We start from the raw sequence: 72,089 nt of genomic DNA, 5'->3' as shown, positions 1-72,089 counted from the left end.
TACTAGGCTAATCCTAAATTCTCGTATTTAATTGCAGTAAAAAGAATTTTTCGGTATCTCTAAGGCAGTCCAAAATTGGGTCTTTGGTACCTGAAAAATTCTAAATTTGATTTATATGATTTTGTTGACAATAATTATGGAGGTTGTGAGCTTAACAGGAAATCAACTTATGGGGGATATCAGTTTCTAGGAGATCGGCTAGTGTCATGGTAGTGCAAGAAACAACATACAGTCTCAGGCTCAATGGCGGAGGCGGAATATGTCACTGCTTTTGCCTATTGTTCATAAGTCATATGGATCCAACATCAGTTGTTGGATTACAGTTTGAACTTTATAGAAACCCCTATATTTCTATGACAACAAAGCTGCAATTCAAATTGCTAAAAATCCAGTCCTGCACTCAAAAACCAAGCACATCGATATCAAAGTGCATTTTATCAGAGATTGCTATGAGCGTTCGCTCAACAGGTTCCCACTGCTAATATTGTAGCAGATTTGTTCACAAAACCGTTTAACAAAGCTCGATTCGATGTGCTTGTGGGCTTTTTGAAAATGATTTGTTTTGAGGACTAGTTTTGTTTTTTTTTAGGATAGTTTAAAGTTGCGCATTTAATTTCCATTATCTCCTATGCACAAATTTAGGGTGAGAAATAAACAAAAACCAAACAAAAAATTAGAAAATCTCAAAAATCCAAAAATAGTGTTATTTCTATTTTGTTTTTCTTTCAGAAAAATTAAAAATCCAAAAATATGTTTTTGCGGGTCATTCCTTGGGAAGTGATATCAATATGTGATAATAGACAATTTGAATATGTCTAAGGTACCAAAGTTAAATTGTTTAGGCTCTGTGTTCAATGCGCTAGTAGGCACGAAAGGTTTAATTAGACTTGACTAGTCATTGATGAACTTAAGGAATCTAGAGACTTGACAAATCTTGACTTAGATAGTTCTGTTTAGCCTGGCAATACGATGCTTGGGAAGATTAAGCAGGGATATATACACAGGAATTTACGGATTACACCAAAATAATATGTATTTAGAACCGTGGTTTAACATTTCCTCGATGTACGAACTTTGTCCTTAATTCTGGTATTGATAGGGAGACTAAGGAATTCCGATAAAATAGGTCTCTAGAAAATTATTTTCTTTCTTTCTTACTGTCAGTCATATGTTGCATCCTCTGTGTGATAGGAACATATCTGACATGGACTGCAACATATGCAACTCTATTTCTTTGCATCTCCTATCTATGCAATTCTTTCTATCAGTTAGTCATATGTTGTCTCGTTTGTGTGGTTGAAATAGATCCGAAGTGGAACACAACATATGCACCATTCTACTCCTCAAATCCTCTACTTCTGGTTAGTCACGTATTAACCCCTTTGTATGATTGGAAGAGATCCAACCTGCGTGTCTAACTTATGCAATCTAAATATGTCTTCTCTCATAATAATTGTCTTCTCACCTAAAGTAAGGAGTATCTCAGAAGTTCTTGATTATCGGGGTATATTAGGAAGCGGGAAACATGTTCTATTCATGAAGGAGGAGACACTGATAAATGGATTCAGGCTGTCTAAAAACTTTGATCCCAAACTCACAAAAATATTATTAGCATTGATGAAAGAGAAATTAGTGTTAATTCATTTTAATTTTAATTTAATTTTAATTTTATATATATATATATGTTTAAATTTTTTAGATTTTATTTTATTTTATTTTAATTTTTAGACTTCAAAATGAATTATTTATAAATAAATTGGATTTGTTGGGCTTGGATGTGATGTCTTTGGGTTTGTAGCCCACTAGACTTGGACCGCGTAGGGTCCAATTATATGAACTGGAGTTGGCGGTCGTTCACCCTATCACTCTCACTTTCAGTGTATGGCCGTGAACACTTCACCGATTCTCTTTATCTCGATTCTTGATTGATCAATTTTTCGTGAAATTGTTTGTTTATTCGCGTAAGTATGATCAAGGCAACCTCAAATATGCTAAATCCATCAAGAATCAACAGTGTATTAAGTGTTAAATTGAAGAAATCAGTGCTTTTGGCGTTCACGGCTCCATTCAAGCGTTCACGACCCGTGAATGGTTCACAACCCATGAAGCGTTCACGACTGTGAACCTTCTTCGACAGTAAACACACATTCTGACCGTGAACAAATTTGTTTTGACATGAACAAAATATTGTTTTACACTTAAATTCAAATAAAAGCCTAATTAAATTGTTTAATGAGTAAAACCTACTCTTAATTGTTTGAATCAGTTGGTTTTCTCACTTGGCTTGGTTAGTGCAGAACAAAAATGGTTGCTTTAAAGATCTCTGAAAACCACAACGTTGATGTTTTTCTTATGGATCCACCAGCAGCTCACAACGACTTGAAGTCCATGATTCATGGACTGAAGAAGTGTTGCTTGGCTTATGATCTTACTGCAAGTCCAATCATTTACAAACAGTTGGTGAAGCAGTTTTGGAACATCGCTGTAGTGGTCAAAGAAGATGGTGAAGTTGTCTCCGTGGATGCTACTATAAATGGAAGTAAAGTCTCAGTAACTAAGCAATTCATTCGTGAAGTTCTTCAGATCAATGACCATCCGGGTTTTCCAAATGAAATGAAAATGGACCAGATCAATGAAATTGTTGTTCGCATGGGCTATGAGGGTATATTTCCTCCAACTATCAAGAATTATTGCCACTCTACTGGAGGTTTTTGGTCCACGTCTTTGTGAATTGCATTTCAGGAAGAAAAGTTGGGACAGACGAGGTCTCGTTGCATAACACAGGAGCAATTGCTGCTTTGGTTGCTGATCTAGACTTTAATTTTTCAAAGTTCATCCTAAATCACATGGTAGGCAACATTGAACGCAAAGGAAGAGACAAGTTTCTCATGTACCCAAGATTTCTGCAAATGATCTTCAACAGCAAGCACCTAGAGATCGAAAAAAGAGGAGAAACACTTCATGCCAAATATCTTGGATCCAACACCTTCAGCCTTGTGAAACCGAACCGAAAGGGAAAATTCATGTCTGAGAGAAAGTACCTGTTGGTGAAGTTTGGAATTTTTGCTGAAGTTAATGATGCATCAGCTACTGAAAGCTCCTTAGGACATGGAATCAGAAGATGATGTTATTATTGCTTCAGAGCACGAAGAAGAATGAGTTCCTCCTATTGCAATCATGGCAGAGGAACATGATCAAATGATGAATGTGGAGGTGCAAAGTGACTACAATGAGGGTGATGATGATGATGAGGGATTCGATAATAATGATGCGATTTTTGGTGATGACTTGTCGGGTTTCAATAAAGACTTCAGTTTTGAGTTCGAGCATAGCGATTACTGCCCAACAAATGAAGACCTCGACTCCTTCTTTGACGATATCGATGATGTTACACAACATGCAATGGAGATCAGTGGAGTTGAAGATGTTCAAAAGGAGACGCCTCCTACTTCAAAATAGTTGGCCAGTAATACAATTGATATGGATGCAGCATCAAGGATTCCTCCCCTTCATGTTGCCATTACAAATTCTATGTCATCTGCGAGTGATCCTCTAATGAATCAAACCTCCCAGCCTCCGTTGAAAAGGAGACGACAGGATCTGAGGTCGGGAATGCTTATTCGTGAACAGGCCCCACCTACATAGTCTGCAACCATAACAACAGCTGCTACACCAACCGTACCGACCTAAGAAGGACCAAGCACCATGTTTGAAATAGGTATCTCTTGAGTTCCTGGAGGATCCTCCCTCCCAAGGCATGCACATGATATTGTTGGGTTTTGAGCATTCTAACACTTCCTAAGTGTACATGCAACCCTAATAACCTTGGATCTATGTTTGTCTAGTTATCATGCAAAGTTGAATTCCAAGGCTATATTCCTATCTAGCATACATGGGGAACAATTTTAACTTGAATGATAGATAGGATAACTTACCTTGTTGTTGCTTATGTTCCGTGAAACCTTATGAGCCTAGCACCCCAAGTGTGATGCCTCAAATGCTTCACACAACACCAAATTCTCTTGGAAAGCCTTTTGAGAGAATACACACTTCTTGAAATCGGCCTAGCCCTCTTGTTTCCTTAGTGTAGCCAATTTTGGTGCAGAATATGATTCTTATATAGTGTTGACACATCTAGGGTTACACCATGTAAACCCTAATGTGTCATGACTCTTCATTTCCATGACCCATGGGTTTGTAACTCCTATGGAGCATCCATGGAGCATCCTATGGGTGGAACCAAACTTGATAATCCATGGAGCCTCTTAGCCCACTATACAAGATATGGATGATTTACATAATCAACCCATATATTTAATTAGTTATCTTTTGATCACTTAATTAATTCTAAATTAATTCTTGATCAAACTAATCAAATAATATTATTAATATATTAGAACTTATAATATATTAATAATCTCCAAGTGTTATTTCTCTCATTTAGTCTATCCAATTGCATGGTGCCATGCAACCCAAATGGACCATGCCGGGTCGGGTCAAGTACATACCAGAAATAGTTATGGACTTAGACACCTTATCCAACAGTCTCCCACTTGGATAAGTCTCATAACTATTACTGCAAGTATGACTTCAGGAACCGATCGACAAACGTAGCTCTTTTCAAGGTTTCTCGGAACTGAGAAGATGATGGTACGCCATTTAAGATAAGTGATCATATAATCCTCTGTTCTAGATATCAGTCGGACAAATACATGGAACAATGTCTTACTTATTGTCCAACAGTTTGTTTCCCGATTTCCGATTTGTTTGACAAAGAACTTAATTGAACACATCAACTTAGTTCTGACTGGGCCCGGTACATAGGTCAAAACAAAATCATCGAGGGGCCTAGATATCAGCTTCTAATCCAAGAAGGAACAGATAAACTTCGACTCATATGTTTGTTCTACCACTCATTGAATTACACACAAAAGCACGATTTATAACATCGAGTTACCAATGCATTTTTGTACAATCAATGCATAACCAACTTGTAAGTAACAAATCATATCTCTAGGTTTGAGGACTTATATGATATTACCGTCTCACGATCACTCGAGATAGAATTCCATGAAGTGATTCCAGTGAGCTTGGGTTGAGTCCAATGCTCAGAACTTATGAGCACTCATGATTGTTGATTCATACCTACTTCCGACATATGACCAACTGTGGAGGTTTGAATAATATGTTATACCAAACAAAATTATTCTGGAAGTCAAAACATGCAAAAGAAATACAGTAAACGATTAACAAGAGATAGAAACACTTTACTCATAAATAAAACACCTTTTATTCATCATCTAATGTCAATTACACTTTACATATTTCAAGGTTATCTAACTACTAAATCTAATATCATCCTTCAACCCTATGCTCCGAGCATGCTGGAGATGCTTAACCCCGAGTCAGTCCCTTCGTGAGGGGATCTGCTGGGTTCTCATCCGATGATACCCTCTTTGCCACAAGGAATCCTTCTTCTATTTGATGTCTAATAAAATGGTATTTGTTGTCGATGTGTATGGATCTCCCGTGATCCCTTGGTTCCTTGGCTAAGGCAACAGCGCTTTCACTATCACAATAAATTTCCATTGGCTCCTTAATAGCTGGTACAACTTCAAGGTCTCTGATGAAGTTCTTTAGCCATATAGCCTCCTTTGCCGCCTCGCTCGCTGCAATATACTCTGATTCGCAAGTTGAATCAGCCACTGTCTCTTGCTTGGAACTCTTCCAAGAAATTGCTCCTCCGTTTAAGGTAAAGACCCAGCCCGAATGAGAGTGGAAATTATCCCTATAAGTCTGGAAGCTAGCATCACTATACCCTACAACTCTCAAGTCATCATTCCCACCGAGGGTAAGGACCCAGTCCTTAGTCCTTCGTAGGTACTTGAGAATATTCTTTACCGCAGTCCAGTGTGCCTTGCCAGGGTTCCCCTGAAACCTGCTAACAATGCTCAGGGTAAAGGCTACATCAGGTCGAGTACACATCATAACATACATGATCAATACTACAGCCGAAGCATAAGGTATTCGACTCATTTCGGCAATCTCAACCTCAGTGCTAAGGCTTTGTGTCTTACTCAACTTGGCATTACTCTGGATGGGTAACTCTCCTTTCTTGGAGTCCTGCATGCTGAATCTCTTCAGCACCTTATCCAAGTAGGTACTCTGACTAAGTCCAATTAGTCTTTTACTCCGATCTCTCAACATCCTTATCCCTAAAATATAGGTAGCTTCACCAAGGTCCTTCATAGCAAAACACTTCCCAAGCTAGGACTTTACTTCCTGCAGGGTTGGAATGTCGTTTCCTATGAGTAGTATGTCATCCACATACATTACCAAAAAGCTAACTATACTCCCACTAGCCTTGACATACACACAAGATTCATCTTCACTCCTAGAAAAGCCAAATTCCTTGACCTTTTCATCAAAGAAAAGATTCAATCTGCGAGGTGCTTGCTTTAATCCATAGATGGATTTCTCAAGCTTACACACTCTATTAGGGTACTTGCTACTAACAAAACCTTCTAGCTGACTTATGTAAACATCTTCAGCCAACTTTCCATTAAGGAAAGCGGTTTTGACATCCATTTGCCAAATTTCATAGTCATGAAATGCAGCTATGGCTAACATAACCCTAATAGACTTAATCTTGGCTACTAGAGAAAAGGTCTCATCATAATCCACTCCAGGAATTTGAGAGAAGCCCTTTGCGACCAGTCGAGCCTTATAAGTGTGTACATTATCATCCATGTCGGTCTTCTTCTTGAAGATCCACTTGCACCCTACTGTCTTACGACTTGGTACATTGTCAACCAAGTTCCAAACTTGATTGTCATACATGGATTGTATCTCACTATCCATAGCCTCTTTCCATTTAGCAGACTCGGGGTCTGCCATGGCTTCCTCGTAGTTGTTAGGGTCATCTTGCCTTACTAGTGTCCCATCACTAATGAGGGTCTCACCTTCTGCAGTAATATGGAATCCATAGTAATGCTCAGGTACACTCCTAACTCTCGTGGAACGCCTCAGAGGTACAGATTCGTCAATTGGCTCAAAAGGAGTTGCCTCCTCATGTTGAGGGCTAGTGTTTGAAGTTCCTTCACCACTTGACTCTTGAATTTCTTCAAGATCAATTTGCCTCCCACTATCTCATTGGCTTATAAACTCTCTTTCTCGAAAGACTCCTCTTCTTGCTACAAAGACCACATTATCACTAGGTCTGTAGAAGAGGTAACCAAAGGATTGTTGTGGGTAGCCGATGAAAATACACCTCTCGCTTCGAGGTTCGAGCTTATCATGAGTCTCGCATCTCACGAAAGCCTCGCAACCCCAAATCTTGATGTGGTCTAGTTTGGGTAATTTACCAGTCCACATCTCGTGAGGAGTTTTGGCAAATTTCTTTGTAGGGACTAGATTAAGGATATGCGAGGAAGTCTCTAAGGCATACCCCCAGAATGAGATTGGTAGCGAAGCTCGACTCATCATGGAACGAACCATGTCTAACAAGGTTCGATTACGCCTCTCAGCCACACCATTCAACTGCGGTGTCCTTGGAGGTGTCAATTGTGAGACAATCCAACATTCCCTTAGATAGTCGAGGAACTCTGAACTAAGATACTCACCTCCTCGATTGGATCGAAGCATCTTAATGTTCCAGCCCAATTGATTCTCGACTTCCTGTTTAAATTCCTTAAACTTTTTGAAAGTCTCTGACTTATGCATGATTAAGTAGAGATATCCATATCTACTGTAATCATCGGTAAAAGTCAAATAATAACGATTAGCATCCCTTGTGGCATGTTTGAATGGTCCACACACATCCGGGTGTACAAGGTCCAACAAACCTTCACCCCTCTCACACGAGCCTGTGAAGGGTGACTTTGTCATTTTTCCAAGTAAGCATGATTCGCAACTATCATCTGACTTTAGGTCAAACGACTCCAAGACTCCATCCTTTTGGAGTTGGCCTATGCGTTTCTTTCTTATATGTACAAGAAGACAATGCCATAATGATGCTTTTTCCAAGTTATTATTATTAAGATAATCAATACACAAAACATTATTTCCTAAGTTATCTACAACAGATACATCTTCATACACACCATCACAAGGTAATGCTTTAAAATAAAGAACATTATTAAAGAAAGCATTAATCGAACCAACTTCATTATCAAATGAAAAGGTGAAACCTTGTTTATACAATGCATGAAAGGAAATAATATTTCTTGCCATTTTTGGTGAATAACAACATTTATTCAAATCTAAATTTAACCCACTACTTAGCGATAAAGTATAAACTCTAATCTTGGTGAGAGGTGTAACTTTCCTATTCCCCATGATTAAGTTTATTCTTCCTTGCTCCACATTCTCACTTCTTCTTAGTCCCTGCAAGTCACAACAAATGTGAATACCACAACCGGTATCAAGGACCCAAGATTTAGAATGGGGCGAGTTATTAGAAATGATAGTGTAAATACCTGCATGGTTGGGTTTAACTTTCCCATCCTTCACATCTTGCTGGTATTTTGGGTAGTTCCGCTTCCAATGTGATTTTTCATGGCAATAGAAGCATTCAGCCTCTTTTGGGTCAGAAGAAGGAGTGACGAAACCTTTCTTGGTTCCACTTGAAGAAGATCCATCAAGGGTCCTAACCTTGGTACCCTTCGAAGAACTTTTTCTCTTCTTCCCTTGACTTTTCCCGATTGCCAAAACCGGAGTGGAGTTTGGAGTAGGAGTGTTAACAACCGACTTCCCCTTAAGACCTGATTCTGCGGTCTTGAGAAGTCCCTGAAGTTTGTTAAGTGTGACGTCTTCCTTATTCATGTGATACGTCGTGCGGAATTGATCATAGCACGATGGTAAGGAGCGCAATATTGCAAGCTCCTCAGGGAAGTTCACATTAAGCTTCAGCAATCGATCCACATACCTTTGCATTTTCTGCATGTGGCTCTTGACGGAATCCCCGTCCTTCATCATGGTTGCTATCATGGAACAGATGATTTCATACCTCTCTTGTTGTACACATTGATGGTGTTTTTCCATCAAATCTTCGTGCATTTCATAAGGGTAGAAATCCTCATAGGACTTTTGGAGTTCCGCTGTCATCGTGGCCATCCTGATGCATGCTACTTTCGTAGCATCCTTTTCATGTGCCTGAAAGTCAACGATCTCCTGAGGAGTTGCAGTGCTCTCATCAATCTCCTTAAGCTCCTTGTCAAGGACATATTCATTGAAGTTGGATCCGTAAAAAGTGACTTTCCCACACAAGTTCATAAGGGTAAAGGAGCTATTAGGATTAGAGCCAGAAGCAGCATTGTTTGAAGACATCTGAAGGAAGAGGACAAGATTAGTTTAGATATTAAGAGAGTCCTTAATAAAACACCCAAATGTAATATTAAGGCTAGGATCCAATCACAATATATTATAACTTAGAAGAGGTATGTCGTAATCCAAGCTATAACATATTTGAAAGGTAGGTGAATGACGATTCACCAATTTCCAACACGAAAACCGAAATATTAGATATTAGGTTTTTGATTGGTTCTTAGAAATTCCTAGATTCTTTGAGATTCAATGAACTTTTTCAAAGTCATGTTTCAATCTCGAGTGTGCCCTCCAAGTTTTGTGACTGGGATACCGAGGATCACAAAACGAGGTGTGAAGTAACCATGCAAATCACTTGGTACCCTTAAAGTTTATCACTCAATCGATGTGCCGGTAAACCACAAACGCTCCACCGATACTATAATAAACCTTAAGTCACCCTTTACCTACCTTGTTAAGTCCAAGTTAGTGTGCCGGTTAACCACACACGCTCTACCAACGACTTAGACAAAGTGTAAAGTGTAATTTCATGGATTAGTACCCTATTCACATTTTCCTAAAGTAACTAAGATTGGGAATTTAATAAAACATTTAGTTACTTTACAATATTCATCATACTTTTAATGAGAATTTAAAAGTCCTTGTCCTACCCATTTGGCTAACGACCCTCCACCAGTCAAGCGAGCGGTGGGTGAGAATGGACACCCATTAAGTTGCCATTTTATAAGCAAAAACCTTATACCCACCTTATAGACCGGTTTCGTGAATGAGGCGTACTAGCGGTAAGACGACTTTCTTCTTATACATACACACACACATATATATATATATATATGTATGTATATATATATATATATATATATATATATATATATTAAATTATAATAATATAAGTATAAGGGTTGAATTTTAACTTTTAAAATTCTAAGGGTTGGAACTAAAGTTTTAATAAGACTTTACTTGTTCCAAAACTTGAGGGCAAGTTTTGTAAACTTTCAAAACTTTTCATTTCTTGTAACTTATGAGTTTAATAGAGTAATAAAAATGAAGACTCTTCATTTTTCTAACTCTTGTGTTCTTTTAATGGTTTTAATTCAAGTGTGACTCTTGGTTTTCCATAACTTGAGGACAAGTTATGGACCTCATTAAAACACATTATGATCAAGAATTAATCTACCACATAGGTTACAAATAATTCCTATGATCATCTAAAACATCATAAGAACAAGAACATGAATATGAACACATTCATAAACCAAAATTACACTTAAAACTTTGTAATTTTGATAACTAGTTGTTGTAAATGAATTAGCAATGACATTACACCAACTAAAACAAGTTTTCAAGTACCAAAACAGTTTAGGGTAATGTTTCTAATCCATTTCCAGCAACTAAAGTGGAAAATCTGCACTCCGTCGACCCTACTCGCTGAGTGCATAAACCTACTCGACAAGTAGGTTGAAGATATAAGTGAACTCGACGAGTCCCCCCATGGACTCGATGAGTCCAACAGTCAGACAACAAGTTTTTCGACTTTCATCAACCTTTTAGCACAAATAACAAACAAACAAGCCTAGGATCTGATACCAGTGTTGGGTTTTGAGCATTCTAACACTTCCTAAGTGTACATGCAACCCTAATAACCTTGGATCTATGTTTGTCTAATTATCATGCAAAGTTGAATTCCAAGGCTATATTCCTATCTAGCATACATGGGGAAGAATTTTAACTTGAATGATAGAATAACTTACCTTGTTGTTGCTTATGTTCCTTGAAACCTTATGAGCCTGGCACCCCAAGTGTGATGCCTCAAATGCTTCACACAACACCAAATGCTCTTGGAAAGCCTTTTGAGAGAATACACACTTCTTGATATCGGCCTAGCCCTCTTGTTTCCTTAGTGTAGCCGATTTTGGTGGAGAATATGATTCTTATATAGTGTTGACACATCTAGGGTTACACAATGTAAACCCTAATGTGTCATGACTCTTCATTTCCATGACCCATGGGTTTGTAACTCCCATGGAGCATCCTATAGGTGGAACCCAACTTGATAATCCATGGAGCATCTTAGCCCACTATACAAGATATGGATGATTTTCATAATCAACCCATATATTTAACTAGTTATCTTTTGATCACTTAATTAATTCTTGATCAAAATAATCAAATAATATTATTAATATATTAGAACTTATAATGTATTAATAATCTCCAAGTGTTATTTCTCTCATTTAGTCTATTCAATTGCATGGTGCCATGCAACCCAAATGGACCATGCCGGGTTGGGTCAAGTACATACCAGAAATAGTTATGGACTTAGACACCTTATCCAACAGATATCGCCTCTAAGAGGCTCGTAAAGGTCTTGGCTGAACAAGAAGCAACATGCCTTCCTCCTCGCGAAAAAGGCATATCAATTGAGAAAGGCTGCTCAGGGGGAGTGGATCCATCTGTCTAAATTCTCAAGGAAGAGGTCAAAGTATTAAAGCAAACACTTATTGAAAAATATGTTTTGCTAGGAAAACTTGAGATTCGAGTTTCCGATATTGAAAAAGACAATAAATCAAAGTCAAAACAGATATCTGATCTCCTGACCCACCTTAGAGCATTGAGCGCGTGTTACTTTGATTTGAAGAACAAGTAGGCAACAGAATTTGGAGACAACTTCAAGACAACAATCGAAGATCCCATTGCTACTAAAGGTTTTACCATTGACCTAGCCCAAGCTTCACCAACAAGAACATCCTGTTAATCCTCCCACTATAAGAACAACTCGAGTAGTTGATCGATATGAACATGAGCCAGTTCAAGCTCGTCACAAAGTTTCTTTGAAGCGAGCTCAACAAGCATCATCTTCTAAGAAACAAAAGGGGATGTTCAAAAAGAGCTCAGATCAGAACACTTGTGGAGGTCAACACCAACTCACTGTACAGAACTCAAGAAGAAACAATTTAGTTCTATGTGTTGGATAAGCTATCTAAGTCCATAACTATTTCTGGTATGTACTTGACCCGACTCGGCATGGTCCATTTGGGTTGCATGGCACCATGCAATTGGATAGACTAAATGAGAGAAATAACACTTGGAGATTATTAATATATTATAAGTTCTAATATATTAATAATATTATTTGATTAGTTTGATCAAGAATTAATTTAGAATTAATTAAGTTCTAATATATTATAAGTTCTTATGATGTTTAAATGATCATAGGATTTATTTGTAACGTATGTGGTAGATTAATTCTTGATCATAATGTGTTTTAATGGAGTCCATAACTTGTCCTCAAGTTATGGAAAACCAAAAGTCACTTGAATTAAAACCATTAAAAGAACACAAGAGTTAGAAAAATGAAGAGTCTTCATTTTTATTACTCTATTAAACTCATAAGTTACAAGAAATGAAAAGTTTTGAAAGTTTACAAAACTTGCCCTCAAGTTTTGGAACAAGTAAAGTCTTGTTAAAACTTTAGTTCCAACCCTTAGAATTTTAAAAGTTAAAATTCAACCCTTATACTTATATTATAATAATTTAATAATTATATATATATGTATAAGAACAAAGTCGTCTTACCGCTAGTACGCCTCATTCATGAAGCTGGTCTATAAGGTGGGTATAAGGTTGTTGCCGATAAAATGGCAACTTAATGGGTGTCCACTCTCACCCACCGCTTGCTTGACTGGCAGAGGGTCGTTAGCCGAACGGGTAGGACAAGGACTTATAAATTCTCATTAAAAGTATGATGAATATTATAAAGTAACTAAATGTTTTATTAAATTCCCAATCTTCGTTACTTTAGGAAAATTGTGAATAAGGTGCTAATCCATGATATTACACTTTACATTTTGTTTACGTCTTTGGTGGAGCGTGTGTGGTTAACCAGCACACTAACTTGGACATAACAAGGTAGGTAAAGGGTGACTTAAGGTTTATTATAGTATCGGTGGAGCGTGTGTGGTTTACCGGCACATCGATTGAGTGATAAACTTTAATGGTACCAAGTTATTTGAATGGTTACTTCACACCTCGTTTTGCGATCCTCGTTATCCCAGTCACAAAACATGGAGGGCACACTCGAGATTGAAACATGCCTTTGAAAAGTTCATTGAATCTCAAAGAATCTAGGAATTTGTAAGAACCAATCAAAAACCTAATATTTAATATTTCGGTTTTCGTGGTGGAAATTGGTGAATCGTCATTCACCTACCTTTCAAATATGTTATAGCTTTGATTACGGCATACCTCTTCTAAGTTATAATATATTGTGATTAGATCCAAGCCTTAATATTGTTGGATAAGGTGTCTAAGTCCATAACTTATTTGGTATATACTTGACCCGACCGGCATGGTCCATTTGGGTTGCATCTCATCCAAACTATTATGGATAATTTTATGAGAGTTATACACATATGTTTATTAATATATTATGAGTTATAATGTATTAATATGGAGTTACGTTATTTAATTAGTTTTAGTCTTAAATTAATTATGAATTAATTTAGAGATTAAAAGGAATATTAATTAGATTATGGGCTATTTGTTTTATATAGTGTGGGCTAATACTCATTTGTTAATGGGCTAGGCTTATGTGGAATTCCATGGATGATCCATGGAGCTTTTAACCCATGGATCCTTAGAAAAGGAAAAGACATGGGTTATTAGGGTTTCACCCTAACCATGCACACTATATAAGCATGCTTATGGAGCATGAAATGGAGCCTAAGAGAAAACTAGTGAACTAGTGTGTGTGTGCATGTGTGTGGCTGATTTTATACAAGGTGTATACTCTCTCAAAGTTTTCCAAGAGTTTGTGGTGTTTGTGATTCCATTTGAGGCATTCACACTATTGGTGCTTGGCCCTCAAACTCCTTAGAACCAAACTCACCAAAAGGTATGTAATCTCTTCTAACTCTTTTATGTTGAAATGTTCCCCATGCCATGTTAGATAGGTTATAAACCTTGGAAAAATTATTATTTTGCATGTATTTAGACAAACATAGATCCAAGGTTTATTAGGGTTGCATGCACACTTAGGAAGTGTTAGATTGCTCAAAACCCAACAGTGGTATCAGAGCCTAGGCTTGCTTGTTTGATACTTGATGCAAAATAGTGAAAAAAGTCGAAATCGTTGCTGTCTGCATGGTGGACTCGCCGAGTCCATTGGGGGGACTCAACGAGTCCAAGGCAAACTTCAACCTACTCGACGAGTCAGTTCATGCACTCGACGAGTAGGATCGAAAGAGTGCAGTTTTTCGACTTTTGTTGTTGGAAATGGAGTAGAAACATTACCCTAAATTGTTTTGGTGTTATAAAACTTATTTTAGTTTGTGTAATGGTTGTTCTAATCCATTTACAATAGCATATATCAAAATTCCATGATTTTATGTGTTCATATAATTCTTGAATTTTTGATGATCATGTTCATGTTCTTATGAATTTAGAAAATGATAGGAATTATTTGCTGAATTGTTTAGGATTAATTCTTTATCATTTATGTCTTTTAATGGAGTCCATAATTTTTCCTCAAGTTATGGATTACCAAAGGTCACTTTTATTTAACACACACTTAAAACACATAAGTTACATGAAAATGAAGAGTCTTCATTTTTATGAACCTTTAATTCATAAGTTATGAAATGAAGAGTTTTGCAACGTTACAAAACTTGCCCTCAAGTTTTGGAATTTGTAAAGGTTCACACACTTTAATAAACTTTAATTCCAACCCTTAGAGTTTTAATAGTTAAAATTCAACCCTTATACTATTTATAACATTAATGGTTAATTATTATATATATGTATAAGAATAAGTCGTTTTACCGTTGGTAGGCCTCATTCACGAAGCCGGTCTATAAGGTGGGTATAAGGTTGTTGCCTATAAAATGGCGACTTAATGGGTGTATACTCTCACCCACCGCTTGCTTGATCGGTGGAGGGTCATTAGCCGAACGGGTAGAACAATGACTTTATATCCTCATTAAAAGTATAATGAATATTATAAAATAACTAAACTCTTTTAATTCCCAATATTAGTTATTTTAGGAAAATGTGAACATGGTGCTAGTCCATGGAATTCACACTTTGTACCTTACTAAGTCGTTGGTGGAGCGTGTGTGGTTAACCGGCACACTAACTAGGACTAGTAAGGATCACGAAGGGTGACTTAATGTTTGTCATAGATCAATGGAGCGTGTGTGGTTAACCGGCACATTGATTAGGTGATAATATTAAGAGTACCAAGTGAATTAGCATGGTTATTCACACCTTGTTTTATGATCCTCGGCATCCCAGTCACAAAACTTGAAGGGCACAATCGAGATTGAAACATGCCATTGAAAAGTTCAATGAATCTCAAAAGAATCTAGGAATTTCAAATCCAATTAAACCTAATAAATCATTTCGTTTTCATGGTGGAAATTGGTGAATCGTCATTCATCTACCTTTCAAATATATTATTACTTAGATTACGGCATCCCTCTTCTAAGTGTAATATATTGTGATTGGATCCTAGCCTTAATATTACATTTGGGTGTCTTATTAAGGATCCTATATATATCTAATCTAAACTTACTCTCTTTTCAGATGTCTTCCAACACTAATTCTTCGGGCTCTAACCCAACTGGTTCTTTCTCTCTCATGAATCTTTGTGGGAGGGTCATCTTTGATGGTTCCAACTTCATAGATTGGATTAGGAACATCAGGATGGTTACTTGTTATGAGGACAAGGAATATGTCCTCGATAAGGAGTTAAAAGAATTTGATGAGTCTACTGCTACTCCTGAGGAGATCGCTGAATTCAGGACTCATGATAGAGATGCTACTAAGGTGGCATGTATCATGATGGCCACGATGACAGCCGAGCTCCAAAATTCGTATGAAGATTTCTACCCTTTTGAGATGCACCAAGACCTGATGGAAAGGTACCATCAGAGTGCTCGTCAGGAGCGGTATGAAATAATCTCCTCCATAATAACTACCCGCATGAAGGACGGTGAATCCGTCACGGGCCACATGCAAAAGATGCAAAGGTATGTGGACCGTTTGCTGAAGCTGAATGTTAACATCCCCGAGGAGTTGGCAATTGACATCATTTTGCACTCCTTGCCTTCTTGTTATGATCATTTTCGAATGACATATCATCTGAACAAGGAGGAAGTTACCCTCAGCAAGCTTCAAGGACTCTTGAAGACCGCATAATCCGGTCTTAAGGGTAAAGCGGTTGTTACCTCTACTACTCCTACTCCAACATCTACCCCTGTTTTAGCTATTGGGCAAGGAAAAGGGAAGAAGAGGAAGCACCCTTCGAAGGGTACCAAGGGAAAGTCTCTTGAAGGCTCCTCATCAAAGACCAAGAGCGGTTCTGCCACTCCTTCTGCCATTCCCAAGGATGCTGAATGCTTTTATTGCCATGAAAAGGCACACTGGAAGCGAAACTGCCCTAAGTACTTGCAGGATCTAAAGGACGGGAAAGTGAAACCCACCCATGCAGGTATTTACACCATATTGTCTAATTACTCAACATATTCTAACTCTTGGGTGCTTGATACAGGATGTGGTATTCACATATGTTCTGATTTACAGGGCCTAAGAAGAAGTGAGGATGTGGAGCACGGGAAGATAAACTTAATCATGGGGAATAGGAAGGCCTCACCTGTTTCCAAGATTGGAGTTTATACTTTGTTGCTTAATAATGGGTTAAAATTAGATTTTAATAAATGTGTGTACTCGTCTGAAATGGCGAGGAATATTATTTCTTTTCATGCTTTGTACAAACAAGGTTTTACCTTTTCGTTTGATAATGAATGTGGTGGTATTAATGCTTTCTTTAAAAATGTGTTTTATTTTAAAGCGTTACCTTGTGATGGTGTGTATGAAACTGTGTCGATTGTAGACAACTTAGGAAATAATGTGTCGTATATTAATTCTTCTACTAGCCTAGATAAAGCATCATTGTGGCATTGTCGTCTTGGACATGTAAACAAGAAACGCATAGGCCAACTCCAAAAGAGTGGAGTCTTGGAATCATTTGACCTTAAATCGGATGATAGTTGTGAATCTTGTCTACTTGGAAAGATGACAAAATCACCCTTCACTGGAACTTGTGAGAGGGGTGAAGGTTTGTTGGACCTAATACATACTGATGTATGTGGGCCATTCAAAACCACCACAAGGGATGCTAATCGGTATTATGTGACTTTTATTGGTGATTTTAGTAGATATGGGTATGTCTACTTAATCAAACATAAGTCTGAAACCTTTGAAAGGTTTAAGGAATTCAAACAGGAAGTAGAAAATCAATTGGGCAGGAACATTAAGATGCTTCGATCCGATCGAGGTGGTGAGTATCTTAGCACTGAGTTCCTTGACTATCTTAAGGAGTGTGGGATTGTCTCACAATTGACTCCTCCCAGGACACCACAGCTGAATGGTGTAGCTGAGAGGCGTAATCGAACTTTGTTGGACATGGTTCGCTCTATGATGAGTCGAGTTTCGTTACCAATCTCTTTTTGGGGGTATGCCTTAGAGACTGCCGCCCATATCCTTAATCTAGTCCCTACAAAGAAGGTTACCAAAACACCTCATGAGATGTGGACTGGGAAGGTTCCTAATTTGGACCACATCAAAATTTGGGGTTGCGAAGCTTTCGTGAGGCGTGAAACTCATGATAAGCTTGAACCCCGAAGTGAAAGGTGTATTTTCATCGGCAACCCACAGAAATCCTTCGGTTACCTCTTCTACAGACCCAATGAGAATGTGGTGTTTGTAGCACGAAGAGGGATCTTTCACGAGAAAGAATTTATAAGCCAAGGAGACAGTGGGAGGCAGATTGATCTTGAAGAAATTCAAGAATCAATTGGTGAAGGAACCTCAGACACTAGCAATCAACCTGAGGAGGAAACTCCTGTTGATCCAGCTGACGAGTCTGTACCTCCGAGGCGTTCCACACGGGTTAGGAACACACCTTCGTTTTATTATGGTTTTCATATAACTACGGAAGGTGATACGTTTATTAGTGATAGTACACTGGTAAATTTGGATGAACCCAGCAATGTTAAGGAAGCCGTGGCAGGCCCGGAGTCTGCTAAATGGAAGGAGGCTATGGACAACGAGATACAGTCCATGTATGACAATCAAGTTTGGAACTTTGTTGACCATGTACCAGGACGTAAAACAGTCGGGTGCAAATGGATCTTCAAGAAGAAGACAGACATGGAAGGAAAAGTGCATACTTATAAGGCTCGACTGGTTGCGAAGGGTTTTACTCAAACTCAAGGTATTGATTATGATGAAACCTTCTCGCCGGTAGCAAAGATTAAGTCTATTAGGATTATGTTAGCCATTGCAGCATTTCATGATTATGAAATATGGCAAATGGATGTCAAAACCGCTTTCCTTAATGGAAAGTTGGCTGAGGATGTGTACATGAATCAGCCAGAGGGTTTTGTCAGTGCGGAGTACCCTAATAGAGTATGCAAGCTTGAGAAATCCATTTATGGATTAAAACAAGCATCTCGTAGCTGGAATCTTTGTTTTGATGAGAAGGTAAAAGAGTTTCGCTTCTCGAGAAGCGAAGATGAGTCTTGCGTGTATGTCAGAGCTAGTGGGAGTATAGTTAGCTTCTTGGTACTGTATGTGGATGACATACTACTCATAGGAAATGACATCCCAATCTTGCAGGAAGTTAAGTCCTGGCTTGGGAAGTGCTTTGCTATGAAGGACCTAGGGGAGGCTACTTATATCCTAGGGATAAGGATATTAAGAGAAAGGAGTAGAAGACTAATTGGACTTAGTCAGAGTATCTACTTGGATAAGGTGTTGAAAAGGTTCAACATGGAGAATTCCAAGAAAGGAGATTTACCGATCTAAAGCAATACCAAACTGAGTAAGACTCAGAGTCCGAGTACAGAGGCAGAGATAGCTGAGATGAGCCAATTACCATATGCTTCCGCAGTTGGCTCGATCATGTATGCTATGACTTGTACCCGTCCTGATGTGGCATTTGCTTTGAGCATGGTCAGCATGTATCAGGGGAACCCTCGCAAGGCTCATTGGACAGCGATAAAGAACATTCTCAAGTACCTGCGGAGGACTAAGGATTGGATCCTTATCCTTGGTGGCAGTGATGACTTGAGAGTATTAGGGTATAGTGATGCTGGTTTTCAGACTGATGGGGATAATTTCCGCTCTCAGTTGGGCTTGATCTTTACCTTAAATGGAGGGGCAATTTCTTGGAAGAGTTCCAAGCAGGAGACGGTGGCTGATTCGACTTGTGAATCAGAGTATATAGCAGCGAGTGAAGCAGCAAAGGAGGCGATATGGCTAAAGAACTTCATCGGAGACCTTGGAGTTGTACCAGCTATTAAGGAACCTATAGAGATTTTCTGTGACAACAATGGTGCGGTTATCTTAGCCAAGGAACCAAGAGATCATGGCAGATCCCGACACATTGACAGAAAATATCAGTTCATAAGACACAAGATTGAAGAAGGACTCCTTGTGAGAAGGAGGATATCGTCGGATGAGAATCCTGCAGATCCCCTTACGAAGGGACTGACAAGGGTTAAGCATTTTCAGCATGCAAGACGTATCGGGCTGAGGGACGATATCAGTTTTACAGATTAGATAGTTTTCTTGAAACTTGTAAAATTTAATCGACGTTTGATGATGAATAAAATTTGTGATTTATTTATGAGTAAAGTGTTACTATCATTGTCAATTATTTACTATTGTTTCAGTTTTGACTTCCAGAAGAATTAATTTATTCAAACCTCCACAATCGATCATACGTCGGAAGTAGGGATGAATCAAGATTGTCATGAATTGGGTTTGTAGATGCCTTAAAGGTGTTTAGACATGGCAATGGTTGCTGCAACATTCATGAGTACTCATAAGTTATGAGTATTGGTATAAACCCACGCTCACTTGTATCACTTCATGGAATTTATCTCGAGTGATCGTGAGACGATAACATCATATAAATCTTTAAACCTAGAGATATGAGTTGTTACCTATGAGTTGGTTGTGCATTGATTGCACGTAAACGCATCAGTAACTTGATGTTATAAAACGTGCCTTTGTGTACAATTCAATAAGTAGTAGAACAAGCATATCAGTCGAAGTTTATCTGTTCCTTCTATAAATAGAAGCGATATCTGGGCCCCTCGATGATTTTGTGTTGACCCATGTACCAGGCCTGGTCAGAACTAAACCGATGTGTTCAGTGAAGTTCTTCGTCAAACAAATCGGAAAATCGAGAAACAACTGCTAGACAATAAGCAAGACATAGTTCCATGTGTTTGTCCGGCTGATATCATGAGAACAGAGGATTGTGTGATCACTTATCTAAAATGGCGCTTCATAGTTCGACAGAGTCTTCATAGTTCGAGGGAGTTTTCGAGAGCTACGATTGCTGGTTGGTTCCTGAAGTTATAGGGAAATACAGTTATTAGACTTATCCAAGTGGGAGTCTGTTGGATAAGGTGTCTAAGTCCATAACTTATTTGGTATATACTTGACCCGACCGGCATGGTCCATTTGGGTTGCATCTCATCCAAACTATTATGGATAATTTTATGAGAGTTATACACATATGTTTATTAATATATTATGAGTTATAATATATTAATATGAAGTTACGTTATTTAATTAGTTTTAGTCTTAAATTAATTATGAATTAATTTAGAGATTTAAAGGAATACTAATTAGATTATGGGCTATTTGTTTTATATAGTGTGGGCTAATACTCATTTGTTAATGGGCTAGGCTTATGTGGAAGTCCATGGATGATCCATGGAGCTTTTAACCCATGGATCCTTGGAAAAGGAAAAGACATGGGTTATTAGGGTTTCACCCGAACCATGCACACTGTATAAGCATGCTTATGGAGCATGAAATGGAGCCTAAGAGAAAACTAGTGAACTAGTGTGTGTGTGCATATGTGTGGTCGATTTTATACAAGGTGTATACTCTCTCAAAGTTTTCCAAGAGTTTTTGGTGTTTGTGATTCCATTTGAGGCATTCACACTATTGGTACTTGGCCCTCAAACTCCTTAGAACCAAACTCACCAAAAGGTATGTAATCTCTTCTAACTCTTTTATGTTGAAATGTTCCCCATGCCATGTTAGATAGGTTCTAAACCTTGGAAAAATTATTATTTTGCATGTATTTAGACAAACATAGATCCAAGGTTTATTAGGGTTGCATGCACACTTAGGAAGTGTTAGATTGCTCAAAACCCAACAAATATTACATTTGGGTGTTTTATTAAGGACTCTCTTAATAGCTAAACTAATCTTTTCCTCTTCCTTCAGATGTCTTCAAACAATGCTACTTCTGGATCTAATGCAAATGGCTCCTTTACCCTTATGAACTTGTGTGGGAAGGTCACTTTTGATGGATCCAACTTCAACGAGTGGATCAGAAACATCAGGATGATTACCCGCTACGAGGACAAAGAATATGTCCTTGACAAGGAGCTTAAGGAGATTGATGAGACCACTGCAACTCCTCAGGAGATCACTGATTTTCTGGCACATGAAAGGGATGCTACAAAAGTGGCATGGATCATGATGGCCACGATGACAGAAGAACTCCAAAAGTCCTATGAGGATTTCTACCCTTATGAAATGAACCAAAATCTGATGAAAAGATACCATCAAAGTGCACGGCAAGAGAGGTATGAAATCATCTGCTCCATGATAACAACCTTGATGAAGGACAGGGAATCTGTCATGAGCCACATGCAGAAAATGCAAAGGCATGTGGATCGATTGCTGAATCTTAATGTGAACTTCCCTGAGGAGCTTGCAATAGATATTATTTTGCACTCCTTACCATCGTGCTATGACGAATTCCGCATGACATATCACATGAATAAGGAAGAGGTCAGACTCAGCAAACTTTAGGGACTTCTCAAGACCGCTGAAACAGGTCTTAAGGGGAAGTCGGTTGTTAACACTTCTACTCCAAACTCCACTCCGGTTTTGGCAATCGGGAAAAGTCGAGGGAAGAAGAGAAAGAGTTCTTCAAAGGGTACCAAGGCTCGGATCCTTGATGGCTCTTCTTCAAGTGGAATCAAGAAAGGTTTTGTCACTCCTTCTTCTGACCCAAAAGAGGTTGAATGCTTATATTGCCATGAAAAATCACATTGGAAGCGGAACTGCCCAAAATACCAGCAAGATGTGAAGGATGGGAAAGTTAAACCCAACCATGTAGGTATTTACAATATCATTTCTAATAACTCACCCCATTCTAAATCTTGGGTCCTTAATACCGGTTGTGGTATTCACATTTGTTGTGACTTGCAGGGACTAAGAAGAAGTGAGAATGTGGAGCAAGGAAGAATAAACTTAATCATGGGGAATAGGAAAGTTACACCTGTCACCAAGATTGGAGTTTATACTTTATCGCTAAGTAGTGGGTTAAATTTAGATTTGAATCAATGTTGTTATTCACCAAAAATGGCAAGAAATATTATTTCCTTTCATGCATTGTATAAACAAGGTTTCACCTTTTCATTTGATAATGAAGTTGGTTCGATTAATGCTTTCTTTAATAATGTTCTTTATTTTAAAGCATTACCTTGTCATGGTGTGTATGGATTTGTATATGTTGTAGATAACTTAGGAAATAATGTTTTGTGTATTGTTCTCTTAATAATAATAACTTGGATAAAGCATCATTATGGCATTGTTGTCTTGGACATATAAGCAAGAAACGCATAGGCCAACTCCAAAAGGATGGAGTCTTGGAGTCGTTTGACCAAAAGTCAAATGATAGTTGCGAATCATGCTTACTTGGAAAAATGACAAAGTCACCCTTCACAGGTTCGTGTGAGAGGGGTGAAGGTTTTTTGGACCTTGTACACACGGATGTGTGTGGACCATTCAAACATGCCACAAGGGATGCTAATCGTTATTATTAGACTTTTACTGATGATTACAGTAGATATGGATATGTCTACTTAATCTAGCATAAGTCAGAGACTTTCGAAAGGTTTAAGGAATTTAAACAGGAAGTCGAGAATCAATTGGGCAGGAACATTAAGATGCTTCGATCCGATCGAGGTGGTGTGATATGAGCATATTTAGTTATAAACTTCATGCATTATCTTAATACCTTATGTTGTTTTTGTCTCATTTAATGAAAAAAAGGTGCTTAATTAGTTTAGAATTTCATTTTTTAGCAATGATGACATGCACGGATGGAAAAGGAAGCGGAACTAGCGATTGGACGCTTGATCTTGGATTTTGAAGAAAGAAGGATGTTGCTGGCCAGCTTGACCCCTCGTCAGTGTTTTGGTCATATGTCATGAACCGTAACTCCGATTGATGAGATTCAAAATGTTCTGAAAAGTAGACACAATTTAGGACGACTTTCGTGTTTTGAGAAAATGCTGATTCGAAACGTACTCGGCGAGTAGGGTCGATTAGTCTCCGAGTTGGTAAGAAGTTTCGCGATTCTGGACGCGCTGACTTGCCGTACACGGGTTTTAAGTAATGTACTCGCCGAGTAGGTCACTGGACTCGCCGAGTAGCCTCTATTTTGTGAAAATCTATATAAAGGGACTTTCAAATCGATACCCTAGCATAGAGATGAACCCTTGGAGGCCAATTGTCGACTAAAGGTGCTGTTGGAGCGTGGGAAGCAAGGGAATCAACCCTACATTCAATTTTAAGGAGAATCAAGTCAAAATCAAGTTTACTCTTACCTAATCTCTAGTTTGAACTATGTTTTTACCAATTGATTTCGTTTTTGTGCTTGTTTCTGCTGTAATCATGAGCTAAAAACTCATAACTTCTGTTTAGGTAGATGAATTTGTGAACATGGATTGATTCTTTGATTAGGATTCATCTTAATTGGTGATTATGTTTTATTAGGCTTGTTAAAGAACCTTATGTGTTAACAATAACTATTCTTCTGTTAATAAATCAGTAATTAAGTTGTATGAACATCTCTTAGTTGCTAATTTCATATGATTTACGTGACCACATAGTTGTATGTCTAGGAATAACGAATGTGAAACTAGAATTAACTTGAAGATAGGTAAGTTAATGTGTGAGCTTGTGTGATACACCATCAACAAGAGGTTAATTGAATCACGAATTTGATTAGCTAATTACAAGTCTTTCTAAATCCGAATCAACAAACTAGGAAATTCATTAATTTAGACAACTGGCCATTGCTTGAATTAATATATTTTCTAAGGATTAGCTATAGCGAATGTGAATCTAATCACTTTAGTCGGTAACCAATGAAGAATTAATCCGATATATTTACCATAAAATCATCCATGGGAACAAATGATTCGAACCTAAACAGAAGGCCTTTTTAATCATTGAATTTAGTTGATCTTTGTTTTCTTAACTGTTAGTTGCTTAGTTTGCGTGTTAGTAAAGTATTTAAGTTTCTAGTCTTGTAAAACTAGAGAAAACCCCTTTTTATTACTTGTTTTATTTAGATAATATTAGCATTTATTTTAATTGTTTACCGTTCCCTGTGTTCGATACCCTACTTTTTTGAACTATATTACTAATCGATAGGTACACTGCCTTTCGTGTGTTTATTTTGTGTTTAAGTTGGTAGGATTAAAACTAGTTCGTTTCACACACATCAAGTTTTTGGCTCCGTTGCCGGGGAACGGTTCTAAATAGTTAATTTTATTTGCTAATTGTTATTATTTTTTTTATTTTTTGATTATTTTTTTTATTTAGTTTATTTTTATTTTTATTTATTATGTATTTTCCAAATCTCGATGCTTTTGATGCTTTTCTTGAGGAAGTAGTACAGGAAATTGAGCAAGAAGATGAGGAGTGTGGATGGGATGAAGATTTGAAGAAGTTTGATAGATGGTTAGATAACATCTTGCCCAACACACAAGAACAATCTGAGTCACAAGAGCTAAAGTTACAAGATGAAGAATTTAATCCAAAAAGAGATTTGGAGGAGCTGGAAAGGTTGCTGGCAGAGGGGTCAGACGAAGAACAAGAACAAGCTGAATTGCAGGAACCAACTCGTGGTTTGACCATTACCACGATGTGGCCCCCTGTTCTTTTGGTTTGTGTTTCGAAGCGTGGGGTGACGACTCCAACTTTGGAGAAAGTTCTGAGGCACGATCCATTTTTGATTAGTATCCAACCGGTTCCAACCCTTGTCAAGATTCTTGGGTTTTATGAATTCAAGCTCGTTTGGCCAATTTTTGAAGCAAAGAGCCAAATTTTACAAATTGGTCCAAAGAAAATATTTAATGCAATGGATGGATGGGCATCGAATTTATTAGAAGTTTATTAAGTTGGGAGTCCAGCTAAAGACTCGCACAAAAAGAAGCGCTTGCGGGAGGCAACCCGTCATTAGAGTTTGCTTTTCTTTTTCTTTCTACACTTCTAGTATTTAGGGATAATTTAGGATTTTTATTTTGATTTATTTTTGTTATTACTTGGTATTTGTTTTTTATCTTTTCAAAATATAGGGTGAAGGATAGAATGAACGAATAAAGCGTGAGGAAATAAAGTGAGGGGTCAAGTCGTAGACGAGAAGATTAGAAGATTTGAGTGATTTTATAAGTCCGATGGTTTTAACGGTCAAGAAAGGAGTTTCCTCACTGAAGAATATAAGGAGGTGTACCTTAAACCCTCTTTGACCTCAAAAACAAACCTGAAGCACAAAGAAGAATTTTCACGATCAGAGCCGAAAACTCGTCGAGTGCACCCTTATAACTCGACGAGTTCCAACGAAAATTCACGATTTCTGCCTATATGACGATTCAACCCGACGAGTCTCCACATAAAACTTGACGAGTTGCTCATTCTTTTATCTTTGAGTCAACGGTTTGATTCAATTCAAGGCGGCAAATTCTATATTTTTGAAGATCATTTCCGAGCATTTCCAAGAAGCTTTTTCCTTGATATTTTGTAGCTGTCAACGACACGAGACGAATGACACCCAATGCATGGATGAGCTATTCCCATGTCTAAAGTCAGCTGAAGATGGAGCTTTAAATGAAAATGTTCAACCTTGCAACTACTATCCCATGGGAGTTTTATCCAATTCCTTCTTTATTTTATTGTTTTTTTTATCATGCATGATATGCAATGGAGACAATGCATAAATTAAGTGTAGGGTAGGGGGTTGGTTAAATTAGTTAAAATTTTAGTTAAAATTTGAAAATCTTGAAATTTTAGTTAAATTTTGAAAGTTTTGCATAAAATTTGCTAGGATTAATTTAGAAAATTTTTGTAAAGCAATTACGGATCATGCTAGTATTATATTTGATGATTGCATGAAGACCCAAATGTTTAGTTAAGCCTATATACGTTCTAGTGCATTTGTGGCTTCCTTATTCCAGTGAAATCATGGGACAAAAACACGACCTCGCTTAGTTTGAAGGATGCAATATGTTTAGCATCGTGTACCAGAAATGTATCCAGGAAAATTATTATCGTTAACCAATAAAGGTTGAAGTTGAGCGCCCCTGCTTAAGCATGTAGGGTTTTGAGTGAAAAAAAAAGTGAGTTACATGTTAAAAAATAGAGAGAGAATTACAAGAAAAGTTTGCAGAATTTTTGGAGCATCAAAGTTAAGTATGAAGTTAAAAGATCAAAAATTCTGAAGAAATTCAAAAAGTTCAAGATACCAAAAATCAAACAACAAGGTGGTGAATTCAAAGAAATTAAAGATCAAATGTCAAAGAAGTGAAGAATTCCAAAGAGCTCCAATGTGGTATCATAAATTGTAATTGCTCAACCAAAAATACCTTGAGGTTAAGAGGTTTTCTGAGGATGGATTCGGAGGGATGCATAAAATGAGCATCGTTCGGAAAAAGTGGGCGAATGTTTATGAGAATTGAGAGTATTTAGAGTATGGGGGGTTCTTTAGGAAAATTTTAGACACAAATGCATGCGTTGCGGTCTTGGCATAATGGATGGGTTTGACTGGAGTTGTCTTATGTGATTCTCATGTGTTAAAATTCAGTTTTGCTTGGGGGCAAGCAAAAGTCAAGTGTAGGGTATTTTGATATGAGCATATTTAGTTATAAACTTCAAGCATTATCTTAATACCTTATGTTGTTTTTGTCTCATTTAACGAAAAAAAAGGTGCTTAATTAGTTTAGAATTTCATTTTTTAGCAATGATGACATGCACGGATGGAAAAGGAAGCGGAGCTAGCGATTGGACGCTTGGATCTTGGATTTTGAAGAAAGAAGGATGTTGCTGGACAGCTTGACCCCTCGTCAGTGTTTTGGTCATATCTCATGAACCGTAACTCCGATTGACGAGATTCAAAATGTTCTGAAAAGTAGACACAATTTAGGAGGACTTTCGTGTTTTGAGAAAATTCTGATTCGAAACGTACTCGGCAAGTAGGGTCGATTAGTCTCCGAGTTGGTCAGAAGTTTCGCGATTCTGGACGCGCTGACTTGCCGTACACGGGTTTTAAGTGATGTACTCGCCGAGTAGGTCACTGGAATCGCCGAGTAGCCTCTGTTTTGTGAAAATATATATAAAGGGACTTTCAGATCGATACCCTAGCATAGAGATGAACCCTTGGAGGCCAATTGTCGACTAAAGGTGCTGTTGGAGCGTGGGAAGCAAGGGAATCAACCCTACATTCAATTTTAAGGAGAATCAAATCAAAATCAAGTTTACTCTTACCTAATCTCTTGTTTGAACTATGTTTTTACCAATTGATTTCGTTTTTGTGCTTGTTTCTGCTGTAATCATGAGCTAAAAACTCATAACTTCTGTTTAGGTAGATGAATTTGTGAACATGGATTGATTCTTTGATTAGGATTAATCTTAATTGGTGATTATGTTTTATTAAGCTTGTTAAAGAACCTTATGTGTTAACAATAACTATTCTTCTATTAATAAATCAGTAATTAAGTTGTATGAACATCTCTTAGTTGCTAATTTGATATGATTTACGTGACCACATAGTTGTATGTCTAGGAATAACGAATGTGAAACTAGAATTAACTTGAAGATAGGTAAGTTAATGTGTGAGCTTGTGTGATACACCATCAACAAGAGGTTAATTGAATCACGAATTTGATTAGCTAATTACAAGTCTTTCTAAATCCGAATCAACAAACTAGGAAATTCATTAATTTAGACAACTGGCCATTGCTTGAATTAATATGTTTTCTAAGGATTAGCTATAGCGAATGTGAATCTAATCACTTTAGTCGGTAACCAATGAAGAATTAATCCGATATATTTACCATAAAACCATCTATGGGAACAAATGATTCGAACCTAAACAGAAGGCCTTTTAATCATTGAATTTAGTTGATCTTTGTTTTCTTAGCTGTTAGTTGCTTAGTTTGCGTGTTAGTAAAGTATTTAAGTTTCTATTCTTGTAAAACTAGAGAAACCCCCCTTTTTATTACTTGTTTTATTGAGATAATATTAGCATTTATTTTAATTGTTTACCGTTCCCTGTGTTCGATACCCTACTTGCTTGAACTATATTACTAATCGATAGGTACACCGCCTTTTGTGTGTTTATTTTGTGTCTAAGTTGGTAGGATTAAAACTAGTTCGTTTCACACACATCATGGTGAGTATCTTAGTTTAGAGTTCCTCGACTATCTAAGGGAATGTGGGATTGTCTCACAAATGACACCTCCCAGGACACCACAATTGAATGGTGTAGCTGAGAGGCGTAATCGATCCTTGTTAGACATGGTTCATTCCATGATGAGTCGAGCTTCGCTACCGATCTCATTCTGGGGGTATGCCTTAGAGACTGCCACCCATATCCTTAATCTAGTCCATACAAAGAAAGTTGCCAAAACTCCTCACAAGATGTGGACTGGTAAAGTACCCAAACTAGACCACATCAGGATTTGGGGTTGCGAGGCTTTCGTGAGACGCGAGACTCATGATAACCTTGAACCTCGAAGCGAGAGGTGTATTTTCATCGGCTACCCACATCAATCCTTTGGTTACCTCTTCTAAAGACCTAGTGATAATGTGGTCTTTGTAGCAAGAAGAGGAGTCTTTCGAGAGAGAGAGTTTATAAGCCAAGGAGACAAAGGGAGGCAAATTGATCTTGAAGAAATTCAAGAGTCAAGTGGTGAAGGAACTTCAAACACTAGCCCTCTACTTGAGGAGGAAACTCCTGTTGAGCCAATTGACGAATCTGTACCTCTGAGGCCTTCCACGAGAGTTATGAGTGCACCTAAGCATTACTATGGTTTCCATATTACTGCAGAAGGTGAGACACTTATTAGTGATGGGCCACTAGTAGGTCTGGATGACCCTAATAGCTACGAGGAAGCCATGGCAGGCCCCAAGTCTGCTAAATGGAAAAAGGCTATGGATAGCGAGATACAATCCATGTATGACAATCAAGTTTGGAACTTGGTTGAGAATGTACCAGGTTGTAAGACTGTAGGGTGCAAATGGATCATCAAGAAAAAGACCGACATGGATGGTAATGTACACACACTTATAAGGCTCGACTGGTCGCAAAGGGCTTCTCTCAAATTCATGGAGTGGACTATGATGAGACCTTTTCTCCAGTAGCCAAGATTAAGTCTATTAGGGTTATGTTAGCCATAGCTACATTTCAAGACTATGAAATTTGGCAAATGGTTGTCAAAACCGCTTTCCTTAATGGAAAGTTGGCTGAAGATGTTTACATGAGTCATCCAGAAGGTTTTGTCAGCAACGAGTACCCTAATAGAGTGTGTAAGCTTGAGAAATCCATTTTTGGATTAAAGCAAGCACCTCGCAGATGGAATCTTCGCTTTGATGAAAAGGTCAAGAAATTTGGCTTTTCTAGGAGTGAAGATCAATCTTGTGTGTATGTCAAGGCTAGTGGGAGTATAGTTAGCTTCTTGGTATTGTATGTGGATGACATACTACTCATAGGAAATGACATCCCAACTCTGCAGGAAGTTAAGTCCTGGCTTGGGAAGTGTTTCTGTATGAAGGACCTAGGAGAAGCTGCCTATATTATAGGGAGAAGGATCTTGAGAGATCGGAGTAAAAGACTAATTGGACTTAGTCAGAGTACTTACTTGGATAGGGTGCTGAAGAGATTCAGCATGCAGGACTCCAATAAAGGAGAGTTACCCATCCAGAGTAACGCCAGATTGAGTAAGACACAAAGCCCTAGCACTGAGGCTGAGATAGCATAAATGAGTCGAATACCTTATGCTACGACTGTAGGATCGATCATGTATGCTATGATGTGTACTCGACCTGACGTAGCCTTTGCCCTGAGCATGGTTAACAGGTTTCAGGGGATCCCAGGCAAGGCACACTGGACTGCGGTAAAGAATATCTTCAAGTACCTACGAAGGACTAAGGACTGGGTCCTTACCCTCGGTGGGAGTGATGACTTGAGAGTTGTAGGGTATAGTGATGCTAGCTTCCAGACTGATAGGGATAATTTCCGCTCTCAGTCAGGCTGGGTCCTTACCCTAAACGGAGGAGCAATTTCATGGAAGAGTTCCAAGAAAGAGACAGTGGCTGATTCAATTTTTGAATCAGAGTATATTGCAGCGAGCGAGGCGGCAAAGGAGGCTATATGGCTAAAGAACTTCATCGGAGACCTTGGAGTTTTACCAGCTATTAATGAGCCAATGGAAATTTTCTGTGATAGTGAAACCGTTGTTGCCTTAGCCAAGGAACCAAGGGATCACGGGAGATCCAGGCACATCGACAGAAAATACCATTTTATTAGACATCGAATAGAAGAAGGACTCCTCGTGGCAAAGAGGGTATCATCGGATGAGAACCCAGTAGATCCCCTCACGAAGGGACTGACTCGGGTTATGCATCTCCAGCATGCTCGGAGCATAGGGCTGAAGGATGATATTAGATTTAGTAGTTAGATAACCTCGAAATTTGTAAAGTGTAAGTGACATTAGATGATGAATAAAAGGTGTTTTATTTATGAGTAAAGTGTTGCTATCTCTTGTCGATCGTTTACTATATTTCTATTGCATGTTTTGACTTCCAGAATAATTTTTTTTGGTATAACATATTATTCAAACCTACACAGTCGGTCATATGTCGGAAGTAAGTATGAATCAAGACTGTCATGATTGGTTGCAGAGGTCTACGGTGTTGGACAAGGCAACAACAATCATGAGTGTTGATAAGTTCTGAGCATTGGACACAACCCGCGCTCACTAGAATCACTTCATGGTATTCTATCTCGAGTGATCGTGAGATGATAATATCATATATGTCCTCAAACCTAGATTTATGATTTGTTACTTACAAGTTGGTTATGCATTGATTGTACGAAAACGCATTGGTAACTCGATGTTATAAAACGTGCTTTTATGTATAATTCAATGAGTGGTAGATCAAACATATGAGTCGAAGTTTATCTGTTCCTTCTTGGATTAGAAGCTGATATCTGGGCCCCTCGATGATTTTGTTTTGACCTATGCACCGGGCCCGGACAGAACTAAGTTGATGTGTTCAATTAAGTTCTTTTTCAAACAAACCGTAAATCGGGAAACAAACTGCTGGACAATAACTAAGACATCGTTCCATGTATTTATCTGGTTGATATCTAGTACAGAGGATTATATGATCACTTATCTTAAATGGCGTACCATCATCTTCTCAGTTCTGAGAAACCTTGAAAAGAGCTACGATTGCCGATCAGTTCCTGAAGTCATACTTGCAGTAATAGTTATTAGACTTATCCAAGTGGGAGACTGTTGGATAAGGTGTCTAAGTCCATAACTATTTCTTGTATGTACTTGACCCGACCCAGCATGGTCCAATTTTTTGGATAAGGTGTCTAAGTCCATAACTATTTCTGGTATGTACTTGACCCGACCTGGCATGGTCCATTTGGGTTGCATGCCACCATGCAATTGGACAGACTAAATGAGAGAAATAACGTTTGGAGATTATTAATATATTGTAAGTTCTAATACATTAATAATATTATTTGATTAGTTTGATCAAGAATTAATTTAGAATTAATTAAGTGATCAAAAGATAAATAATTAAATATATGGGTTGATTTTGTAAATCATCCATATCTTGTATAGTGGGCTAAGAGGCTCCATGGATTCTCAAGTTGGGTTCCACCCATAGGATGCTCCATGGATGCTCCATGGGAGTTACAAACCCATGGGTGATGGAAATGAAGAGTCATGACACATTAGGATTTACATAGTGTAACCCTAGATGTGTCAACACTATATAAGGATCCCATTCTCCACCAAAATCGGCTACACATGTGAAACAAGAGGGCTACGCCGATTTCTAGAAGTGTGTATTCTCTCAAAAGTCTTTCCAAGAGCATTTGGTGTTGTGTGAAGCATTTTAGGCATGACACCTGGGGTGCTAGGCTCACAAGGTTTCAAGGAACATAAGTAACAACAAGGTAAGTTATTCTATCTTTCATTCAAGTTAAAAAATTGTTCCCCATGTGTGCTAGATAGGAATATAACCTTGGAATTCAACTTTGCATGATAATTAGACAAACATAGATCCAAGGTTATTAGGGTTGCATGTACACTTAGGAAGTGTTAGAATGCTCAAAACCCTTCAGTGGTATCAGAGCCTAGGCTTGTTTGTTTATTATTTTTGCTTAAAACTTGAAAAAAGTCGAAAAACTTGTTGTCTGACTACTGGAATCGTCGAGTCCATGGGCGGACTCATCGAGTTCACTTGTATTTTCAACCTATTCGTCGAGTGGGTTCATTCACTCGGCGAGTAGGGTCGACAGAGTGCAGATTTTCGACTTTAGTTGCTGGAAATGGATTAGAAACATTACCCTAAACTGTTTTGGTACCTGAAAACTTGTTTTAGATGGTGTAATGTCTTCGCTAATTCATTTACAACAACTAGTTATCAAAATTACAAAGTTTTAACTGTAATTTTGATTTATGAAAGTGTTCATATTCATGTTCTTATTCTTATGATGTTTAGATGATCATATGAATTATTTGTAACCTATGTGGTAGATTAACTCTTGATCATAATGTGTTTTAATGGAGTCCATAACTTGTCCTGAAGTTATGGAAAACCAAGAGTCACACTTGAATTAAAACCATTAAAAGAACACAAGAGTTAGAAAAATGAAGAGTCTTCATTTTATTACTCTATTAAACTCATAAGTTACAAGAAAAGAAACGTTTTGAAAGTTTACAAAACTTGCCCTCAAGTTTTGGAACAAGTAAAGTCATGTTAAAACTTTAGTTCCAACCCTTAGAATTTTAAAAGTTAAAATTTAACCCTTATACTTATATTATTATAATTTAATAATTATATATATATATATATATATATATATATATATATATATATATATATATATATATATATATATATGTATAAGAACAAAGTCGTCTTACCGCTAGTACGCCTCATTCACGAAGTCGGTCTATAAGGTGGGTAAAAGGTTGTTGCTTATAAAATGGCAACTTAATGGGTATCCATTCTCACCCACCACTTGCTTGACTGGTAGAGGGTCGTTAGCCGAATGGGTAAGACAAGGACTTATAAATTCTCATTAAAAGTATGATGAATATTATAAAGTAACTAAATGTTTATTAAATTCCCAATCTTCGTTACTTTAGGAAAATTGTGAATAAGGTGCTAATCCATGAAATTACACTTTACATTTTGTTTAAGTCTTTGGTGGAGCGTGTGTGGTTAACCGGCACACTAACTTGGACTTAACAAGGTAGGTAAAGGGTGACTTAAGGTTTATTATAGTATTAGTGGAGCGTGTGTGGTTTACCGGCACATCGATTGAGTGATAAACTTTAAGGGTACCAAGTGATTTGCATGGTTACTTCACACCTCGTTTTGTGATCCTCGGTATCCTAGTGACAAAACTTGGAGGGCACACTCGAGATTCAAACATGCCTTTGAAAAGTTCATTGAATCTCAAAGAATCTAGGAATTTCTAAGAACTAATCAAAACCTAATATCTAATATTTCGGTTTTCGTGGTGGAAATTGGTGAATCGTCATTCACCTACCTTTCAAATATGTTATAGCTTTGATTACGGCATACCTCTTCTAAGTTATAATATATTTTGATTGGATCCTAGCCTTAAAATTACATTTGGGTGTTTTATTAAGGACTCTCTTAATATCTAAACTAGTATTGTCCTCTTCCTTCAGATGTCTTCAAACAATGCTACTTCTAGCTCTAATCCTAATGGCTCCTTTACCCTTATGAACTTGTGTGGGAAAGTCACTTTTGATGGATCCAACTTCAATGAGTGGATCAGAAACATTAGGATGATTACCCGCTACGAGGACAAAGAATATGTCCTTGACAAGGAGCTTAAGGAGATTGATGAGACCACTGCAACTCCTCAAGAGATCGCTGATTTTTAGGCACATGAAAGGGATGCTACGAAAGTGGCATGCATCATGATGGCCACGATGACAGCAGAACTCCAAAAGTCCTATGAGGGTTTCTACCCTTATGAAATGCACCAAGATTTGATGGAAAGATACCATCAAAGTGAACGACAAGAAAGGTATGAAATCATCTGCTCCATGATAACAACCTTGATGAAGGACGGGGAATCTGTCACGAGCCACATGCAGAAAATGCAAAGGTATGTGGATCAATTGTTGAAGCTTAATGTGATCTTCCCTGAGGAGCTTGCAATAGATATCATTTTTCACTCCTTACCATCGTGCTATGATCAATTCCGCATGACATATCACATGAATAAGGAAGAGGTCAGACTCAGCAAACTTCAAGGACTTCTCAAGACCGTTGAATCAGGTCTTAAGGGGAAGTCGGTTGTTAACACTCCTACTCCAAACTCCACTCCGGTTTTGGCAATCGGGAAAAGTCGAGGGAAGAAGAGAAAGAGTTCTTCAAAGGGTACCAAGGCTCGGATCCTTGATGGCTCTTCTTCAAGTGGAATCAAGAAAGGTTTTGTCACTCCTTCTTCTGACCCAAAAGAGGTTGAATGCTTATATTGCAATGAAAAATCACATTGGAAGCGGAACTGCCCAAAATACCAGCAAGATGTGAACGATGGGAAAGTTAAACCCAACCATGTAGGTATTTACAATATCATTTCTAATAACTCACCCCATTCTAAATCTTGGGTCCTTGATACCGGTTGTGATATTCACATTTGTTGTGACTTGCAGGGACTAAGAAGCAGTGAGAATGTGGAGCAAGGAAGAATAAACTTAATCATGGGGGAATAGGAAAGTTACACCTGTCACCAAGATTGGAGTTTATACTTTATCGCTAAGTAGTGGGTTAATTTTAGATTTGAATAAATGTTGTTATTCGCCAGAAATTGCAAGAAATATTATTTCCTTTCATGCATTGTATAAACAAGGTTTCACCTTTTCATTTGATAATGAAGTTGGTTCGATTAATGCTTTCTTTAATAATGTTCTTTATTTTAAAGCATTACCTTGTGATGGTGTGTATGAAGATGTATCTGTTGTAGATAACTTAGGAAATAATGTTTTGTGTATTGATTATCTTAATAATAATAACTTGGAAAAAGCATCATTATTGCATTGTCTTCTTGTACATATAAGAAAGAAACGCATAGGCCAACTCCAAAAGGATGGAGTCTTGGAGTCGTTTGACCTAAAGTCAGATGATAGTTGCGAATCATGCTTACTTGGAAAAATGACAAAGTCACCCTTCACAGGCTCGTGTGAGAGGGGTGAAGGTTTGTTGGACCTTGTACACACGGATGTGTGTGGACCATTCAAACATGCCACAAGGGATGCTAATCGTTATTATTTGACTTTTACCGATGATTACAGTAGATATGGATATCTCTACTTAATCATGCATAAGTCAGAGACTTTCAAAAAGTTTAAGGAATTTAAACAGGAAGTCGAGAATCAATTGGGCTGGAACATTAAGATGCTTCGATCCAATCGAGGAGGTGAGTATCTTAGTTCAGAGTTCCTCGACTATCTAAGGTAGTGTGGGATTGTCTCACAATTGACACCTCCCAGGACACTGCAGCTGAATGGTGTGGCTGAGAGGCGTAATCGAACCTTGTTAGACATGGTTCGTTCCATAATGAGTCGAGCTTCGTGTCACACCCCGCTAAAGCGGAAACACAAGGTATGATAGCGATAACGATTTCAATAAAAAAGATAAAGATACATCACCATAGCAGTATTTAAAAGTTTACAACTCATAGCTTCAAAAGAAACAAAATACAAGTTTTTCAAAATAACATTGTTCAAAATATAGCTTCATAATAGCTTCAACAAGATGCAGCATGCTCTATGATGATGAATCTTTACATCCACTTACTAATTACTTCCTGAAAAAGCATGTAAAACGAGCGTCAACTATGAAAATAGTTGGTGAGTATCACAAGTTTATAAATCGAGGGTACAATAATGCTTTTCGTAAGTACAAGTACATTGCTTTAATGATAAAACAAAGTTGATTGCTATTAAGGTATACAAGTTTATTGCTAGAACGAGAAACGCGTTTGTATGTGTATGAGCAAACAATGAGTCTCAACCAAACCTATGACTGAAGCCCTATCGAGATCTATGCTTATCGTTCCATAGATGAATATGGTATCATGCACTCCAGCGATTCGGGCGAGTGAGGAGTTGTCAATTCCTAATAGCGCTATCCATAACGACCATTGGCTCAAAGAGTTAATCGTTAGAGATAAGGGAAGGGCCTTAGTACGATAAGTTCTCATGTTCCGTGTTGCATAGACATACATAAAGAAACATAGTAATACAATAGCAATCATGTTTGATACAATTCAATTTAAATACAACATGCAAACAGTAGTTTTTCTGGATATGCTTTTCCACCCCAAAACATAAAAACCGAAAATAGGGGAGTGCGTGAATACTCATGATGTTTTGTGTAGACACAAGCGGTACTTCGGGATGCACCAACGTCTTACTACCGGGATCCTACGACATCAAACACACACACTAGTGAGTTTCCATGTCGATATCTAATGCTAATATACTAAACTCTACATATAGGGAAATGCCAATTTATGTTTTAGTATTGGATTTTATATCAATTAGTTACACTTTTTCTGAAGTAATGAAATTCTATATATCGGGCGATTAATTACAACCTTGGAATATAAACTTTCCAAATTTTTAAGTCCTTATTACAACATAAATTCACGAAAATAACATTCGAGGGATAAAAATTCTCAAACTTTTTATTTAACTGTTATTACACAATACTAAGCTGGGAAAATTATAAAAATGGATTTCCAAGCTGTTTAATTATATTTTATGATTTTTGAGCATTTATTTCAATAAAAATTGAAATAAATAGAAAACAGTTTCCAAAATTACCCAAACTTTTTATTTAATTGTTATTATACATAAATAGGCTGGGAAAAATATAAAAGATATTTTTCAGTGGGTATTTCTATTTTTCCTTGCTTTATTCCTTTAAATAGTCATTAATTAAAGAAATAATATTAAACAGTTAAAATAAATCACCATAAATTTTTGTAACATCATTTACAGTATAAATATCCTGGGAAAAATATCAAAAGTGGTTTTCATAATGTATAAACTGGTTTTTGGTATTTATGTATATTTAAGTGTATTTTAGTGCAATTAACTTTAGAAAATAAGAGAAAAATAGTTTACAGTAGAGAAAAATATTCAAAATTTTTATGTAACCTCCTACTCTATAATATTATATCCTGGTAAATGTTCATGAATTTTGGATAATCAGAACTATTTCTCCCATTTTTAGACCATTATAATTACCAAAAATTGGGAAAAATAGTAAAACATGATGGAAAATCTTGAAATTATTTTCTGGAGTCACCCATCACAGGTAAGGTATGCGAAAATTGTTAGATACAATTTTCACATCCTATAAAGTGGTTTTGTAATTTATCATGTCCTAAATAAAAGAAAATTAGAAATCATATGAAACAGTAACAAAAATTGCTGAAATTTGGTGAGGGGTCATTATTCCCCATAAGGATCGTCCATGAATTTATTTAGGATTTATTGACCTCTGGAAGTATTTTATATGATTTATGCCCTTGGTTTTAGCAATAATTCTAATAAATCAAAGAAATAACAAAAGCTCTTGAAATTTTCCAGATTATCTCATGCATGCAAGGGCTTTCAAAAGGAAAAATGTAAAAAAATGTATTCAGAAGAGAAATGAGGGTAATGATTTCAAACAATTTAAGAAAAGTTGCATGCAATAATGCATGAAGTGTAAATGTGGCTGAAGTTCATGAATTTGTGTAGCCCATTCAGTGAGGTTTTAAGCCACGAAATTTCAACCATAATTCACTAGATATGTCAAGCTTCTAAGGTATTTTTCCTCAGATTTATGGTTGGGTTTAAGGCCATTGTTTAAGCAAGATAAAAATAGTGATCACAGAAAAAGAGCTGTATGCGCAACCTTTTTGTAAAATCTGCTAAAAATCGGATATTTAATATTTTACAGTGAGACCAGTTGGTTTTGAAAGTTAACTCGTGGAACTAACCAATACAAAAATAATATCATGATTTGGTTAAGAAATGACTGAGTTATGACTGTTAAAAGTCGAACAAAGTAATCTGGCAGATTGCATGTTTGCTTGTGTGCATTATTAGGGTATTTCAACAAGAACATCATGGATGTCTTTGGTAAGGCCCGATTTATAACACATGCATGGAATGAATGAGCATCCAAGATGTACTAGAAATGGTTTAAATGCTTTTGTTCATGCATGAACACAAAAGAAATGGAGAAGAACATGAAATATTAGGTTTTGATGTCACATGATCATATGTGCATCTTTTCCACTCCTTGCATGGGTTTGATCCCGGATTTTCACCATCTCTAACACATGCATTGTGTTATGGTGAGAATCTACAAACCACAAGGGGAGAATAAATATTTCTAGCCATGGAAAGGCATAGAATCCGAAAAGTAGAGAAGACTAAGAAGAAAAAGAGGTTTAACCATGAAACTATGGAAGAAGATGTTGTTGTTTACCTTGGTTTTGACCTTGAGAGAAGTAAGAACACTTCAAGGGCTTCACAATCTCGAAATTTTGAAGAGAAATGAGAGGATTTTCGTGAGTTTAGAGAGAGGGAAGAAGAGAGTGAAGTGTGTGAAGAGAGTGAAGAGGGAAGAGGTGGAGTAAGGGTTTAAGCTTAATGATTGTGTTTTGGGGAAGAGAGAGGGCATGAGGAGAGGTGATGGCCGGTTTTTGCATGCATTTTGGCCTCCTCTCTCCTAAATTTTAAACTTTATAAACTTCCCTCCTATATTTTATATAAAAACATTCATTTTTATAAAATGTTTATTAAGCAATTTGATTTATTTAAAAATCTTGTTTTCAACAAATAATTTATGATTAATACTTGTAATTTATATTTCTAGTTCATTGGTATAATCCATAATTTGATTAATAAAATTTGATATTAGGAAGTTTATAGCCAAATTTTATAAAGTTTTTAAGCTTTATAATTTATAACTTTGGATTTTTGGCTCTTTAGGGTTTTTGGAATATTGTTTGATATTCAACAACATGTTGAAGTATAATTAGAATGTTTTAATTTATTTTTAGAGTTTTATACCCTATTTCAATTATAACAAAGCTTGAAGCTTTATTCTAACTATAGTATTGGCATTTCCTATTGTAGCTAAGCAACTTACTAGAATTGTAAGTATCAAGTATATTAGTCCTAGACCTTAGTTGGATCCTAGTTTATGCAAGATTTTTGACCTAATTTATACTACTAGGTCATGGCATGTTGTGCATGAATGGTTATTATAAAGATGCATGAGTCCAAGAATGACCTGAATTGGCAGTTGTCACACTTCACTACCAATCTCATTATGGGGGTATGCCTTAGAGACTACCGCCCATATCCTTAATCTAGTCCCTACAAAGAAAGTTGCCAAAACTCCTCACGAGATGTGGACTGGTAAAGTACCCAAACTAGACCACATAAAGATTTGGGGTTGCAGGGCTTTCGTGAGATGCGAGACTCATGATAAGCTCGAACCTCGAAGCGAAAGGTGTATTTTCATTGGCTACCTATAGGAATCCTTTGGTTACCTCCTCTACAGATCTAGTGATAATGTGGTCTTTGTAGCAAGAAGAGGAGTCTTTCGAGAAAAAGAGTTTATAAGCCAAGGAGACAGTGGGAGGCAAATTGATCTTGAAGAAATTCAAGAGTCAAGTGGTGAAGGAACTTCAAACTCTAGCCCTCAACTTGAGGAGGAAACTCTTGTTGAGCAATTGATGAATCTGTACCTCTGAGGCCTTCCACGAGAGTTAGGAGTGCACCTGAGCATTACTATGCTTTCCATATTACTGCAGAAGGTGAGACACTTATTAGTGACGGGACACTAGTAGGTCAAGATGACCCTAACAGCTACGAGGAAGCCATGGCAGGCCCCGAGTCTACTAAATGGAAAGAAGCTATGGATAGCGAGATACAAACCATGTATGACAATCAAGTTTGGAACTTGGTTGCGAATGTACCAGGTCGTAAGATAGTATGGTGCAAATGGATCTTCAAGAAGAAGACCGACATGGATGGTAATGTACACATTTATAAGGCTCGACTGGTCGCAAAGGGTTTCTCTCAAATTCCTGGAGTGGATTATGATGAGATCTTTTCTCTAGTAGCCAAGATTAAGTTTATTAGGGTTATCTTAGCCATAGATGCATTTCATGACTATGAAATTTGGCAAATGGATGTCAAAATCGCTTTCCTTAATGGGCAGTTGGCTGAAGATGTTTACATGAGTCAACCAGAAGGTTTTGTCAGCAACAAGTACCCTAATAGAGTGTGTAAGCTTGAGAAATCCATTTATGGATTAAAGCAAGCACCTCGCAGATGGAATCTTTGCATTGATGAAAAGGTCAAGGAATTTGGCTTTTCTAGGAGAGAAGATGAATCTTGTGTTTATGTCAAGGCTAGTGGGAGTATAGTTAGCTTTTTGGTATTGTATGTGGATGACGTACTACTCAGAGGAAACGACATCCCAACCCTGCAGGAAGTAAAGTCCTGGCTTGGGAAGTGTTTCGCTATGAAGGACCTTGGTGAAGCTGCCTATATTCTAGGGATAAGGATCATGAGAGATCGGAGTAAAAGACTAATTGGACTTAGTCGGAGTACTTACTTGGATCAGGTGCTGAAGAGATTCAGCATGCAGGACTCCAAGAAATGAGAGTTACCCATCCAGAGTAACGCCAAATTGAGTAAGACACAAAGCCCTAGCACTGAGGCTGAGATAGCATAAATGAGTCGAATACCTTATGCTTCGGCTGTTGGATCGATCATCTATGCTATGACGTGTACTCGACCTGATGTAGCCTTTGCCCTGGGCATGGTTAGTAGGTATCAGGGGAACCCTGGCAAGGCACACTGGACTGCGGTAAAGAATATCCTGAAGTACCTACGGAGGACTAAGGACTGGGTCCTTACCCTCGGTGGGAGTGATGACTTGAGAGTTGCAGGGTATAGTGATGCTAGCTTCCAAAATGATAGGGTTAATTTCCGCTCTGAGTCGGGCTGGGTCTTTACCCTAAACGGAGGAGCAATTTCTTGGAAGAGTTCCAAGCAAGAGACAGTGGGTGATTCAACTTGTGAATCAGAGTATATTGCAGCGAGCGAGGCGACAAAGGAGGCTATATGGCTAAAGAACTTCATCGGAGACCTTGGAGTTGTACCAGCTATTAAAGAGCCAATGGAAATTTTCTATGATAGTGAAAGCGTTGTTGCCTTAGCCAAGCAACCAAGGGATCACGGGAGATCCAACCACATCGAAAGAATATACCATTTTATCAGACATCGAATAGAAGAGGGACTCCTCGTAGCAAAGAGGGTATCATCGGATGAGAACCCAGCAGATCCCCTCATGAAGGGACCGACTCGGGTTAAGCATCTCCAGCATGCTCGGAGCATAGGGCTGAAGGATGATATTAGATTTAGTAGTTAGATAACCTCGAAATTTGTAAAGTGTAATTGACATTAGATGATGAATAAAAGGTGTTTTATTTATGAGTAAAGTGTTGCTATCTCTTGTCAATCGTTTACTATATTTCTTTTGCATGTTTTGACTTCCAGAATAATTTTGTTTGGTATAACATATTATCCAAACCTCCACAATCGGTCATATGTCGGAAGTAGGTATGAATCAAGACTGTCATGATTGTTTGCATAGGTCCACGGTGTTGGACAAGGCTACAACAATCATGAGTGCTCATAAGTTCTGAGCATTGGACACAACCCACGCTCACTGGAATCACTTCATGGAATTCTATCTCGAGTGATCGTGAGACGGTAATATCATATAAGTCTTCAAACCTAGAGATATGATTTGTTACTAACAAGTTGCTTATGCATTGATTGTACGAAAACGCACTGGTAACTCGATGTTATAAAAAGTGCTTTTGTGTATAATTCAATGAGTGGTAGAACAAACATATGAGTCGAAGTTTATCTGTTCCTTCTTGGATTAGAAGCTGATATTTGGGCCCCTCGTTGTTTTTTTTTGACCTATGTACCGGGCCTGGTCAGAACTAAGTTGATGTGTTCAATTAAGTTCTTTGTAAAACAAATTGGAAATCAGGAAACAAACTGCTGGACAATAAGTAAGACATTGTTCCATGTATTTGTCCAGCTGATATCTAGAACAAAGGATTATATGATCACTTATCTTAAATGATGTACCATCATTTTCTCAGTTCCGAGAAACCTTGAAAAGAGCTACGATTGTCGATCGGTTCCTGAAGTCATACTTGCAGTAATAGTTATTAGACTTATCCAAGTGGGAGACTGTTGGATAAGGTGTCTAAGTCCGTAACTATTTCTAGTATGTACTTGACCCGACCCTGCATGGTCCATTTGGGTTGCATGGCACCATGCAATTGGACAGACTAAATGAGAGAAATAACATTTGGAGATTATTAATATATTATAAGTTCTAATATATTAATAATATTATTTGATTAGTTTGATCAAGAATTAATTTAGAATTAATTAAGTGATCAAAAGATAACTAATTAAATATATGGGTTGATTGTGTAAATCATCCATATCTTGTATAGTGGGCTAAGAGGCTCCATGGATTATTAAGTGGGGTTCCACCCATAGGATGCTCCATGGATGCTCCATGGGAGTTACAAACCCATGGGTCATGGAAATGAAGAGTCATGACACATTAGGGTTTACATGGTGTAACCCTAGATGTGTGAAGACTATATAAGGATCCCATTCTCCACCAAAATTGGCTGCACATATGAAACAAGAGGGCTAGGCCGATTTCTAGAAGTGTGTATTCTCTTAAAAGTCTTTCCAAGAGCAATTGGTGTTGTGTGAAGCATTTGAGGCATCACATTTGGGGTGCTAGGCTCACAGGGTTTCAAGGAACATAAGCAACAACAAGGTAAGTTATTCTATCTTTCATTCAAGTTAAAAAATTGTTCCCCATGTATGCTAGATAGGAATATAACCTTGGAATTCAAATTTGCATGATAATTAGACAAACATAGATCCAAGGTTATTAGGGTTTCATGTACACTTAGGAAGTGTTAGAATGCTCAAAACCCTTCACATTTGGGTTGCATGGCACCATGCAATTAGATAGACTAAATGAGAGAAATAACACTTGGAGATTATTAATATATTATAAGTTCTAATATATTAATAATATTATTTGATTAGTTTGATCAAGAATTAATTTGGAATTAATTAAGTGATCAAAAGATAACTAATTAAATATATGGGTTGATTACGTAAATCATCCATATCTTGTATAGTGGGCTAAGAGGCTCCATGGATTATCAAGTTGGGTTCCACCCATAGGATGCTCCATGGGAGTTCCAAACCCATGGGTCTTGGAAATGAAGAGTCATGACACATTAGGGTTTACATGGTGTAACCCTAGATGTGTCAACACTTTATAAGAATCCCATTCTCCACAAAATCGGCTACACATATGAAACAAGAGGGCTAGGCCGATTTCAAGAACTGTGTATTCTCTCAAATGTCTTTCCAAGAGCATTTGGTGTTGTGTGAAGCATTTGAGGCATCACACTTGGGGTGCTAGGCTCACAAGGTTTCAATGAACATAAGCAACAACAAGGTAAGTTATTCTATCTTTCATTCAAGTTAAAAATTGTTCCCCATGTATGCTAGATAGGAATATAGCCTTGGAATTCAACTTTGCATGATAATTAGACAAACATAGATCCAAGGTTATTAGGGTTGCATGTACACTTAGGAAGTGTTAGAATGCTCAAAACCCATCACTAAGTACGATGATCAGTCAAGAATAGTGTCGTGTGTTTTTCATGACAAGTGTAATATGTGGCTTGTGAAGCGTAAGAGTTAGAATGTGGAGTATTACAAGAAAAAACATGCCTTTTGTTCATGGACAAGAGTTGATCTGTCTGAACTTGCTAATGCTGCCTTTGCTAATCCATCCAACGATCCATAGGTAACAGACTTCAAACTTTTTCTGGAGAATCAAGTGAAAAAGGATTATACTGATATGAAGATTATTGAATCTTTCACCAAGATCTTCCCAGATGTGTTGGATCCAAAGACCAACGGGCCTTTCGAGATGGTGATGTGGCCTCATATTAACCAAGTGAGACAAATTCCTATAGTGCAAAACTTCCATGATGGTTCACTAAGAAATATGCTTTACTAGGTCTGTGATAAAACCACAGCTTCTGCTATCATCAGATTTCCTGAAGGTGTATTTCGGATATATAACAAGTAAGATCTGCTTCAGTTTGGAAAATGGGATATACACTATCTGGCTCAACATCAAATCCAGGTTGCTGAAGATATTTTTGAAGTTGCTGCTAAGGAGTATACTTCAATGATTGTTGAGATTATCGAGAAGGATATGTGTCTTCGTTCAACAGGGAGGTATGATGTGCTCATAATCGAGAAAGGATGAATCAATGCTAGCCCCGATTGTTAGGTCACACTTTATGGTTTGGGCTAGGTTTCTTTATATATAAGTCTTGGTAGGTTTTTGGTCTTGTTGCTATTGTGTTTGTGGCGGTGTAGGTGTTCATGGCCGCGAACCTATTCATGGATGTAAACCTTGTTTGGGGTTAGTGTGGCCCTATATATAGGAGTCTGTCAGAGTGTTGTAAGTGACGTTGCTGAGACTTGTTCATGGTGCTATGTGTGTGTGCTCAAGATGTACCAGACATTTTATGCAATAAACGTGTACATTGCTTGACTAATCCTTTTCTCTACTCCATTCTTGTTTTGTTTGATTGATCACTTGTTTGATCACTAGTTTGGTTACTGGATTTGGGAATCTAAATTGTACACACTGCTCCATCTCGTTTTCTCTTTAAAACTCTTACTTATTTTTAGAAAAATTATTTCTCTTTATAAAAAAATTTCAAATCCTCGGTTTGAGTCTAGAAATGCCCGACAGTACATTCGAATCCTTTAAACCTAGGCTCTGATACCAACTTTTAATACTATAAATTTTCAACTAAAATTTTCATTTTCAAAATCACATAATTCCAATTATCACTTCTGAAAATCCACAATTTCTTAAATTATCAAAAAACACAATCAATAATTGTTTGATAATAATCAAGGATCCTTTAAAACATAAACTCCATCTCGTGTGTACAATCAAGCAGACGCCTTCATGTGATCCTGAGAACTACCTGAAATACATATCACATAACGCGGTAACCACAAATCTTACTGAGTTCCCCAAAATACCACACACGTATCATTAGCACTTTAGGGCTATATCTTGATAAAGACCCATCGGTCCATGTGTCTTAGTGGAGACCCTCCGGTCCCACAACTTGGGTTAGACCCTCCGTCCTAACTCAATAAAACTCATAATAATAACCAGCATAAATCAAAAAGACAGAATGCATGATATCACATAACTCAGTATAAGCATACAATACCCTCCGGTCACACAATGTTACCACTCAGGTAAGTATAGTGAGAAGACTCACCTCGGAAAGTAAGCAACTAGACCTAGCATGCTACGAACAGTCTAGAATCCGCCTGCAGAATATAATTATCTCATAAGCAATTAGTAATAAATACTTAACGATACTAAGCTAACTCCTCCACTAAATCTCAAAATTTTGAAAAGATCATTTTACACCTCCATGGCCTCAAAAGTCCATAGTTGACCAAACCCTAAAAGTCAAGGAAAGTCAACGCTCAAGTCAAAAGTCCATGTAAACTAAACTCGTCGAGTTCCTCTATGTGACTTGACAGGTTCCTTTGTTTTTCTCAAAAGTATCGGGGAAATCCAGCTCAACTAACTTTTTTCTCATCAACTTCCCTACTTGTAGCACGTCCAGTTTATCGGGGCAAACCCTAGCTGATTCGTCGAGTTGACTCATTCACTCGCCAAGTCCCTCTAGATATTTTCTCAATTAAACAGTTCTAAGCAGAAATAAGGTTCCAAACTCGAAATCTAGTGTCCCAAGGCTGAAATACCATATAAAGCTGCAAGCTTTACGTTCATGAATGGCATGTAAGGCTCGAAATGCCAACATAAGCTCTATATATTTTTAGATGCATCAAAGCTTGCGACTATCTGATAAAGATTGAACCTTTTGGCTCAAGAGATCTCATATGGTTCAAATCTAAAATTTCAACTCCTTGGCAAACTGAAAATACTCTTGAACTCAAGGAAAGATGGAAAAAGGCTTTAAACTCCTTAGAAATGAGACCTAACCAAACAATGAGCAAGGTGGTGACTTTTTACCTTCAAACAGGAGTTGGATTGAACACCGGATCCAAAAGCTCCCACTCATCTAAAGCCTCTTCCTCCTTTAATTTCCTCCAAAGATGCACTAAAAACATAATATTTGCCTTTCTTTCTCACACAAAAGATTTCAAATCGATTAGGGTTTTTCACAGAGTGTTAGGGTGATAAGGGAGGCGAGAATGAAGGCTTAAGGTCCTTTAAATAGGTCACAAACCCTGGAAATTAGGGTTTTCTCACATAGCACCTACTCGTGGAGTTGGGGTCGTCCAACTTATCAAGTAGACTCTAAAAATCACGTGGCCAATAAACTCCTCTACTCGGCGAGTCAGGGCATCTAACTCGTCAGGTTGCTCTGAAATTATGAATATAAATTAATTACATATTATACTTGGGAGACAGGGTGTTACAATTCTCCCCCACTAGAATCAGACTTCTCCCTCGAAGTCATCCTCTAGAAACAACTCTGGGTACTGCTCCAGCATCTCAGACTCCGGCTCCCAAGTCCACTCGGATCCCTTCCGATGTTGTCACTGAACCTGAACCAGGGGCACCGCCTTATTCCTTAAGACCTTCACCTTCCTATCCAAGATCTCTATCGGCCTCTCAATGTAGTTCAAACTTTCATCAACCTGAATGTCCTCTAAAGAAACCACTTCCATCTCATCGGCTACACACTTCATCAGCCGGGATATGTGGAAGGTGTTATGAATCTAACTCAACTCTGAAAGGACCAATGTACCTTGGGCCTAGCTTTCCTCTTTTACTAAATAGCATCACCCTTTCCATGGGGATACCTTCAGGAGGACAAGATCCCTGACCTGAAACTCTAGCTCCGAACGGCGTCGGTCGGCATAACTCTTCTAATGACTCTGGATTGTCAGTAGCCTCTGTATAACCTATTGGATCTACTCTATCGTCTTAAGCACTATATCAGTTCCCCCCATGACTCTCTGCCCTACATCTCCCTAACAAATGGGAGTCTGACACCTCCTTTCTTATAAGAGCTCAAAAGGAGGCATACCAATACTGGAATGATGGTTGTTGTTCTATGAAAACTCAGCCAAGGGAAAATAAGTGTCCCAACGCACTCCGAAGTCCATAACATATGTACGTAGAATGTCCTCGAGATTCTAAATCGTCCGCTCATGCTACCCATCTGTTTGTGGGTGATATGAAGTACTGAAGTGAAACCGGGTACCCAACTCCTCATGAAATTTCTTCCAGAACCTGGAAGTAAAACGCACATCACGGTCTGACAGTATCGATGTCGGCACACCATGTCGTGTTACCACCTCTCACATATAGATCTCGTCTAATTTCTCAGCAGAAGAGCTCTCACTGATAGCCAAAATATGAGAACTCTTTGTCAACCGATCTACAATCACCCATATCGTGTTGACACATCGTGCGGTCCTCGGTGATTTACTAATAAAATCCATGGAAATCTATTCCAACTTCCACTGGGGAATCTCTAGAGGCTGCAACGGGCCACGTGGACATTGGTGCTCTGCTTTGACCTGACGGCAGGTCAAGAATCTCTTAACTACCCATGCCATATGTCTCTTCATGTAGGGCCACCAATAATCCCGCTTCAAATCCAAATACATCTTGGTGGGCCATAGATGAATCGATAATCTCAACCTATGAGCCTCCTCCATCAAAATACGTCGAGCTCCGCCCGTATATGGCACCCAAATTCGTCCATGAAAGGTCATAAGCCCCCGACTATCCATCGTAAACTCAGAAATTTTCCCTATCACCCGCTCTCTCTTACAGTTAGCTTGTCTCATGGCCACCACCTGAGCCTCTCAGATAGCATCTAAGACTGGAGTCCTCAACTTCATCCTCATGAATAAGTCTCGGATCGGAGCACTCACAAATTTGCGACTAAGGTATCACCTACCATATTAGCCTTTGTAACACCCGCAGATCCGGGCTAGTTAATTTAGAGGCAATAGGGGTCAAAAATGACTTTTTGACAAAAGATTATTTAGAATGAATAGTCTTAACCAAGTTTTAGAATATGTCACAAGGTTTCCGTACATATAAAGAACGCCGAAATCCGAGTTATAACGAAGAAGTTATGGCCCGCCGAAGTTTTACGGCAAAACCGGCACGGCACCGGAAGACGTAAATAGTGAATTTACGATAGAAGACTTTTTAGCCTTAGCAATCTAGACAAAAGTCGTAGAATATGTTAAACTAAGAGCGTCGATAAAAAGAACGCCCAAATCTGACTTCGTATGAGGAAGTTATGATTTTTCTAAGATTCGGCTTAGCAGTGTACAGCTCGAAAGTCGAATTTTAGTTCGAGCTGTTTTTGGCTTACGTGAAATAAATGAGAGTTGAAGATCTCATTAATAGGAACTCAACGGTAAAAAGACAGACGAAAACGGAGTCCGTATGAAGGAGTTACGAATTCTTCGCGGTCATTTAATAGTCTAAACGCCTCGTACTATTAAATTTAAGATTGGTCGAGAATTAGCCGACGGAGTCAAAATAAAAGTTGTAGATATTATTTTTACCTACGCGTGGATATAAAGAACGTCAAAAACGGAGGTCGTATGTGAAAGTTACGGATTTTAGAAGTCGGAAGTGTGTTGTGCGAAAATGGGTGATGTGGCACAATCTTGGCCATTGCTTTCTCCCCAAGTCTTGCCACTAGATGGTGACATGTGGCACCAAGTTCAGCCATTTTCACCCTATAAATACCACCTCTCCCACCCTCATTTTTCTTCACACCTTTCTCATTCTTTCTTCTCTTTACTCTCTCTCTAGAACCTCTCTCTAGCCCCGAAATCCCCCGAAAAGCCTAGGGAACCTCCCTAGCACGAAGCGGAAGCCCCGGAGTGCTCGACGGCTCCGAGAAGAAGAGCTTTTCGGCTCGGAAACGCTGCTCCAAGCAAAGCATGGTTTTCTATAAAACCCGCTGTAAGTGAGCTACGCCTACGCTATTTTTAATATAGTTTTTATTTAATTATATTAACGTTATTAAGAACATATAATAAATACTTGGGCTATTATTATGGGTTATATAAGTATTTTTTTAACGCTTATATAATAGTAATAATAGCTAGACTATTAATTAGTCTCGGCAAATAATAGACTAAAATCTATTGGTGATAATACTAGGTTTCGTCGAAGGAAATTATTTTAAAGTAAACGAAGCGCTGTCCGAGTACCGAGTCACCACCTTCTCAGGTGAGTGCATAGTCCCTTTCATGAACATGATTTTAATACAAGTATTGATTGAAATATTAATTATATGTTTATGTGCGAGTTAATTGATGTTGCTTGAAATTCGTGTTAAAGAACATACCTGATTATATTTGATAATTTAGGATAAAGAGTAGACCTAAATTAAATATGAGGAATATTGGGTAGTATATTCTTACGAGTACAAGCGAGTTAAACTTAGAGAATAGAAGTTAGTATATGTCACTTATCCGGGAGTATGGATTAGACATAGTCATTGTCCCTAGTCCGAGAATATGGATTAGGCATAATCATTCGTCGTTAATCCGAGAGTATGGATTAGCTATTGTCCCTAGTCCGAGAGTATAGATTAGGCATAATCATTCATCTTTAATCCGAGAGTATGGATTAGTCATTCGTCCCTAGTCCGAGAGTATGGATTTGGTAAATTCGTTCATTTCTGATCTGAGAGTATGGAGTAGGTAAAACGACTAATCTTAGGTCCGAGAGTATGGATAGCCTCGTTGCGAGGATCGACGGGGTGGGATGAGAGTTGTTTATATATATATGTATGGTGAAATTGTATATTTTGTGAATTTTAAACTATATATATCGTATAACATTGTGGGATTGAAATCCCTATGTGCTCACCAGGTTTCCCAACCTGACCCACTCAGTTTATTTATATCACAGGTGTTGATATGAAGTGACATTACACTGAGAGATTTAAAGAGATGTAGACCACTAGTGTGAATAATTGTAAGTTCTGTTTATGCTTATGTTCCTGTATTAACGATGACATCCCAAACGTTTTAAAATGAAATAAATACGTTTCTTCGAAAATGTTTTAATAACGTATTTACCATGTTTTTCTGGGAACAAATTCCGCAACCTTTTTATAAAATGAAGTACTCTGATTTTTATAAAGCATAAACAAAATCGGTCTTTTCTGGCCGTGATTTTGGGGATGTCACAGTTGGTATCAGAGCATTAGTTTAAGCGAACTAGGAATATGGATTTATTTCTAGACTTAAACTTAGAATGCTAAGCGATGATTGTGAGGTGTGAGCACTAGCTTATTTTAGGAATTATGCCTAAAATGCTTTTATGTGCTAAATACTTGTGCCTGATATGCTGTTAGTTGTTCGGATCTATGGTCTGTTGCCGACCGGATCTGGAAACCTTATGTGTTTAGGATTCTAAACGTACGACTACGATATTAGAACTAGCATATAAACGTTTCGGAGTGATAAGGATGATTTAACCGTCAATCCTAAGTAAAGATCTAGATTCACCTTATTCGGTGTATAGATCAAGATGGCAAGAACCCGTAGCGAAAACGTGAATGCAAATGGGAACAGAAACCAACCCCCAGTGATTGAGCAAATACCGGTGATGGAAGCCGCCACTGAGCCAGTCACAATGGCCAGAGTGCAAGCGATGATCCAAGCGATGTTGGATCGTCAAATGGAGGAAACTAGACGTTTGCTCCAGCAAAATCGTGAGGAAGCCACTATTCAGATCGAACAGCCCGAGTTGAACGAAGGGCAGATTGAGGAAGGAAACTACAGTGGGACTGTTGGTCAAGTCAACCCACCAATAGTTTGACAAAACAACCAAGATGACGAGGTCGAGAGGAATGGATGCAAGTACAAGGATTTTCTTACTTGCAAGCCATCGACTTTCACTGGAAAGGAGGATCCGATCGGGGTCATGGATTGGATCTCGGAGATGGAGTTAGCCTTCATGACATGCGGTTGTAGAGGGAAGCTAAAGACCACATTTGCAGTGCATCAGTTTCGAGGAGGCGCTGTACGTTAGTGGAATACCTTGGGGAAGACTCTGAGCCCTAATGAGCCTCTGCAACTGACATGGGCAGAATTTCTGGTGCAATTCAAACGAAAGTACTGCTCAGCTCAAAACCTGCTTGAGCTAGAGAACCAGTTTCTAACCCTAAAGAAGGGAAGCATGTCAATCGATGAATACACCAACAACTTCACAGAGAAGATGGAGTTCGCCTTGCGTCTTGTTCCGGATGAGCTGACGTAAATCGACAAGTACGCAAAAGGACTTCCATGGGAGTACGCGGTGCCAGTGCGTCAAGCACCTACTCTAGAGGCAGCTATCTGGGCTGCCAAGTCTGCCGAAGATATTATCAAGGGAAGACCTCCAGCAAGATGGAGGTTGGCGAGAAGAGAAAGTTTGAAGGATCTTCAAGGTCCAGCGAGAAGAGAAAATTCTTGAAGTTTGAAGAAGGAACGCAATGGTGTGACAAGTGTAGAAAGAAGCACATCGGGAAATGCTCTAAATATACGACATGCTTTAAATGCGGGAAGACTGGTCATTACGCCAGCGAATGCACAACCAAGAGAGAAGTCTGCTTTAAGTGTGGAGAAGAAGGACACTTCAAACAAGACTGCCCAAAGAGAGAAGGGGCTACAAAGCCAAATGTGCCACCAAAGCCAAAGGCGAGAGCATTTCAAATGATCCTTGACGAAGCAGATGACAATGCAAGGATTCAAGAGTGAAGGCTTGACATCCGAGGATCGAGTTATGGAGTAATCGTGTAGATAGTACCTCACGATGTAGCATGTTAGAGGCATAGTCTAGGGTGAACTTGAACACCTATGTAACAGTTTCAAGAAATAATATAAAACCTTTGTTTTGTTATCTGATGTGTTAAGTTGTTGTATGGTTTTCTTGTATGGTGACTTGGAAAAACTACGGGACAATACTTAGAACGAGTATGAGTAGGTGTGAATGGTAGTAGAGGCCTATACTACCGGAAGCACAGGACTCACACATGGATCAGGGAAAGTCACAAGGTTACCAAGAAGCCAGTAATTGATTTCGTTTTATTCAAGTATGTCGTTACCATTGTTTCGGTACTGACTAAGAAGATTGTTGTTATCCCGACCCTAGTGGTCATATCACCTTGAGTCCGACTACGATGAGTAGGTTACGTGGTTCAGAGAACCAAGTTTGATATAGCATCCGACTTAAACCAAACGATTAAAAATCAAAGCGATCAATAGAAGTATCGCGCTCGTTGGTAGCTAGAAATGCTACATGTTAAAGTATGATTATATCACATTAGAACATGAAGGAAGGCTTAGTCTGTTTTAGAATTTAAGAGACCTGAGTCTAAATGTACATCACATGATGATAGGTCATACTTTGGATTCTAATATGAGGTAGAGAGCAGGTGCACGATCAAGTACTGCTTACAGTCAATAAGTCTAAGAGATAGACTTGAAGGAATAAAGAAGTTATAATTATTACCTAGGATGAAGAGATGACGTATGGAGTCATTATACGATCCTTGTTTCGTTGATGATTCCGGGACGTAATCATCCTAAGGGGGAGATAATTGTAACACCCGCAGATCCGGGCTAGTCAATTTAGAGACAATAGGGGTCAAAAATGACTTTTTGACAAAAGATTATTTAGAATGAATAGTCTTAACCAAGTTTTAGAATATGTCACAAGGTTTCCGTACATATAAAGAACGCCGAAATCCGAGTTATAACGAAGAAGTTATGGCCCGCCGAAGTTTTACGGCAAAACCGGCACGGCACCGGAAGACGTAAATAGTGAATTTACGATAGAAGACTTTTTAGCCTTAGCAATCTAAACAAAAGTCGTATAATATGTTAAACTAAGAGCGTCGATAAAAAGAATGCCCAAATCTGACTTCGTATGAGGAAGTTATGATTTTTCTAAGATTCGGCTTACGTGAAATAAATGAGAGTTGAAGATCTCATTAATAGGAACTCAACGGTAAAAAGACAGACGAAAACGGAGTCCGTATGAAGGAGTTACGAATTCTCCGCGGTCATTTAATAGTCTAAACGCCTCGTACTGTTAAATTTAAGATTGGTCGAGAATTATCCGACGGAGTTAAAATGAAAGTTGTAGATATTATTTTTACCTACGCGTGGATATAAAGAACGTCAAAAACGGAGGTCGTATGTGAAAGTTACGGATTTTAGAAGTCGGAAGTGTGTTGTGCAAAAATGGGTGATGTGGCACAATCTTGGCCATTGCTTTCTCCCTAAGTCTTGCCACTAGATGGTGACATGTGGCACCAAGTTCAGCCATTTTCACCCTATAGATACCACCTCTCCCACCCTCATTTTTCTTCACACCTTTCCCATTCTTTCTTCTCTTTACTCTCTCTCTCTCTAGAACCTCTCTCTAGCCCCGAAATCCCCCGAAAAGCCTAGGGAACCTCCCTAGCACGAGGCGGAAGCCCCGGAGTGCTCGACGGCTCTGAGAAGAAGAGCTTTTCGGCTCGGAAACGCTGCTCCAAGCAAAGCCTGGCTTTCTATAAAACCCACTGTAAGTGAGCTATGCCTACACTATTTTTAATATAGTTTTTATTTAATTATATTAACGTTATTAAGAACATATAATAAATACTTGGGCTATTATTATGGGTTATATAAGTATTTTTTTAACGCTTATATAATAGTAATAATAGCTAGACTATTAATTAGTCTCGGCAAATAATAGACTAAAATCTATTGGTGATAATACTAGGTTTCGTCGAAGGAAATTATTTTAAAGTAAACGAAGCGCTGTCTGAGTACCGAGTCACCACCTTCTAAGGTGAGTGCATAGTCCCTTTCATGAACATGATTTTAATACAAGTATTGATTGAAGTATTAATTATATGTTTATGTGCGAGTTAATTGATGTTGCTTGAAATTCGTGTTAAAGAACATACCTGATTATATTTGATAATTTAGGATAAAGAGTAGACCTAAATTAAATATGAGGAATATTGGGTAGTATATTCTTACGAGTACAAGTGAGTTAAACTTAGAGAATAGAAGTTAGTATATGTCACTTATCCGAGAGTATGGATTAGACATAGTCATTGTCCCTAGTCCGAGAATATGGATTAGGCATAATCATTCGTCTTTAATCCGACAGTATGGATTAGCTATTGTCCCTAGTCCGAGAGTATAGATTAGGCATAATCATTCATCTTTAATCCGAGAGTATGGATTAGTCATTCGTCCCTAGTCCGAGAGTATGGATTTGGTAAATTAATTCATTTCTGATCCGAGAGTATGGAGTAGGTAAAACGACTAATCTTAGGTCCGAGAGTATGGATAGCCTCGTTGCGAGGATCGACGGGGTGGGATAAGAGTTGTGTATATATATGTATGGTGAAATTGTATATTTTGTGAATTTTAAACTATATATATGGTATAACATTGTGGGATTGAAATCCCTATGTGCTCACCAGGTTTCCCAACCTGACCCACTCAGTTTATTTATATCACAGGTGTTGATATGAAGTGACATTACACTGAGAGATTTAAAGAGATGTAGACCACTAGTGTGAATAATTGTAAGTTCTGTTTATGCTTATGTTCCTGTATTAATGATGACATCCCAAACGTTTTAAAATGAAATAAATACGTTTCTTCGAAAATGTTTTAATAACGTATTTACCATGTTTTTCTAGGAACAAATTCCGCAACCTTTTTATAAAATGAAGTACTCTGATTTTTATAAAGCATAAACAAAATCGGTCTTTTCTGGCCGTGATTTTGGGGATGTCACAGCCTTGCCAGGGTGATACAAGATCTCACATTTGTAGCCTTTCACTACATCTAACCACCTCCTTTGGATCATATTCAGGTTGGGCTGATCCATAAGGTACTTCAGGCACTTATGGTCTGTTTATATGGTGCACTGGACACCATAGAGATAGTGGCGCCTGATTTTGAGGGCGAACATCACCGCCGCCAACTCCAAATCGTGGGTGGGATACCTCATCTCGTGAGGCTTCAGTTTCCTTGATGCATATGCTATCTCATGTGTCCTGTGCATTAACACAACACCCATACCTGATATATATGCGTTAGAATAAACTACAAAGTCCTCCATTCCCTCGGGAAGGGCTAAAACTAGAGCTTCGCACAATCTATGGTGAAGAATCTCAAACGAGACCTGCTGCTCGGGCCCCCAAATAAAAGTAACACGCTTCCTGGTCAATCTGGTATTAGGAACAACAATCTTGGAGAAATCTCTGATAAATCTCTGGTAGTATCCTACCACACCAAGAAAACTCCTGATCTAGGATGGGGACCTCAGCACCTTCCATCACCTAATTGTCTCAATCTTGGCCGGGTCGACCAAAATCGCATTCTGATTAACGAGATGTCCTAAGAACTGGACCTCTCGTAATCAGAAATCACACTTGGAGAATTTGGCGTAAAGCCTCTCTATCCTCAATACTCCAAGAATCACTCAAAGATGCTCCTTGTGTTGCTCTCTGGACCTCAAGTATACCAAAATGTCATCAATGAACACGATCACCGATCGATCCAACATGGGCCTGCACACCCGGTTCAAGAGATCCATGAATGCTACTGGTGCGTTGGTGAGTTTGAAAAGGCATCACCACAAACTCGTAGTGCCCATAACGAGTTATAAAGGTCGTATTATAGATATCCTCCTTGTAAACTCTCATCTGATGATACCCAGATTTCAAATCGATCTTGGAAAACCAAGATGCCCCTACAACTAATCGAATAAATCATGTATCCTCGGTAGTGGATAACGGTTCTCGACTGTGAGCTTGTTCAACTGCCAATAGTCGATACACATCCAGTGTGAACAATCCTGGAGCTACGAGGATAACTCGAGCGCCTCGGGCAGCGCAAGGAGATAAGGTGCATTCTCAATAGGCAACACACCCGGAATCAAATTAATCCAGAACTCCACCTGCCTCTCGAGTGGCACACCCGGTAAATCCTCAGGGAAAACATCCAGAAACTCACACACAGCTGAAACATCGGATACATAACTCGGCCTCTCAGTGGCAGCTCTCGTATTCACCACACATGCGAAAAACCCCATACATCCCTGTTGTAAACTTTGCCTCCCCCTGGCGGCAGAACAGAAAGCTGATCAAGATCTAGTCCCTCGTCATACATTGTAATCACTCCCCCACTAGCGTCTTGTATGGTCACCAGTTGACACTCGTAGTTAATCATGACCCCAAACCGGCAGAAGTAGTGCATGCCCACTATGACACAGGCGTCACCCATCGCTATCGGTACTAGATCTATTGGGAACTCAACACCAACAATCTCCAATACACATCCCCATAATACATCGGTTGCAAAAGCCACATGCTTGTCGGCAAAACCCGCAGCGGTTGACTCAATGCATCAATTCTGACATTAATGTGATGACTAAAGGATAGACACACAAAAGATCGACTCGCAACCGAGTCAAATAACACGAAAGCGGGCATAGATCTCACAAGGAAAGTACCTATACACAACACAATATGAGCATAAATGAATCTCAAAATAGCATAAGTTGGGAGATACGTACCAGCAACAACATCAGGCGCTACGCAGACCTCCTCCGCAATCAACTGGAAAGCTCTCCGACGAGCCCTTAGAACCTCGACCTTAACCCGCCGACTATCAGTAGTGCGCAAGGCAGCATGAGTAGAAGTATGGGTTGATCCCTGATTTTTTTGTGGGCATTCATCCTTCTGATGGCTGGTCTGGTTGCAATGAAAGAAAACCGCAAATCCCTTAAGGCATTCCTTCGTCGTGATCCCTCCTTGCCACATTTGTAGCAAATCCCTGATCGGCAAGATCCCTCATGACTATTTTCGTACATTCTACAAGAGTGTCCTTCTATACCCCCACTCTCATATCAGCGGGCTTTGCCCGCTTCGTTGTCGGTTGCGACTGTACTGGTCTCCTGTGTCTACCTCGAGACTCCTCCTCCTATCTGATCTGCCACTCTAGCTTAATCTCACTCCTCCTGGAATTGGTTGGAAGCTCATCCAACATTCGGTATGATGAGTTCGCATGAACTCTCGAATATTCCTCCTCAAGATGCTCAAATACCAACTCACACGTGATTGCTCGGTGGACACCTTGTAATCTCTCTCATAGTTTTTGTTTTCAGCTTGAGAGAGAGAGAAACTCTTGGGATAATTGTTCTTCCTCCACCTGGGGAACATACTTATCTCGGAACAACTGTGTAAACCTCGCCCATGTCACTGCAGCATGGTCTGCAGGAGTAAAACTAGTAGTCACGAACTTCCACCAGTCCTTAGCTCCCAAATGAAGTTAGTTTAGTGCAAACAGAACTCTCAGGTGATCGGGGCACGAACACGTATAGAAACATCCCTCAATGTCAGAGATCCATCTCATGGCAGCAATCGGATCCTGAGTCCCATCAAACTCTAGTGGCTTCGTGTTGCTGAACTCTCGGAACAACAACGAGTCACCTTTCGGTGGCCTAGTAGTAGCTACGGCTGTGGTGGTTGCAGCAGCAGCAGCATCTGTGACAGCAATGTATTGCTCATCAAAAGTTTCGATCAGGGTGGTCTTAATAAACCCAAACATCCCTGGGATGTCCTCTCTGATAGCTACAACTACCTCCTTAGTAATGATCATGCAGATCTCCTCAACACTGGTACGATTGTCCCCGTGATTTTTATGGATAATCACCATAGTGCCTCTGAAATGCAGACACAAAATCATCAGAGACTAGCTCAATACACACACACTCGGTTACCCACTCTGCATGCTCCTTATCATCCTAAGATTCTTACTTGGGTTGCATACAGATCTAGTGCTTTTACTAGTACGGGCCCAATACTACCTTCCACACCAACCTATAGTTGTCCCAAGTCCTCCTCCTAGGATCCTAATTCACAGTACTCTATCCCTCACGGATCTCAACTACTCTATCGGTATATTCCTCAGTGCTCATCTAGGTATCTCTCCTAGATTACTCACAACTCTCTCTAAAGATACGTAATATGTTTCTCCCTACTTAGTACACATATAGAGCATATAGCATATAAGATCAATCAATAGCATACCCTAGATTAAGGCATCATGAATAAGGCAATTCTAGCCCTAATTTCTGAAGTACCTAGCATATCCTCTAGCATGTAGCTCTAATACCTCATAAATATCACATAATATAAACAAATCAAGGTATTGTCGGAAATCACCATTCGGGCTTTGGCTAATTGTACACACTACTTCGTCTCGTTTTCTCTTTAAAACTCTTACTCATTTTTAGAAAATTTATTTCTCTTTATAAAATTTTCTCAATTCCTCGATTTGAGTCCAGACATCCCAAGAGTACATCCAAATCCCTCAAACCTAGGTTCTGATACCAACTTGTAAGTTTGTAAATTTTCAGCTAAAATTTTCATTTTCAATATCACACAATTCCAATTATCGCTTTTCAAATTCCATAATTTCTTAAATTATATCAAAACACAATCAATAATTGTTTGATAATAATCCAGGATCCTCTAAAACATAAACTTCATCTCGTGTGTACAATCAAGCTGGCGCTTTCCCGTGATCCTGAGAACTAACTAAAACACATATCACATAACACGGTAAGCACAAAGCTTAGTAAGTTCCCTAAAATACCATGAATATATCGTTAGCACTTTATGACTATATCTCGATAAAGATCCATCGGTCCATGTATCTTAATGGAGACCCTCCGGTTCCACAACTCGGGTTGGACCCTTCGGCCTAACTCAATAAATCTCAGAATAATAACCAATGTAAATCACGAAGACATAATGCATGATATCACATAACTCAGTATAAGCATACAATACCCTCTGGTCACACAATGTTGCCACTCGGGTAAGTATAGTGAGCAGACTTACCTCAGAAAGTAAGCAAGTAGACCTAGCACCCCAAGAACACTCTAGACTCCGCCTATATAATATAATTATCTCATAAGCAATTTGTAATAACCACTATGTGATACTAAGCTAACTCATCCACTAAATCTCAAAAGGGTGAAAAGACCATTTTACCCCTCCATGACCTCTAAAGTCCACAATTGACCAAACCCTAAAAGTCAACGAAAGTCAACGCTCAAGTCAACAGTCCATATTGACTAAACTCGTCAAGTTCCTCTATGCGAATCGTTGAGTTCCTTCGTTTTTCTCAGAAGTATCGGGGAAATCCAGCTCAACTCGTCGAGTAATCTCACAACTCATCGAGTTGTCTCATTAACTTGCCGAGTTGTAGCACGTCCAGTTTTTTGGGGGCAAACCCTAGCTGCCTCATCAAGTTGTCTCATGCACTCGCCAAGTCCCTCTAGAAAATTTCCCATTCAGAAGATTCTAAGCAGAAATAAGGTTCCAAACTCTAGATCTAGCAACTCAAGTCTGAAATACCACATAAAGTTGCAAGCTTTATGTCCATGCATGGCTTCTAGGGCTCGAAATGCCAACATAAGCTCTATATAGGGTTAGATGCATCAAATATTACCACTATCTTGATAATGCTTGGAATTTTTGGGCTCAAGGGATCTCATATGGTTCATATCTTAAGTCTCAACTCCTAGGCAAACTCAAAATACTCTAGAATTCATGGAAAGATGTAAAAAGGCTCTAAACTCCTTAGAAACGAGACCTAACCAAAGAATGAGTAAGGTGGTGACTTTTTACCATCAAACAGGAGCTAAGAACAAATGAACACCGGATCTAAAATCTTCCTCTCGTCTTAAGCCACGTGCTCCTCGAATTTCCTCCAAAGATGCAGTAAAACACACAATATTAGGCTCTCTTTCTCGCACACAAACTTACAACTCGATTAGGGTTTTTCGCAGAGTGTTAGGGTGATAAGGGAGGCAGAAATGAAGGATTAAGGTCCTTTAAAGAGGACACAAAACTTGAAAATTAGGGTTTTCTCACTCAGCACCTACTCTTCGAGTTACGTTCCTCCAACTTGTCGAGTATACTCTAAAAATCACGCAGCCAATAAACTCCTCTACTCGGCGAGTCGCAGCATCCAACTCGTCGAGTTGCTCTGAAATTATGATAAGAAATTAACTATATATTATACCTGGGAGTCGGGATGTTAAATCAATCTTTTAACCTTACATGAAATGACATATCTCAACATGAAAATAAACAAGTTGACATGACACGAGATGTTAACTAAATGGGTCAGGTTATGGTCAAACACTTTCAACCTGTATAGTGTTTCAACTTGAAAAATTTAGGGTTTAGTGGTAGCATGAGTATGCCCAGCATATTCCACCACCATCGCAAATCTTTTTGTGACTTACGCCCAACGTACAAGACATGAGAGCCTGGTGTAAGGGCTTATTTTGCAAACAATTAAAATACTAAGGGTTGAAAATGGAAATACCTGGAAACGGGTGTTACACATATGTTATATACATATGAAAAAAATAACTTTTTTGTTATTTTTATAACTCTCTTAGACACAACGAAGGAAAATTTTGGGTATGTTTTTTAAATGTTGTGCAGAAAAAAAAAGTTCTCATATTCCTAGTGTTTTTTGGTAATACTATTCATGGGGAAGTTGTTCTTCGTATCTTGAGATATCTTCATGGGACTCGTTCTTCGTATCTTCCACGTCTTCTCTAGAGTTGGATGTCTATAGTGATGCTGATTTGGATGATGATACCAATGATCTTTAGTTCACCATGTTTGTATTTTCCTTGAGAGTCATAAATCTCATGAAAAAGTAAGACATGTGATGTTCTCTCTCATTATTCTATAGAGATTAGGTATTGTGCTATGGTTTTGACTACCTGTGTGATTATTTGCTTACGATGATTTCTTACATATATGGTTTTGTTATTTCTCAACATACAACCTATCATATTAACAACAATACAATATGATATGCATAGAATCATGTACTCCATGAGTAGATAGACCAGATTAAGATTGACTATCATTTTACTCATCATCATTTTATCTTTTAATCATCTCGCTACCACATGTACCACTAGTCTTGTAACTTGATGATATTTTCACAAAGGCTTAATATGGGTCTCGTTTCTCTTAATTATCTGACAAACTTTAAATGTTTATTATTGTGAAATTATGAATTTAATGGAAATATTATAATAATAAGGTATTTTAAGCTTATTTTGCATTGGGTCCTTTGTTTATCCTTTTAGTTAGATTAAACTTAAATAAAACTTTCTTGTTTATAGTCTTTTTTTTGTATATTACACTTTACATTTAATAATGAAATGCTATCCATTTTCTCTATAAATTTGTAACATCCTAGAAATCATAGTAATTGTTTATTCATTTTTTAAACCAATCCAAAACATAAATATTTATAAATCACAATTTCCAAAAGTCACAAACGTGAATTAGAGTATTCCAAAATTATAATCTCATAAAATCCATGATGATGTGCACGATTAAGCCTTCGCCTTTTACTGATCATCTGACGTACCTGAAACATAACACTAAAAATGTAAGCACAAAGCTTAGTGAGTTCCCCCAAAGTGACACCACACACACAAATAACATATAGAATAATGCATTTTGGGCCTAATTAGTCATCGGACTGGAATACCCTCGGGTCCATAACCTCCCAGTTGGATTACCCTTACCCCGAAACCTCGCGGTTATATTTCCATACATACTACATATCGATTCCACAACCTTGCAGTTGGATTACCTTTGGCCCACAACCTCCCGGTTGGATTGCCCTGGGTTTGTTGACTGGCAGCACAAAGCAATATAGTCACAACCCAACCACACCATGTCAACATATGCATCATATAAATATATAACTAGTCAGAAGAGAAACGAGCAGATCTATAGATCTATACCACATAGCATCATCCTATATACCAGGATATAGATCTAACAGGTCATTACAACATATCAACATCCTATATACCAGTATAAGATCTAACAGGTCACTACAACATATCAACATCCTATTTACCAGAATACAAATCTAACAGATCATTATATTATATGAACGTCCTATATACCAGGATACCAATCTAAAAGATCTCTATATCATATCAATGTCCTATATACCAATATACAATGAGGAAACTCACCTGAATCAAAGAACCTTGAAACATTACGCTACACTCCCTTCTATAATGCTTGCTACCGCGAATCCACTAACACCAGAACCAGATAAAATCTTAATCAATAGTCAAAAATCCTAAAGTTTGACCCAAATTCAATCTTGCTAAAAAATGCAACAGTCAATGGAAGTCAACAAATGTAAAGTCCAAGAAACCTGAGTTCACCCAACGTACTCCTTGTACGCCCAGCATACACGACCTATTCGTACTCCTTCATTAAGCACTTAATCCCTTAATGTCTTTAATCCAAAGCTCAGAACTAAACTCGAAGCATCTACTTAAGTAAAAAAGTTTCCACCTTTATGACTTTTCATGGATAGAAAAGGTCCAAAAGCCAAAACCCTAACTTATTAATCCATTAAGACATAATAACTCTTGAATAGAAGGGATAGAAGGGCCAAGATCACATTTTTATGGATCCTAATAAATCCATAATGGATAAAGTTTCCAACTTTATCCATTAGAATGGTCCAAACAATAAAGATCTAGTCCTTAAGTCTCCAAGGGAGAAAAAGTGTATCTTTTTCAACTTAATCCATTAAGTCCAAGTCTCCAACCTTCAGATCTAAATCAATATCATGTTTAGAGGGATAAAGTTTCCAATTTTATCCATGACAAGGTCACAATATTTTCAATATCTAGACTTTATGCATTTAAAGTGACCAAAAGCTCATAACACCCAAAACTAGCTAAATCTAATAAACGCCTCATTAAGATTCAAACTTTATACCTCTAAAAGAAAGATCAACGTGAAAAAGGTCTAGATCTACCAGCTCCCATGCAACCAACACTTATCCAATGAGCTCCTTCTTCTCCAAGATGCACCAAGAACACTCCATAGAACTTAAAAGCACCTTTTTTTTCTCACAGGGCTCAAACTAGGGCTAGGTTTCAAGGGAGGACGTTGATGGGGTGGTGGCTGAGAACGAATAGGGTTTGGGGGACTTAAGGAGCTTAAAGATGGATCAAACCCCTCAAATTAGGGTTTGGGGTATGATTGCGTACGCCCAGCATACTCGTGGTACGCCTATCATACCAGGTTGATCCACCGCGATCCGTATATCCTTAGTACGTCCAGCCTACTCCCCGTACACCCGGCGTACACGGTTTAACTCAAAACAATTCTTAACTTCAAACGTTCGTAACTTCTTCATTCCAAATCTGTTTTCGACATTCCTTATATCCACGTAAAATTGTAGAAGAGCCCTAGAACATTATCAAAATATAATGGACTAAACACTTCCTGAACAATAATCTATATTTCATGCAAGAACCCGAACTATGATTTTCACCTTTTTACCCTTCAGCCCAACACAATTCTAGGGTTAAATCTCTTAACTATCATTACATCCTTCCAGAAGAACTAAACTTTGCCTCCTTAAGGCCCATGCCTTACACAATTCACCCTTACTTAAATTAGATTTTTATTCTCGAAATCAGATATCGCTTCCACTTCATGATGCAGCCCCTCACATCAACCAAACAAACCAAAAATCAATAGATTTGATCGGCTCTAAAGCTCCTCGTCCAATATATGTCACACTAATATTACGTATAACTGCATCATCGCGAGGAGAACCAACTAATCACATACCAAACTAAGCCATGCTCATACTCATCTCCCACAGCCTTGTTTAGCTATCCACTAACAACACTCAGGTTTACCTTTGATCTACTAATCGAAAATTGTACATTGCTTGATACCCATGCCAACTTGCACTCTATTACTTGACCCCTATCACTAATAACCAAGTACCTAGGAGGATATAAATGCACTCAACATTCACTAACTCCATCAGGCATGGAACCAAGAGCAAATATAATTAAATCCATTGATAATGTGAACTCAATTAGAACAGTGCTAAATAAGACAAATCCATTGAACGAATCATTCAATATTACAACTAAACTTTGAAGCATAAATTAATCCATTACTCCCAAGAGCATAATCACGTTCCATCCAAAAATCCACATTGCATATAAATCATGCATAAGCTCAAATGTACCACCATCTAACAAACCACTTGTAACCGTTGCAATGAACCTCGTGACTCGAGTATATAACCTAATACCAACTTTGACCATAATCTTCTATCACACACAATTCCTTTCACAGTACAGGCGTCTACCAAAGAAAAATTTTAGGCGAAAACATGGTTGCACACATCCATAGAATGAGATAGGTGGTTTCATTCTTGTGCCAATTTAAGGGCTACAAACAAATTAAAAACCATGCCAATAACTTGATCCAAGTGTTCTCATGCTACCTTATTTAACCTACACATATTCCCAAGGGAGAAACACATAACCAACCCTAGCTCTACTGCACTTCTTCTTCCTCACCACTCTTATCCATTGGGTATGGTACCAGTAGATCTAACCAAAATGACAAACCTCAACCGCTAACAGAAACATTCTCATGAATGACCAAAGATTAAGATCCCATACCTTTATTGAAACCGAACAGATCCCACCAATATAGAAATAACTCGATAAAACCTCTAGAGCCATCATAAATGCTGCCAACACCCTGATTGGCCAGTCTAGCTACCAACCCTGCTGACATGACATGCCAAAATTGAATTCTGCCCAGATGCAAAGTCGTACCTGAAAAAAAAACTAACAACGTTGCCTTAACATTCCAACTTCCAAATAACCTATTCTATTGACGTAGAAAGAAAAGGCCAACGATCGAGAGTGTATTGGCAACCTATCCATTAATCCAATACACATATCTACAAAGCCCATGGGGGACTAAACATACCAACTCTGAAAATTGGTTGGCCGATCCAAAATTGCCCATCCAAGGCTATAGATATCAATTTATACAACAAGCTAAAAAATCCCTCAACAATCGATACCCAACCTAAGCGACCAAAACACCTCTTGACCTATTCCTCGACATTTCCTAAAGGATCCACTAGCTACATTGATTTCCCTAGCCAACAACTTCTTTCCGTGAAGACGAATATTACACTAATGAACACATACATCTGATGGCAACGTGCTCTGTACCCACGTCTTGACCAAATCTTGAACCAAAGTCTTGCATACACGAACCGCAGATCCCTACAAACAATCCTCTGATCCCTTAAACTAAACATATTGATGGTCCTCTAAGTAGAATTCCTAGTTCTCCCCCATTTAGGGTTCGAACTACGACTAACTAGCATTGTGAACAAACCATATCTTAGACCGGCCCAACCAGGTACATATCATCTAAACCCTTGGAATGTACAACAAAATGCAAGATGATCTCCCATATAAAAAACCAAGCAAACCCCATGAGATTTCGAATATCATATTGAGACCTTGGGTTTTTCCCCAACCACGACCACATCTAAACTAAAGAGTCCCTTGTAGTTACACAAGCAATAGTTTTGAAAGTTCATTCATAACACCAGCTCCCTATATAGAAAAAAAAGAACTACCACACTTCCCGTCTGCAAATCCCTAACCATCATATCACCACGGAAATCATTTGCACATACACTAAAGACAACAAAAGTTGTCACTCCCGATTTTCCTGAAACCATCAGCTAGCACGTGACATGCATATATCCCAAGAAGCAGACCCCCAGTCTCATCTCAAGGAATCTGTACCACAACAATCCTCTTATGCATTCCCATACTACTATACTACCACCAAAAACCGCAAACAACTAGTCCCATGTTGGGTTTACATCTCAACTTTGAAAGTCACATGCCTGCTCACTCCTTACTGTGAACTCGGAAAACTATAAGGACATAACCGTTGCCATAGACAGTGACATTCCAATCCATCTGCCAATCACACATCCATCCGCTTTAATCGGTATGATCGTGACATATGCTTCCTTATTGAGTCTCGCGACTCAACGGACACTACCTTGATCAAGGCTCTTGGGATCTCAAACTCAACAACTTGCCTAGGTCCACACTATTCAATCCCAAACTGAAATGGCCAATAAAGCCCAAACAATCACTAGACTCATCCTCATCTTGAATAACCATAACCAAAAGATCATCATATATAGTAACACTGTCACGAATCATGGTACGAACCATGGCATCTACCCTGAAATAGATCCTTAGAATCCTCATGACTTCCCTCGATTCGAGTATGGATCCTATGCTTCCAGTGGTACAGGCCTAATACTACTTTCCACACCTATCCATACTTACCTCAAGAATCATCCCGATTCCACTAAGTTACCTACTCATAATAGTACTTCCAGAACCCGCTAAACAACGTAGCAACCACACTAAAGCACTTCCTAGGTCTCTTAGGATTCCCCACCTCCCTTTCCATCAGTTGATCAAGAACCCTTATTAATGTCATCTAACCACTTCATGAATACAATTACATGCAACAAAACTCAAATAATCATTTAACTAAAAGACACAACCCTACAATGAATAGACTTAGACGAGAGTCGCGCAATCCTTAACTCCAAGATTACTTAACCTTCGTAGCCTGTAATTAAATGTATTCACTTGATTGTCAACTCACATTAATATGAGTCCCACAAAGCACAATGGAAACAACATTAAGCAGTGAAGTCGACTGGCAATAAGACACAATAAACTTAGACATATCTATATACGAAATTCCTGCCCTCTAGGACCAAGAATCTAGGATACACCTTATCATGCCCTCACTCTCTCAAGCTTGGCTAATCATTTCTCACATTGACCTGCTATGAATGGACTTACTCATGAAACTTCGACCAACCCTGCATCCACTCGTGCATGTTAATCATACATAATGATAAATCCTATAGACAATCGAATACTTGACTCTACCCTAAGCCCTTTATTAGAAAAGAACAGGAAATAAAGCTAAATCCAATATTCTCAATCTATAGAATCTTTTTTTGTATAATGCTCACACTAAACAACTACAGTAATAATGTGAAATTCGTCTGTCATATAAGACGTCATCCTAGGCTATCAGGCATCATACATCATATAATTCTATCATGAAATTTATGAAGATCCCTAGCCTATCACTAGCACGAAGTTCTATCATAATCATCACAAACAAGTAACAGTGTGGTAACTTGGGGACTACTTTCATGCTTCGGCTAATCGTACATATCTCATCCTCCCTTGTTTAATTTTGAAAATAATTTGAATTTGATTTGAAAATAATTTGAATTTTTTATACATCCTTAGTGTGAGTCTAGATTGACACGATTGTTCATCTAATTCACTCAAACTAGGCCTCTGATACAAATTTGTAACATCCTGAAAATAACAGTAACATTTTTTTATTTTTTTGAAACAAATCCAACACCATAAGCGTTTACAAATCACAGTTTCTAAAAGTCATAAAAGTGAATCAGAGTATCCCAAAATCATAATCTCATAAAATCCAGGATGATATGCACCATCAAGGCTTCACCTTATCCCGATCATCTAAAGAATTTTAAATTAAAAAAAAAAAAAAAAAAAAAAAAAAAAAAAAACATAAAAATTGTAAACACAAAGCTTAGTGAGTTCCCCAGAAGTACCACCATACAAACAGATAACATATACAATCGTATACGTTGGGTCCCATCAGTAATCATACTTGAATACCCTTGGGTCCACAACCTTCCAGTTGGATTACCATAGGCCTACATCCTCCCGGTAGCATTTCCTTAGCCCGCAACCTCCCGGTTGGATTGCCATACATACTACACATTAAGTCCACAACCTCCCTGAAATACACCAATTACAACCCATAATTTTCTATTAAACTTTAAGTATTTATTTAAATCACAACTACAATATATTAAAACATCTATCATAGTAACATTAAAAGTTATCAAGTATACAAGTCCCTCATTGATGTGATGCAATCGATCCGTGCCCCTCCTTTAATATAAGAAAACCCAAAACCTGTAAACCAAAAATTATAAGCACAAAGCCTAGTGAGTTTCCCAAAATACCACACATACCACAACACAAATAAACAGCTATAGGTTATTAGCAACCCTGGGCACTATCAGCATTCCTAGTAGGCTAACAACACGCCCGGTGGGTTATCAGCAACCCTATAGACTATCAGCAGTCTTAATTACATATAAATAACATAACATAATAATGACAGCTAGACCCAGCTAGACATCATAGATACAACTATTCTACCGTATAGGCTCATACACCCATGCAACAGTCACAAAGACAACTTGCATCCTACATACAAAATTTAGTGAGTCAATATTGGTGCCATCGACTCACAAGCACCATGAGAAGACTCATATCAATCCACTGGTAACCAAATACTGCCTGGGAATGATAATCTTGTACCTCTGATAATAAACACAACAGAAATCAATAACTAAGATTTTACCCCCACGAATGATCTGAACAATCCAATAATGGGAAAAGACCATTTTCCCCAAATAAGCCCAAACCCATCCATAGTTTCCCCAAGGTCAGCAAGTCAACAAAAGTCAATGGCAGTCAACCATCATATTATGCCCTACTTACTCGATCTATGCCTAATGTATGCCACATTTGGCCAGTACGCGTTGCATACAAGATGGGTACACACCACATACTCCACAACAGCCCAACTCATCATTAATAGCTTAAATGGTTAAGACACAAAGTCCATTGCTCAGAGCTGGTCCCAAAATAATGTCTTAACCCATAAATTCACAAACTTTAACCTTTGGAAAGAGTTTAAACCTTGAAACTCTAACTTAATACACACTCAAAACTACCAAGATCTTGCATAACTAGAAAGGGAACATCAATTAACAATTTTTAGGAATCTACAACACTTAAAATGCATGAAAGGACAACAAATAAGCTCTAGAGTACTCCATACACACAAAGGTCCAAGATTTGTGATAAAAGTTCATGAAAAACACATCTATGGATATCTAGAAGGAAACTCATCAAATTATGAACTTTATACCTTTAGAAGATGCACCAAATTTAGTAGTTTCTGGATCCAAAATCTTGTAAGCAACCCCTTCTTCTTCACTAGTCTTCTTCTTCAATAGAAGGCCACCAAAATTCACTCACAAGGATACACTTTGATACTAGGGTTTGGAAGAAGTTTTGAATGGTTATGGGGGGTCCAAAATTCCTTTAAATATGGGTGGTACCCTAGAAATTAGTGTTTAGCATCATCCTACCTACGCCTCACTTACTCCTAGTATGCTCAACGTACTAGGTCAAACTCCACGATCATCCCATGCCTAGTACGCCCAACGTACTAAGCTCAACCTAAAAACCCTCTAGCTTTGAATGGCCATAACTTCTTCATTCTAACTCCGATTTCGACATTCTTTATACCTATAGAAAGGAATCAAAAATCCCCACAATAATATCTATATATCTTGGACTAAGAGCTCCTCGAAAAAAATCCATTTTTCAGGCAATGCACCGACTAATGGCATTTCCTTCTCTACCCTTCGACCTAAGGCACAAACCAAAGGGTTTAGGTCTTATAACCTTCATTGCCTTCTTCCAAAAGGTCTACACATCCCCTACTTAAGTCCCAAGGTCTTTACACAATCAATTTCCGGTTCACGACCCTAAACCCCAGAATGACCAGCAACATGGTGTTACATTTCTCCCCCATTTAAATTAGATTTTGTCCTAAAAAACGTTCCTTACTACCTCTTCTTCCGAACCAAACGATCTTGACTACACTCCCTGACTCCCAAATATGACCAGGAAAATCTCCCTACTCCGATAACTATCCACCTTTACTACTGTCAAACCCAAAAATAGTGGAATTCACAAGCCCTACAAAGAATGAGCCTCAACTTGCTCTAAGCCTACGAGCGCCCAACTGCTATGCCTGGAATAGGATACCCTACATAATATCTGACTCTCAAGAAGGCAAAACCACTCCAAACCATTTCCACAATGACCTAAATTCATACTTCATGCTGCACAAACCTATCCATCCTAAACAAATTTATGGATACCTGAAACGTATACGCCCCGACCATTTACGACTACCGAAATATCCTCATCGAAAACAAAGTCAGCCCCAAAATAAAAAACTGAAAATGCACAGGTTGTCCTGGTCTATCCAGCAACACAATGCCATCAGTCATCCATCCTGAATGATGGACAACTCAACCAAACAATGATCAAATGATCACTAACTCCGCTTAACTGCAGTGATGGCTACAAACCAAACCGAGTACTCACATCACATTTGGCCCCAACCCAACCTACGATTTCCTAAGTATTAAAAATGTTGAGGCCCACTCACAAGCCTTCACCCAACCCCGTGAAGATCTAAAGCACCCTAACATATACCATGAGCCAAGTCATAGACTTCTATCCTTGCTTTTACCACCTATCAACCTAGTGAATGTTATGGTTGCTTTGTAGTCTTACATCACTCCTTAAACTGCATGCTAACCTAGTAAATCCTATGGATGCTTCGTAGTCTTAAATCACTTTCACAACCACACACTAACTTGGTAAATGCTACGGTTTCTCCATAGTCTTACTTTGCTTCCACAACCACACATTAACCTGGTGAATCCTACGGCTACTCCAGAGTCTTACATCATCCCTCCTCCACAGCTGCACAGTATTCAATAATGCTACGACTCAAAACTCTATCCTAAAAGTCTCCATCAGATGTTCAGATTGTGCTTCAGACCCCAAAGTCTTCATCAAACAAGAACAGGCAGAGAGGTAATAACACAACCCTCGACCTGAACATAACCATGAATTCATATCATTTGCTCCAATGATAATCACTGATCAAAGAACACTATTTCTTGCTTAACTCTAAACCCTCTCACAACCAGATCTAGATCTCTAGTTGACTTTCCTTCCCATTTTAATCCTTAATCAAATAATATCTTACCTGCACCACCTGATTTTCCGTTCATGGCCATGTCGGCCACACGGTAGTCTGCTCCACAATCACAATCCTGACCTATCTTGGATTCGTCGCAACCTCAAGGAATTATGGCTCTCCCTCCATATATACTAATCCAAAACTC

The sequence above is a fragment of the Lactuca saligna genome, chromosome 8, assembly GCF_052625555.1.
Source record: "Lactuca saligna cultivar CGN05327 chromosome 8, ASM5262555v1, whole genome shotgun sequence".
Classification (NCBI taxonomy): Eukaryota; Viridiplantae; Streptophyta; class Magnoliopsida; order Asterales; family Asteraceae; genus Lactuca; species Lactuca saligna.
The sequence above is the reverse complement of the archived record's forward strand: the minus strand, read 5'-3'. Positions refer to the sequence as shown.